The sequence below is a fragment of the Zootoca vivipara genome, chromosome 3, assembly GCF_963506605.1.
Source record: "Zootoca vivipara chromosome 3, rZooViv1.1, whole genome shotgun sequence".
NCBI classification, from domain to species: Eukaryota; Metazoa; Chordata; class Lepidosauria; order Squamata; family Lacertidae; genus Zootoca; species Zootoca vivipara.
Genome location: NC_083278.1, coordinates 16804256 through 16876158, shown reverse-complemented (window position 1 = coordinate 16876158; position 71903 = coordinate 16804256). Strand labels below are relative to the sequence as shown.

Below are 71903 nucleotides of genomic sequence, written 5' to 3'. Positions count from 1 at the left end.
AGAAAGAGTCAAAACACTGGTTGGAAGCTATAGGGACACCAGTGTGTACCATAAGCTTCAGTCTATAAATTTCAGTCTTTTGACATCAGGTCTGGAGTCAGATCACATCATGTCTATCCAAGCTGTGCACTGGAGATGGACAAATCTGTCAATTTCGGTTTCTCTTGGTTTCTTGCTTTCAAATTTATATGTTTCATTAATTTTAACAATCATTTTAACATTTCAGAATTTGACTTCCTTCCCCCCTCTTTCTGCGGTTCCTTAAATTTATTTTTTAATATCTTCTGCATATCCAAATTCATTTAATTTGCTCATTTAATTATCTACTTTAGATATAAACTCTTATGAAACTGCAGGTTACTACGATAATCCTGCCAATGTTTTTATCTGTTTGCAATTTATCTGTAAATATTCAATAAACCATTTCCTTCCTTTTATAAGAAGTTTGTTTATCTTGATTTCTTATTCTTCCGGTAAGTTTTGCCATTTCTGCATGTTGCATAAGTTTTTTATTCCCTTCTTCCTTGGCTGGGACTTCTGCTTCTTTCCATTTGGGGACAAAGAGCATTCTTGCTGCTGTAGAAGCATACATAAATAAATTTCTATACAATTTAGGTAGTTCTGTCCCTATAATTCCCGAAAGAAAAGCTTCTGGGGTTGTTTTTTTACAAAGGTTATTTTGAAAGATGGAAGCAAAATAGTCGCTTCTGGCTGCTGAGAGTCATGGAATCATAGAATTGTAGAGTTGGAAGGGACCCCAAGGGACATCCTGTTCTAAACCGCCCCCTCCTCCCCGCAATGCAGGACTCTGAGAGTGTCACTATTAGGAAGGCAAAGCACATGGTAGCAGTAGAAAGGGGAAGCTGGAAGGACCAGTGTGGTGTAGAGATTAGGGAATTGAACTAGGACCAGGATTCAAGTTCCCACTCTGCCATGAAGCTCATTGGGTAATCTTGGGCCAATCACTGCCTCTCAGCCTAACCTACCTTGCAGGGTTGTTGTGGGGAGGAGAACAGTGTGACCACCTTGAGCTCCTCAGTGGGGTATAAATGCAATAAAGCATAAAAGCATAAAACAAATAAATAGACCTACAGCACAAGCAAAAATTAACAAGAAATGTTGTTTCGTTTTGTTTTGTTTTGTTTTGCTTCCCTTAAAAACTAACGGGAAACTACAGGCTGTGGTTGAAATGTATATCAAATATAACTGGACTAAAAGAATGTTACTTGTGCCTGACTAGCTTTGCGCTGTCTTCCCTTGCCTATTTGGAATTAATGGGGTAATGATCTATCTCTCTCTCTCTCTCTCTCTCTCTCTCTATATATATATATATATATATATATATATATATATATATATATATATATTCTCATTTTGAACTGCTAACTGAATGGTTCAAGTCATTAAAATGAAATTCCTCTACTTCGAGTTTCAGCGTAATTGAAACAAGTCTGGTTTTGCAACCAGCAGGTGGCGCATTTTCTTCAAGATTCTTGCTGTTGTGGCACTTTTTATTAAAAAAAACATTCTCCATCCTTCAAGAAAACTCTTACTCAAGTACAAGTCTGTACATGACATGTATCTTAAAGTAACCTCGAGAGTCTGACCTTGAACTGGTAATTCTTGCTTGGAGATTAAATGTTCTACCAGTTGCTTAACTTCCCCCATAAGACTTGGGCATTGCATCACATTTGGTATTTCTGATCACCGAAGGTCAGGAGGCAGAGGCAACCTCTGTTGGATGACCTTTCTATGCACTGCTTCAAGTACAAGAGACTATATTAAGAGATGACTTCCTCTATGCTTTTCCAGATTCCAGCGGGAGTCTTAGCATTATATTTGTGATTGTGTCAATGTACATTTATTTTTACAACTTCAAAAGAAGTCTATCTTTAGTGTCTTACAAAAACAGGAAGCCTAAGGTGTTCCACTTTAGTAGGTGAACCCAATAATTGTCTTTCGTTTGACAGGTATCACTTTGAGCTCTTGACCCGGAAGTGAAACCTCCTTAACCTCTCATGCTGGCTTCCATTGCTGGCATCCTGGGGACCTGTCAGTCTGAGGGTTAGGACATTGACTCAAGGCTGGTAGTTTACATGACAAAAGGGAAGGAGAGGAAGCTATAGATACCTTTCGGAGTTCAAGTACTTTGCGAAATACGCAGTCACAGGTTGTACTAAAATGCTACCAGCCTTTGCTAAATGAAGCAAGTGTGGGGGTGGGTGGGTGTTGAGTCTGTGCAATCATTCACCATAACAAATATCTGACAATTCTGCTGCATCTGACAAGATGCATCTACATGGGGTGATATCCAACTAAGATTTCAAAGACTAAGGTTGGATGTCAACCCTTGGAATTTTGATTTTAGGCACCAGGCATTGTTTTCCTGCTGCCTTGTAAGTGGCCTGAGTGGAAGACAGCCTGCAGACTGCTCTTATGCCTTTAATACTCAGGTGGGGAATCTGTGGTCCTCTCCATACTTTGGGGGTCCTCTCATCATCCCTAACCACTGGCTATGCTGACTGGGGCTGATGGGAATTAGAATCCAGCAACATCTGGAGCAGGGGTCAGCAAACTTTTTCAGCAGGGGGCCGGTCCACTGTCCATCAGACCTTGGGGGGGGCGGACTGTATTTTGGAAAAAAATAATGAACGAATTCCTATGCCCCACAAATAACCCAGAGTGGCATTTTAAATAAAAGGACACATTCTATTCATGTAAAAACATGCTGATTCCCGGACTGTCCATGGGCCAGATTTAGAAGGCGATTGGGCCGCATCCGGCCCCCGGGCCTTAGTTTGGGGACTCATGATGGAGGGCTACTGGTTCTCCATCTCTTCTTTAGCTGATGAGAGAAAAATGGGTGAAGCCTTCCACCTAGAAATGCATTCAATCAAATCAAATGGATTTGACTTCCACATAATGGCCCCAATCTGGGTATCTGTATATAGCAGTTCTACATGTCCTCTGGGTTGTTCCAGCCATTTCCTGGAGGGGACTCACCTCTACTGAATCATCCAATCATTGCTATGTTTTCTTTCGGACTTCAACTTTTCCCAGAGTCGTTGAGAAGGAAATGACAGTTGGGTATGCTTCTACATGTGTGTGAGAGGGAAGGTGAGTCACAACATCCAGTTTAGGATCAAAGTATAAGAACCGGGAGGTTAAAATGTGAATAATCATTCTGTTGAGACTGGAAAAAATATGTTCACAATTGTCACTTCCAGAGGAGTGGCTGGGCTCATGTCCCTTATCTGGAACCCAATTGCTAGTCCCACTCTAGCTCACTTTTACAAAATCTTCTAGGAGGAATTCTTTCTTCATATTCCCCACATCACTACCTTGTTTTATTCATATCCATGAAGAATGGACAGGTTATATGGATACATCGTGCCCAGCTGCCAATCATTGCCTAAGCAGAATGCTTACAAAGATTGTTCATTTATTTATTACTAATAGACATGCGCTGTAATGCTTAGAAATCAAAAATATATTGTTGTTTTTAAATAGATAGTATAATTTGTGTGTTTGGACCCATCATGTGACCATTCTTGATCCAAAAAGGTTCCTTGCATTCAAATATCAACAAAGACTGCCACCCACACCCAGGAAACCTTGTGCAGTGTTTGGCAAGGATATCTCAAAAGGTGACCAAACTTATGCCAAAAAAAGGGCAAAATCATGCCAAAGTCATGTTTTGTTCCACCATCTTGAATCAAAATGGTGCCTGGTTTCAAAACACCAGCAGACACTGAAATCCCCACCTCTGGAAGCCTCGTGCTGAGTTTGGGGACAATATCTCAAGAAATGGCTGAACCTGTGCCAAAAAAATGGGCACAGTCATACAAAAGTCATGTTTGAGTCCACCATCCTGATTCAAAATGGCACCCGGCACACCAAACATTGATGTTGACCACCACCACAGAACCTTTGGAACCCTTGTAGCTGAGTTTGGTAATATCATGTGAGGTGGACAAAATTATTCTCAATTATTCTTTTTGTCAAAATCACATTTAAGTCCACCATTTTGATTCAGTTACAGGTAGATAGCCGTGTTGGTCTGCTGCAGTCAAAACAAAATGAAAAAATTCCTTCCAGTAGCACCTTAGAGACCAACTAAGTCTGTTATTGGTATGAGCTTTTATGTGCATGCACACTTCTTCAGATACACTGAAAGATACCAGAAGTCTGGTGACTTCTGTTTCAGTGTATCTGAAAAAATCCCTGCCATGGGGTGAGCTCCCATTGCTCTGTCCCAACTCCTGCCAACCTTAGCAGTTCGAAAGCACGCCATTGCAAGTAGATAAATAGGTACCACTGTGGCGAGAAGGTAAACAGTGTTTCCATGCGCTCCGGCTTCCGTCACAGTGTTCTGTTGCACCAGAAGCGGTTTAGTCATGCTGGCCACATGACCAGGATTAGCTGCCTGTGGATAAACGCCAGCTCACTCAGCCTGGAAGCGAGATGAGCGCAACAACCCCTTTGACTGGACTTAACCGTCCAGGGGTCCTTTACCTTTTTTCCTTTTTTAGGTTTTTCACAGGTATCGGATTAACCTGGCTGGGTCTTTTTTAGAGCTTGAATTTATCCTTGCAACAATCAGTAGGGTTGTAGTGCAATTCTGGACATGTCTACTCAGAAGTAAGCCTCTCTGAGCCCTGTGAGGCTTAGTCCTAAGCAGCTGTATAAAATTGCACTCCAAGTTTTGATGCCAGATCACACTTCTAACTAATACCATTTTGAACTCTTACTAATCCCTTAAGCTACACTATGAAGGTGCTAAGGATTCTCTGGCTTGTGTTTATACAGGGGAACTGTGAACAAGTGACTAACCACATCTACACTAAATTGGGGGGGGGGGTACATACTACATCAGAGGATTACAGAACCAGGCTACAGTTTTGAACATCTTGTCCACTAATGGTTCCTATGTCTTCTAAAGCTATTTGGTAAGCCTGGTCTGTTCCATCACAGCTCAGCAGCGATGAGAGACATTGTGCTTGGTCAGATTTCTTCCTGCCTGGCAACTCTGAGTGGCAAAGGAGTCCCAAACCCGGCCAACCATAACCCAGGCTTACATGTTTTGTTGTTGATGATAATATTTCTATACCTGAAGGAGCGTCTCCACCCCCATCGTCCAGCCCAAAATCCAGCTCCAAGGGCCTTCTAGTGGTTCCCTCATTGTGAGAGGGCCTCACCTCTTACAGGGAACCAGGAAGAGGGCCTTTTTTTGGTAGCTGCATCCACTCCATGGAACGTCCTCTCAGCATATGTCAAACAAATAAACAGCTATGTGATTTTTAAAAGACATCTGAAGGCAGCCCTATTCAGGGAAGTTTTTAGTGTGCCTCCTCCACGAGAGGTCCAGAGAGTGGTAACATGAGAATGGGCCTTCTCTACAGTGGCTTCCTGTCTGTGGAATGCTCTCCCCAGAGAAGTTTGCCTGGCACCTTCATTACACACCTTTAGGTGCCAGGCAAAAATGTTCCTTTTCAACCAGACCTTTGGTTGATCTGTTTGACATCCTATACCCTTTTAAAATGTGACTCTTTTTGGGGGGGGAGTTATTGAGTTGTTTTTATTCTGGATACATATGTTGTGATATTTTCTGTGAACTGCCCTGAGACCTCCGGGTGTAGGGTGGTATATAAACTATGATGATTATGATGATGATGATGATGATGATCCCGCCAACCTAGCAGTTCGAAAGCACATCATGGAAAATAGATACTCTACCTACGGTCCTTCTTCAAAGGCTCCTATGTCCCACAGTGTTTAACACTCTGCCTCTAATAAGAGCGCAGAGGCTCTACACGAGGAGCAAGATGACGCAATGAGGACTAGTTACTCCTTTTTGCCGATCAGAAGGTTGGCTATTCGATTCCTTGCAACAGGGTGAGCTCAAGGGCGTACCCACCATGGGGCAAGTTAGGGCAGCTGCCCTACTCTAGAAGCCAGCTGGCAGCTGCCCCTCTCTAGAAGCAAAAGGACGCAGCGAGGGAGAGGAGGGGAGAGAGCGCAACACCCTCCTGCTGGAGCTCGCCTGGGCTGCCTCCCCACAGCCTTCGCTCGTTCAGCTCATTCTGCTGCTGCTCTTACTAGAGCAAACAAGGAGGGGGGGAATGGAGAACCAGAATTGGAAGAGCTGGGGTGTGGATTAAAACACTGTACGTAAAACACCACACTCACTCTGATGTTCCTCCCAGGGATCGCGGTGGGAGGGAGGGGGGAAGAGAGAGAGAGAGAGAGAGAGAGAACTTGAAGCTGGCTGCTGAAGGATTGAAGTCTCTCTCTCTCTCTCTCTCTCTCTCTCTCTCTCGCAAAGAGAGGAGGCTGGTATTTAAGATACAATTTGTTTCCTTGTTTCAGGTAGCAAATGGTCGGCACCACAGCTTTTACTCTTGTCCTTGGGGAGGGAGGATCTTTATCAGTTTAATGAAACCTCCAGCGATAATGAGGTGTGAAGGGAGTTCCGTTTTAACTGGGTGGTTTTGCATAAGGAGGCTTGGAAGGCATGGGAATGCAATGGTGTTATATCTTTCCCAATTGTCCTCCCTCCTTTGTGTCTTTTATCATCCAAGCTGTTTGGGCAGCCACTGTGTGATGTGATCTTAAAAGATGTGTGTTAGAAAGGGTGGGCATGGATGTCTCAGTTTTCTCTTTCAGCCTTAAAGGACCAGCACCCCTTTATTGCTATAAAGCAGGCATGTCCAACAGGTAGATCATGATCTACTAATAGATCACTGGACGTCTGTGGTAGATCACTGGCTCCCCCCAAAGATGCTCAGCAACTTTGGCTCCCCTAAAAAAAGCTCTACATCTTTGCCCTGAAGCCTCCAAAACAGGGCTTTCCTTCCTAAAAAAAGCTAAACTTTGACCTGAACCCCCTAAAACATGGATGGCTTTCCTTCCTAAATAAAAGCTCAACAACCTCAACCTGAACCCCCAAAAGGGGGTAGATCAATCACTGCCAGTTTTTAACTCTTGGAAGTTGGCCACCCCTGCTATAAAGAGTCTGCATGTAGCTTCATTGGAAGCGATGGTATGTTGGCATTGACAACAGATATTTTTTATGTTGTTATGTATTACGGTTTTTAGTTTCTTTGCTGTCTCACCAATAGAAAAACCTGGGTGGTCACTGTTAGGGAATTTTATAGGGGGGGGCACCCAAACGAGGCTTCATTTGGGAATCAAGATTGGCACAAATGCCCTCAAGGGGACCCCATTTGATCCTACAACACCACTCTAGTATCGCACCAACACGAACCCCCTCAAGATCAAGCCCTGTGTAATAAAGGCTCCCTTTCCTACCCTTTCTCTGTTGCCTGAGACTCTATGTAACCATATTTCTTTATGAATGAATACCGTGTATCTTTATTTCTAAATGAAACCCCCTTTTGCTACTCTGGCCAAGGGCTCTCAGGGATGCAGGGAACAGCCATAATCCTTTAAGCAAGAGGTCAGGTAGCCAGGGTGGTGCTCCTCTGCATATCCATAATCCATTCAGGTACCATCTCCTGCCATTCCCAACCCTCCGAAGCCAGAGGCAATACTCACACCTGGACCCATTGTCCCCCCCCCCCCCGCCAGGTACTCAAGGATCCCCTCCCAGATACTTACTGGTACTTGCTTAACAATGTCCTGGGACATCGTGCATTGTTACCTTATGTTAATCCTGTTTACCTCCTGTTTACCTGTATGCTAATGCCCCTTGCCCCTTCCCCTTTTCTGACGTTTTACCCTGTCACAAGTGATGTAGGTATGATGCTTTCGATGTGCATTATGGGATGATGGTGGGAACTTTTAAAAGTTCTTGCAGCCCTGTTCATGGTGTTCAGTCTGGCATTGAACCTGCTGCGCAGTAATAAACCTTGCTGTTTGCTCCGGATCGTGGCTGGACTCCTTCCTTTTATACTCTGCAACGACCACAGGCCCTTGCCTGATGAGCTGGGTGGCTGAGCATTCTCGCACCCAGAATTTTGCCCTAACAGTCGCTTTTTATCTTTGGGCGATGCTCAGAACAAAACAGGAAGAAAGCAGGTGGTGGACTTTTGGGGGAATTGGAGTCCTTTTACTTCTTCTTCTCTCCTTTAGGAGGAATATAACTTTCCATCTCCCTCTCATAACGAACTTTGCCACTGTTTGCCATGTCTTCAAACTTGCCTATTCGTTTTGCTGACATTGTCCACCATTCAGACGATTGGGTTGCATTTCGCAGGGCAGAAGAGTCCGGACCTTGGTGTATTCAGCTTGCTAGGCTTACAGGAATCCGGACGTATGAAAGGGGTCGGTCTCGCTGTGGGCAGGATTCCTGCATTACCGGGGGGGTTGGACTAGATGACCCTGGGGGTCCCTTTCAGGCCAGCTCTACAGGATTTCTGTGAGGGGTTCAAGTGAAAGGAGCGGCTGTAGATAGTTTCTGTGCTTCAGGCTGCTATCCTATACAGGCTTACCTAGGCATAGATTGATTTCTTAAGATGGTTGTGTGAAAATTATTATGGGCAAAGTATAATTATGTAGTGCCTGTATTGTAGGCTCAGCTTATAAATATGTGTAAATAAGCAATACATCATAAAGACACCACTATCTCCACTGTGGAAATATGAACCCTGGGTAAGTGCCTTGGCCCCTGGAATCTCACTGTTGTGGATATTGGGGTGGCATGGAACAATATTAAAACTTGCAGTTTGCCCCCCTCCTCCATTCCCTCAATACTTTTCATAGAATCATAGAATCACAGTACTCCAGGTGAGGTCTGACCAGGGCAGAATACAGTGGTACTATTACTTCCCTTGATCTAGATGCTATACTCCTATTGATGCAGCCCAGAATGGGATAAGGCAAAAGATGGGATAAGGCAAAAGCAGGCAAACTTTAATTTATTTCTGTACAGCAGGCTTCTAAGCTGATTCCCCTCCGTGTGCTTTGGACTACAACTCCCATCTGCCTCTGGCAGCGCAGTTGTGGTCCAAAGCACGTGGAAGGTGCCAGGCTGTCAAAGGATGCTGTTCATTCATAATATGAGTGCCCATGTGCGTAGTATGGGATATGCCTTGTCCTTGCTCTTGCGTAACCACAGCTGGTCCTCAGCAGGCTCATTGAGAATGTCCCTTTTTATAGCTGCTTGTCCTGACCTTTCTCTGATCCTCCTTAATATTTCCCTGGATTTCCCCCCTTTTGGTGTTATTAGACTGGAGTCAGTTTCACCTGGGCTCTGTAGCCCCACCCATGTCCCCACTTTGTGGCACCTTCCCTCCTGTGCCTTGGCCCCGCCCCTTGCCCCTCCCATGCCTTGGGCCCACCCCTTGCCCCCCCCTAGTTTTGATCCTGGGTACGCCCCTGGGTGAGCTCCCGTGGGGTTCAGTCCCAGCTCCTGCCAACCTAGCAGTTCGAAAACACGCAGTGCAAGTAGATAAATAGGTACCGCTCCCGCGGGAAGGTAAAGGCTGTTTCTGTGTGCTGCTCTGGTTCGCCAGAAGAGGCTTAGTCATGCTGGCCACATGACCCGGAAGCTGTACACCGGCTCCCTTGGCCAATAATGCGAGATGAGCACCACAATCCCAGAGTTGGTCACAACTGGACCTAATGGTCAGGGGTCCCTTTACCTTTTTTTACCTTTCATCAAAAGGTCCCAGGACAGTGTATAAAAGCATGAATAAAATTAACTCACACAAAACAGTGGTACCTCGGTTTAAGTACACAATTGGTTCCGGAAGTCTGTACTTAACCTAAAGCGTACTTAACCTGAAGCGAACTTTCCCATTGAAAGTAATGGAAAGTGGATTAATCCGTTCCAGACGGACCCGTGGAGTACTCAACCTGAGGCATACTTAACCCGAAGTATGAGTGTTTTTGTTATGTTCGTTTGTTTGTTTTGCTAGGATGGGCAAGATCTCAATGTGAGAATAAAAAGTATTGCTTCAAACTCTAGATAGTTATGTAGATAGTTTTGCTATAAGGAGTGAGACAGTCCTCAATCATGGTGAGGTGTGCATTTGCAACATAGCGTGTCAGCCCCACTTCTCCACCCTTAATTTAATAATAATGAATTAAATCAAATTAAACATAATTTCATTCAATTTATTACATGCACTTCACCATCAGATCCGAGGGCAGGTTGCAACAATTTAAAATTAAATATTAAGAATTATTAAAACAAATTACAGCCACAGGAACAGGTCCTGGAAACATAATATGCAGGTGTCAAATGCCAGACTAATCAGTCTTTTTGGGGGGAGGGGGGTCACAAACACTCCAATTCTATCTGCAAATATTTTGCAAACCACCTGTACCCTCACTCCAGCAGGTAGCCTGACTTAATAGTAATTCTCTGTTCAGGACATGTTTTCCCACATTAATTTTATTAAAAGTTTTCAACATATAATGCAGTAAAAACCAAACTGGTCTAAAGAGAACAGAAAAAGGAAGAAAAAGGAAATAAATATAACTAGCGCAATTATATCTTAATCTTCAATCCCCATACAGAGAAGTGTATCCCCTCCCAGCTCTCACCTGGGAGCTTAGTTCAGAACATTTAGATGACCACTCAAGCACTATGTGTTATTGGGGGCTGCTCTCAACTCTTCCAAGGCAACAATCCCACTGATCTCCTTCAAAAGAATAAGTCATTGGACGCTATTATCTGTTTGGATGCCTAATTACCAGAGTGAAAGACAAGCTTGACCTTGCTGTGTGTGGGGTGGTCTAAACCACTGAGCCTCTTGGGCTTGCTGATCAGAAGGTTGGTGGTTCGAATCCACATGATGGGGTGAGCCCCCGTCACTCTGTCCCAGCTCCTGCCAGCCTAGCAGTTTGAAAGCATGCCAGTGCAAGTAGATAAATAGGTACTGCTGTGGCGGGAAGGTAAAAGCCATTTCCATGCGCTCTGGCACTCGTCATGGGTCCTCCGTGCGCCAGAAGCAGTTTAGTCATGCTGACCACATGACCCAGAATGCTGTCTGTGGACAAACACCAGCTTTCTCGGCCTGAAAAGCGAGGTTAGCACTGCAACCCCATAGTCGCCTTTGACTGGACTGAACTGTCCAGGGGTCCTTTACCTCTTTTACCTTTACAATGCTCTGTGCCATGCAAGAATGTTAAAGCTGATGAACAATTTGGTGCAAGTCGCAGGAAGAAGTCCATCTAGATACCATATACCATCATGGTCCTCAACCTATGGCAAGCATAGCCAAGACTTCTGGGAAACTGGGGAAAACATTTCACTGTATTTCTCCCATTGGAGGAGTTCCCCAACAGTTCCTTGGGGTGGGTCTTGTCATTAGCTTCTTCTTTTTTACCTGAACAGCTTGCATAATCCATAACATATTATGGGGTTGTCTCAAGTGCAAAAACTGGAACACTGGTATAAACATGCTCCCGGTGATCTCCCCCCCCCGGTTGGAGGTGGCTCATTATGTTTAGCATCAGCTAAAGCTTCTAGGTGGACAGCCATCAAGAGCAGCCCCACCACATATGCACAGGCTGTCCAAGCACATTTTATTTATTTCATTGCGTTTATATCTCACATTTTCTCCACGCGGAGCTCAAGGCAGCTTCCATGATTTCTTCCCCCTCATATAATTCCCACAACAAACCTGTGAGATAGGTTAGGCTGAGAGAGAGTGACTGAGCCAAGGTCACCCAGGGAGCTTCATGGCCTAGTGGTGATTTGAACCCCGGTCTCCCAGGTCCTAGTGCAGCAGTCTAACAACTGCGCCACACTGGCTCTTCCTCACATTACAAAAAAAAAGAGCAAGTCTTGGCATTAGAAAGGAATAAACGACAATTAAGTACTTAGCCTCTTTTCTCAGCAATAAACCCTAAGAGTTTCAGTAGATATTGCTATAGCTGATGTCTCATAGAATCACAGAATTGGAAGGGAACCCTGCAATGCAGGAATCTCAACTAAAGCATCCATGACAGATGGCCATCCAACCTCTGATTAAAAACTGAAGGAGAGTCCACAACCTCCGGAGTGAGTCCGTTCCACTGTTGAACATATTATGATCCATCGGGGCAAATGAAGTTCTACTCCATCAACCTCAATCTGCCTTCAGACAGCCCCCAGCTGCCTGCCTGGCTACATACAACCAGCCCAAGAGGGTATCACTGCCTGGGAGCTTCCTCCTCAGTCTTGTAGAACTCAGCAGGGTGGAAGGTGGAGGCTAAACTTAATTGCCTACCATTGACTGCCTCCATTTAATGTTGATCACCCTGCCTTCCGCCCTACCAATCTCCCTACCAATCTCGGTGAGTTCCAACTACCACCAGGCTCTAGTACAATTCTTGTCACATGCAACTAGTGGGCATGGACAGAATAGTGTGGCTCTAGTTGCACACAAGCGCACACAGAATGGAGAGTCCATTTGGTGCATTCCGTTTGGTGCATCCAAATTGCCTTGAATACAGATTTCCTGCAGAAAGCCATTGAATGAGTTATTCAAAGTATTACTATTATTCATAGTACAGTGGAACCTTAGTTTATGAACACCTCGGTTTACGAATTTTCGGGTTACGAACGCCGCGGACCCATCTGGAACGGATTAATTCACTTTCCATTACTTTCAATGGGAAAGTTCACTTCAGTTTATGAACGCTTCAGTTTATGAACAGACTTCCGGAACCAATTACACCCATGCTTCGGGTTAAGTACGCTTCAGGTTGAGTACTCCACGGACCGTCTGGAACGGATTAATCCACTTTCCATTACTTTCAATGGGAAAGTTCACTTCAGTTTATGAACGCTTCAGTTTAAATACTCCGCGGACCGTCTGGAACAGATTAATCCACTTTCCATTACTTTCAATGGGAAAGTTCGCTTCAGTTTATGAACGCTTCAGTTTATGAACAGACTTCCGGAACCAATTGTGTTCATAAACCGAGGTACCACTGTATTCATCCTTACAACAGTTGTATGTGTGGATATCTACTTCTGCACATGGCTCTCTTTTCCTGGATCAGGGTATGTGGATTCAGTTTAAGGTATTTAGGCTACAATCCTATGGCTGCTTACCTGGGAGTAAGGTCCACTGAACTCAGTGGGACTTGTTTCTGAGCTGTGGTGGGCCCATTTTTAAATCCCACTGAAAATCAGAGAGATGGTGCTTGAACGATCCATGCATTGAGTTCAATGGGATTTTTTAAAAATAATAAAAAATATGTTTAATTGTGCATTTGATTGCAGCCCTTTCTGTTTGGAAAAGCTGGTATTTGACCAGAGGAGCCACTGAGTCGTTACAATCCATCATGTAAATGACTGTTCAGGGACATCTAAATCCTCAGATTATTTGACTGCTGTACAGGATGCACTAAAGGGGGCTGGAGGAAAGAGACCCAAATCTGCAGGCCAAACAGCTGCAGCTATATAAAACAGCCCATGCATATTCACGCTTATGCACAGCAGTCCGATAACTTGGTCATTTTGATCTCAAATACCCCTGTGGTACCCCATTCACATTATGGATGAGTTACTGGCAAGTGATGGGTTTCAGATTTTTATAGAAGCATTAAAAAGTTATCTTTTGTAGACTCACGTTGATTCCAGGAGCTGAGGGAGGGGAGCTCTAGATTCCAAACAGGCTGCTCAGTTTTTGTCCATTAGTAATTTTTTCTCCTCTGTGTCTCCTCTTTTTCATATCTCAGGACGAATCTATAAAGCAGAGTGCTGCTGTAGAATAAATGCCACAGCCTTTCTGCAAAGCCCTCCACTGAATTCCTTTTGTTTCACTCTTCTTGTAAAATAAAATTCAATAGCTGGCTTGCTCTTTCAAATGAAAGAACTAAAGAAAGCTTGGGGTAAGAGTCCTGGGATCTAAGAGCAGCCACTAATCCTCACGTAGAGAGACAGAAATCAGGAGAGAAAGTAAATACTTTTGCACAGCTGACTTCTGTATAAAAGCACCCAGTGAAGATTGCCTTGTGATTTCTGACCAGCATTGTTAGTCTGCTGCAGCAGAAAAGAAGCATTGTGGCATCTTAAAGGCACATTTGTCTTTAAGGCATAAGCTTTAATATGCCTTATATGTCACAATAAATGTGTTGGTCTTTAAGGTGTTCCCAAGGCTCTTTTGTCCTTCTCTCTCTCTCTCTCTCCCTCTCTAATAAAAATAAAAAATGGTACCCTAGGTTTCAAGGATGAAACATTTCTCTAAGAACCCTAACTTAAAAGATGATGATGCTGCGAACATCAGTTCCTGTCTGGCCATTTCGTTTTTGTTTATTTGTTGTTTTGTTCTTTTGGAGCTAAATAAACAAGCCCCGCCCCCCTTAGGAAAAAATATCGTTTTCGCAAATATGTCGGGAGTTGTTTGTCCCGCCGCCCCAGATTTCCCCGGAACAGTGTCAGTTGAAACCCGGGACGGTGAGGACGAGGCTGGGTGGGCGTCATTTCAGATGGATCAGGTGCGTTTTCTGAGCGCATTGCGAGGACCGCCGGCTGGGAAAGGAAGAGAGGCGTCTGGGAGGAGGGTGGTGAAACGCTTGTCCAGATGGAAACGGGCCAGATCCAGAGATCTGGTGTGGACGGGTTTACAGCAAGCCTGGTGCCCTCTCTGGGCACCTTAAAAGCATAGCTGCCAAGTTATCCCTTTTTTTAAGGGAAATTCCATTATGCTGAATAGGCTTCCTCGCTAGAAAAGGGAAAACTTGGCAGCTATGCTTAAAAGTGTCGACGGCCGCCGGCGCTCGCTGAACCCGCCATGGGAGATGATGAACAGTGCGCGCATCAGCGACTCTCGCCTTCCTTCGTTTCCTTACTGGGAGGAGTCGTTTCCCCCTGGCTCCAATCCTAGCACCCACTTCCTCAGGCGTAACCTTCCACAACTCATTAGCAGACCCACCGTGCTTCAGCCCCAATTGCCGTGACCTCCCTTTGACCAGTGCAGTTTGCGCGGAAAGTGCGCTCTGGTGCCCAGAGCGTAAGAACCAACTCCTAGGGGCAGAGATCACTTTGCCCTCTCAACAAAATATGTGAGGGATCCAGCCCCCCCCCCCCCGTTGATGGGCATTGCCATTCAAATGTGTGCTGTGTCATGTGATCAATTATGTGGGGTGGGGCTTAATCCCCACCAATATTCAATATTCACCCCGGGTCCAGAAGCTGGAAGGCTATCCACTAAGGAGGTGGGTGGGGAATCTGGCGCATTATTGATGCTGTTGTTGGACTCCCATCAGCCCCAGCCCAGGGGTCAAGGAGATGGGGGTTGTAGTAGCCCAACGATATATGGAGTGTCCCCTCCCCATTAACGTACCTAAAGACCATTATGTAGGCAACCAATGGACTTGAGGTCAAGATATGCCCTTGGCCACGCGGAATGTCCTCTTCTGTGACCAATATGGTCCTATGGACCTTCTCTAGCATTTGGTTTTCATGGATGTCCCATCCAGTGGTATTGAAGCATCCGCCAGACACACACCGCCTGCAAAACACTCTCTCTCTCTCTCTCTCTCTCTCTCTCTGTGTGTGTGTGTGTGTGTGTGTGTGTGTGTGTGTGCCCTGAGAACAACGTTCCCTCCAGCTCTGATCTCTCTGCAGTGAAGGGATGCTTTCCTAGTCCGACCTGGAGATGCCGGTGTTGAACCTGGAACCATTGAAAATAGATACTCTACCTACGTTCCTTCTTCAAAGGCTCCTATGTCCCACAGTGTTTAACACTCTGCCTCTAATAAGAGCGCAGAGGCTCTACATGAGGAGCAAGATGACGCAATGAGGACTAGTTACTCCTTTTTGCTGATCAGGTCGGCTGTTCGAATCCTTGCAATGGAGTGAGCTCCCCTGGTTCAGTCCCAGCTCCTGCCAACCTAGCAGTTCGAAAACACGCAGTGCAAGTAGATAAATAGGTTAGGTACCGCTGCCGCTGGAAGGTAAACGGCGTTTCTGTGCGCTGCTCTGGTTCTCCAGAAGTGGCTTAGTCATGCTGGCCACATGACCTGGAAGCTGTACGCCAGCTTTCTCGGCTAATAGAGCGAGATGAGCACCGCAACCCCAGAGTTGTCTGCAACTGGACCTAATGGTCAGGGTTCCCTTTACCTTTACCTTTTTTAAAAAATTGTGCATTAAGCATAAAGTGCAGGAAGCGCTATAAGTCTGAGTATTTCATTCTGCTTCCGTACAATAAGGAAAGGATACAATTTTATGTCCTCCCACTCCCTCCCACTGCGTATGACCTCGGATCACGACCAAAGAGTCGACCTCTAGAGAAGTGGCAGAAGCGGTGACCTCCAATAAAGCGGACGACAACAAATCGTATCATTTCCTTATTGTGCGGAAGCAGAATGAAAGATTCACCCTTCCAGCGCTTCCTGCACCTTATGCTTAATGCGCGATGGAAGAGGAGGAGGAGGAGGAGGAGGAAGGATTGATATGCAAAAAGGAGTAACTAGTCCCCATTGCGTCATCTTGCTTCTCAGGTAGAGCCTCTGCGCTCTTATTAAAGGCAGAGTGTTAAACATTGTGGGACAAGTGGGACAACTCTTAGAGATTTCTCGGCCCCCCAATGAAATATTTGAGCCCCTCCTCAAGTTGATGGGCACTATTCAAATACTGTAGTGTGCATGTGCCACATCATGTGATCGATTATGCCGGGCAGAACTTGCCTGCCTCCCCCCCTCCACAATATTGTTCGCACCCCTGCAGTGGGCTTCCTCCCCGCTCCCCAGTTTAAGAAAGCCAAACCAGCAACATCTTAGGGGCTGGTTGCAGCGGTCTTTTAATTCTCCTTTAAATAAAATAAATCAAACTCATTCCGATCCTGCCCCTTGTTTGCTTATCAATATCCGATGGGGATTGCAACAGATTCCCTGCGCGCGCGCCCCCCAAAAATGGGGATTTACTCGGGGAGTCGCTTAACACTTTAGGCACGTCTACTCAGAAGCAAGCCCTGCTGAGTTTAATGAGGCTTACTCCCAGGTATAAGTACCTAGTGACACAGCAGCTAAAATCGGTGGCGCTCTCTGAACGCCGAAGGCAATGTGCACTCGGATCCAGGATGAGAAGGGAAGAATAGCCCTCCAGGGAGAGCGAAGCAGGGCAGGAAGGCGGAAGCAAGCTTTCATCGCGAGGCAGAGAACCTCGTTAAAAATAGGCTACTCGCACGCACAGCGTAGCGCGCTTCCTGCAGCAGCGCCCGGAATGCGGCCGGCGCAGAAGCTCAACTCTGGTTTTCAGTGCCTACGTTCAATGCCCGGTCAGTTTCTGAATCCAATCGCATGCTCTTGTCTGACGTCCTTGCCCGGGTTTCCCTTTCCCACGAGCAAGCAGCGAAAGCAAATTGACCCTTAGAGTGGTCTGGGCTGGTCCTCCAGGTGTATCGGTGCGACAGTTATTCCAGCTGTGTGCATATGCGTGTGTAAGAAAGTCAGGTCCTGTATTCATAGCAGTGACCAGAGGAGGAATGACCACTGGGCAGAGAGAAGAAACCTGAGCCTTCATCTGCCCCAGTTGCAACAAAACATGTCTCCTATATCGGTTTCTACAGCCACAGCAGGCGCTGTAACCCTCCAATCATTTGACTTCACCCGCAAAGGTGCACTCCACCATAGACTCCCGAGACAGACGGTGCGAACAACAATATAGCAAATATGTATAGCCAATGAGGTTAATCCGAGGAAATGATTATTGCTAAACATAGATAAAACAAAATAAAATAAATTCCTTCCAGTAGCACCTTAGAGACCAACTGAGTTTGTCATTGGTATGAGCTTTCCTGTGCATGCACACTTCTTCAGATACCTTCTTTAGATATTCTTCAGGTACCTCTGAAGAAGTGTGCATGCACACGAAAGCTCACACCAATGACAAACTTAGTTGGTCTCTAAGGTGCTACTGGAAGGAATTATATATATATATTTTCGACTACATCAGACCAACACGGCTACCTAACTGAAGATAGGTAAATCAGCACGGTGCTGATAACACCAAGGTTGCAGGCTCGATCCCCAAATGCGACAGTTGCATATTCCTAATGATGCTTCCAACACTATGATTCTATCATAGTTAGATAGATAGATAGATAGATAGATAGATAGATAGATAGATAGATAGATAGATAGACAGACAGACTATAACGGGGTTCATATGAGGACTACACTGTTAGTTACTGAAGTGGGAGTAAATCGATCTTTCTGCTTCACTCCCTCCAGATTCCTGGCACCATAAACTACGATTTTCAGACCTGCCTTAATCCCTTATTGACCCCTGATCTTGTCCCGCCGTTGTAAAAAGGAGTTACACAGCTCAGGTTTTAGTTTGACTCCGGATATATGGGTTACGGAGAAGGAAAGTTCTACATTGTTAAGCTGCGACTGTATAAATCTTCTGGGGAAGAGACTATCCGTGGACGCTGTGTAGTTCAGTGAGATTTCCTTTCTCAGCAAACATGCTTTGGATCGCCCTGCGTGGCACTAGGATTTGAAGCGAATCGGATGTTGTCCTGCGCACACAAGGATGTTACAGGCGTCACTAAACGGCACTCGTTCTGGAGTATTTTAGGATCAGGCTGCGAGCACCTCACAACCAAAGCCACAGACTGCTTAAACAGAAATACGTAATTCAACATGCAGAGCTCTGCTCCACAATTCTGTTAAATCCGTGATCTGAGCAGATTTATGACCGAAATAAATTGATCCAGAACTGAGGTCAATCAACTTCCTAATAAGTAGGGCCAATTGAAACACAAAGGAATCGGGTGTCTCCCCTAAAAACAGCGACTCGTGTTTAGTTAGATAAATGGGACACAACGGGACCGTCTTAGCTGGGGTCATGATACGTCTTTGTTGGTTACTATTTTCCAGCGCAATCCTAACTATGTCTACTTAGAAGGATGTCCTATTGAATTCAATGGAGCTTGCTCATAAGTAAGTGGGGTTAGCTACGCAACCTGGTAGCAGGCACCATTGAACTCAGGGGGACTAACATTAGAGTAGGATTGTGCTACCAATCCGTAAATCGGCTGAAACCCGTATCAGCCCGAGGAACGTGTGAATCATTTTAGACCTTAGAAGCACTCCCCTCGCCTGACCCTGTATACAGAAACAGATATCGCTGTTATTCCACAGGAGAGGCTTCACACTTCCGCTCGCACAGACTCTTTTGGGGCGATTCTTATCGACTTCCAAATTTGTAGCGCTTACTATCATTTAAAACATTTGGGAACTGAGGAGCCCGGACCGGAGGGGGTTAAACAGCAACACAGAGGTCACTATTAAGCCTAAATGACGCGCTTTGAAGTCCCGCTTGTGTCGATGGGGCAGTGCTTAGTGTTCTTGCCCTGACAGCTGAATAAGAAAACGTGGTTAGGATTGCTTTGCGCACTTAGGATCGCGCGTGCCCAGTTTTCAGGACAAGAGGGCGCGCGGATGCCATCCATACACACTCGTCCCCATCGAAAACCGTATATATCTTGAACTTCCGTATTTCTGATTTTGCCCGCAGAGGATCAATATTGATTTGGATCGTTTCCTGCGCTCGAGTTAATATGACCCCGGATTATCCCCGCCTGCCGCTTGAAATAGCCAGATTTTTACGGGAAAATTTTCTACTCTGGTATTCTTAATTAATAACATTATTGATTGATTGATTGATTGATTGATTGATCATCATCATCTCGCTCTCCAAGGATGCAATCTAATGCACACTTACATGGGAATAAATCTCCGTGGCATTTATTTCTGAGTAGATTTACAGAGATCGCTCTGCATGCATTAGGAACCGGATGCCTTTTCTTTAAATGTTTTTATGAGACTCTTTAAATCCGACTCTTCGTTCCTAATCGGGTACAGATCCTCGCTGCGGGAAAGGCAAGGATAGTCTCTCCATGTCTTAGTGGGATTAAAAAAAAAAATCCGTTCGCAGTGTTTAAGGGAGAGAGGCAAAGAGGGGCTGTCACCTTCTTTCTGCCTCCAGCAAGCGCGGATTTATTAATAGACGTGAACAGAACAAGTGAGGTAATAAAAACCAAAACTGAACACGCGGGAGAATTGGAGGTTTCTGGAGCGATTATTCAACCAGGAGATAGTAAGCAGGCGGCGTGTCTAAACCGCCCCGCTTCGCTTCGCTTTCAAGCCTCTCCGCCGCGAGACTATTCCAAATATTTCTGTTTTAAACAAACATCGCTGTGCTCCGAGGGAGCTTTGAGCCAGTGGGAAGCTCAGCTCAGTTTTTAAAGACTCAATTCCCCGCCACAATCCGTTTTACAGCATGCCGGGTTAATTCTCTTCCACCACTTCAGTTATAAACTGGGGTAAGGAAGCCGGCCATCTGAAATGGAACCAAAACCGCTTTCTGGATTCATCCGGTTTCCCTCCTGTTGCTTTTCTGAACAACTCCCTCCTTTTCTTCCATTCACTTGGGAAGTAAAATGCGTAATCTATCCACTTAAGTTCAAACACACCTCCAGTCCTAAACGCATTCAGGTAACAGCGCTAACCTAGGCACGTTTACGCAAAAATAAATCCCCTTCTCTTCAATGGGGTCTACCCCATATATCTTCCAATTATATACTTTTCGACTCGGAAGTAAACCCCATTGTTTCCACATGATGGATACGAACCCCGCTTATCTGGGGGTAAGCCCCATTGAATGCAGTAGGACTTACTTCTGAGTAGACCTTTCGGTGGCATTGACTTGCAAGTAGTCTTAAACGCGCTTACTAAGAAGATAACAGCTTCTTTCCAAGTAAAACTTTTTAGAGGGTCGGGGTGTCTGCTCGGGATTTCAGACTTCCCGGGGAGTAAATCACTCCAAATATTAGCTTAATGACACATAATGTCAGCGTTCTTTTATTTTCACTAGATTGTGGGATCACGCTATAAATCAAAGGCAGGAAGGAATTAGACAGCACCCATGGATCTAAGGTGTTTTTTGTTGTACAGGATTATTTGGTTGAAATAAAACGCGTGTGTTTGGTGTGTTTAGTGTGTTTGGAAGAGCAAAGGAAGAAAGCGAGGGACACCCAGAGGTCAGCAGGTGAGAGGAACGTCACATTGCTTGTGGTTAAGCTTCCTTAAAAATTTTAAATAAATAATTGTTTAATTCAATTTTACTTTTTTTGACCAGGTGCAGAGTTCAAGGGTTTTTCAAATTCCATGTTTATTTTAAAGTGGGAGGGAAAATAGGGAGGGAAAAAAGCCTTGCACTGCGAGCGCAGAGCACGATCCAATTCTGTATATGGGAACTTCAAAGCGCGCGCTTTCGCGCTCCCTTGCCGAAATCGTGGCGATGCTTCGAACCGGATCGTGACCCAAATCTATGCAAACGTGTCGAAAGATTAAAGACCCACCACCACCAATGACAGCTACTAACAGCGGGCCATGTTGCTTGTTGTGAAGAAGAAGCGTTTGGGCTGCTGCTTTGATTTTAGCTTTGCCGAAGTCAGGGGAACCGCAGATGCGTTCCGACGATCACTAGCTGTTCTCGGAGAGCTTTTGTGTCTCCTCCAGCCGCTGTTGGTTCCCGTCGAGGTTCGTTTGTTTGATTTTCTTACCCCCTTCCTACGGAAATGATCCGCTAACCTTCTCGCTCAACAGAAGCGAAGAGCCCGATTCTGTGCCTGCTTTTCTGGAAGTAAGTGCCGCGGAATTAAGCGGCTCTTGCCTCGAAGGAACAGCCGGGAGCCCCAGCTCGGAAGAAAGAAAGCCTCAGTTTGCTCCTTGGGAACTGATTGCCAAGTTAAGAGGGCAAGTGGACCGGGACATCAGCTGGCTCGCTGAGCGCTTCGATTAAGGTGCGCTCCTGCCACTGCGCAACAAGGAGCAGCCGCGCAATTCTTCCAGTCCTCGCGTCTCGCTTCTGTTCCTCTGACCCCGTCGGCGCCTTTGGAATCACCCCAGCGCTCCCGCTTGTAAAATGGGCAAATTGAAGCGGTTCTCAAACGGTGGCAGGCACTAGATGACACTAAGCAGGATCTGCTGGGGCTGAAACCCCATCTGGTCTTATCGGGACGGATCTGTCTTCACCTCCCTATTAGGTGAGAGACGCTACCTTGTTCGGAAAGGCCGTTTTCCCATCTGCAGACGCCGAGCTAAATCGAGGCGAAAACCGGGAGCGCTGGGAGGAGGTTCACCGTTCCCCACCTCCCCACGCCCGGCTGCTGGGCTTCGCCTGGATCGCCTGAAGCCTTTGCGAGCCTGGATTGAAGCCCAAATCACCGTTTTAGGAATCCGAGGTGTGTAGCTTGATTCACAGGATACTCAGTTCTCTGAACCGGGCTTGAAATCTATTGATTCTACTCAGAGAGGCAGGGATCTGTCGTGCCCACCAAGACCAGAGGATGCAGGTCGGCGATCCAGGATCAACTCCTGATCAAAATGAGCTCCGAAGGTGGGGGTTATTATTATGGGGTGGAATGGGAATGGGAAGATGCCCCCTGGAATGGGATCTGCGTGGAAAAGGAAGGGATGGGTCCTGAATGCCAGCTAGGATCCGGGGCTACTAGGGATAACATTCTAGGAGATGTGGATCCACCGGGTTCCACGGGAGATCTGTAAGTGGGAGGGTTTGTTTGTTGTTGTTGTTTTTTAAAAAAGCTTAATTACTCCACAAGCATCAGTCGATTTCTGGAGCGGAGACTGGATAGCTACCACACATATCCAGTTTACTCTAAAGTTGTCCGGTTCAAATCAAGAACACAGAAGCACGGAATCTCTGGTGTTTTCCCCTACCCACCCAAGGAGTGGATCCTGCTAAGCTTGAGCGCAGCCGCGATCCGTTGGAGAAAGCGCCGCCAAAGCTCTGAGCCTAAGATGGGAGATGGAAGAGACCCCTCTCTCCATTCCCGGGAGATCGCTTAAAAGCTTAGCGCCCTAGTTGCCTCCCAGACTCGGCTGCCCCGGGGCTCCTCTTGACTCTCTGCCAAGGCTTGTTCGAGGTGCGAGCGTGGTGTGGGGGCAGCGAGGGATGCCACTGGAGCGAAGGCGGAGCGCTTTGGTTGCTCCGTATCCGGGAGCCGAGCGGCCGAAGTAAGAGCTTCCCAGTTAGAAACTTTCCCCCCCTTCCAGTGCGCATGCCCAGGGGTGGGGAAGGCGAGGGGGGGCGGGAGAGAGGGGGTTGAAATAAGGAGGCGGCCGAGGGAAGGGATCCGCTCAGTCGGCGCTCGCCTTGCTCCAAGGCGCTTTTGCCTGCAGCCCTTCCAAGCCAGCCGAAAGAAAGAGCGCGGTGCGGAGAGGCTCTCCGCCACCTGGTGCGCTCCTTCGCTAGTTCGCCCGCCTCTCCGCCCCTTCCACCGGATCTGCCGCGGGCCAGCGGGAGAGCAAGCGAGCCGAGGGCCCGGCCCGGCGCGGCGCGGGCAACACCACTTTGCCCAACTTTGAAGCTGTGCAGTTTCGCCCACGGAAGATCTTGAACCATCCGCCGGCGGTGGAGCGGAGATCGGGATAAGGTAAATATTTAGATTTGCATGGCACTTCCACCCTCACCCCCCCCCAAAAAAAAACCCTCTTCTCTGGCTGGGTGTCCCGTGCCCTCATTCTCCGGTAGCTTCACGAGATTCAGGTCCTGTTGTGAAGTTCGCGGAGTTCAGCTAGGCCGTCTGGTTCCGCCCCCCAGATAAACTCTTACCGGTAGCTATCAAGATGCTGGGATCTTTTTGCAGACGCAGAGCACGATCTCCTACTTCGGCGCCAGCTGTTAAGCGGTCCGACTAAGGCAGGCGTCCCAGCAGTTAGCAGCCCACCCTGCAGTTCCTATGCCCCTTCTTCCCCATGGCGGAATTGGTCCTCTCTAACCCCACAAGGCTGCAATCCTAAACCTGGCGGGAAGTTAGCCTCGTTGCGTTCAGAGATAGGAGTTTGTTCCTGAAGTATCCACGGGTCTAGGGCGAACTGGGCACTAAAAGTCCCACGGGGAGACGGATGTCACCAGGATGCGATCCTAAACATGTGGATTAAGTGCAAGCGAGTCCCGCCTAGGCGATCGGGCTTGTTATCCGAGTTAGGCGCTCAGACAAGGGTCAAGGGGCGATCCGAGCCCCCGTCCTCATCCGAAACGCGCTACATTATCAGAAGTTCCTCCCGTTGGTTTCAGGAGGAACTTCCCAGGATGTCTGCTGAGCCTGGCACACTTTTTGTTTTGTTTTTTAAGACCCCGATCCTTAACGTGTTTCCTCAGAAGGCAGGTCGGGAATTCGTCCTTCCAGATCTGTTTCTAGGATCGCAGTGCCAATGCGCTTAAGGGTCGGGCTGCTGATTTTACTAAACCCTGGCAGTTCCACGCGCACCAGAGACCGGTATGTTTTTGCTACCAAGCGTAATTATGCGTGGGTGGGTACGATTTTGTGCGTGTGTTTGCGCGCTCACTCGCTCGCGCCTGCTATTCATAGCCCACTGAGGACTATAGTAAAACAACAACAACAACAAACCATCGTCTCTAGGCGTGAATATAGAATGTACAGTACCCACTTACCTGCGCATAGGTGGAGGGGGAAACGGTTGGGTCCTAAGCAGATAGCATATTTGGAAACAAGTTCAGCCGAAATCAAAGGGGCATGCTTCCAAAAGGAATTTAGGACTGGTGTTTATATACATGTGAGAGTGCACAAATATTTCTGAGCCCCAGTACAGTATAGTACAAGGGAGAATTTCTATATCTCTCGCTTTGCTTGCTATGTAAAACCACAGCCACAACTCGTTGGCATTGCTGGAATTTAGGGCGATGTCTCTGCAGCAGGTATGTAGTCTGGCCCTGGGCATATTTAACTGGGAAGTGTTGAGTCCTTCGGAGAATGTGCACAGGGTTGCACCCTTACTTGAAAATTCTCCACGAGATCACCTTAAAGTAAGTTCGCGTGGAGTTGCGATTTCAGAATCGCGCTCGATCCCCGCCAATTTGAGCGGAGTTTACTTCCAAGCAAGGCTCAACCTTGAAAGGGCGTGCAAGGATGAACTTTTAAATGGAATGGCGGACCTCGCAATCTACTGGACAAATGCGTGTGTAAATGTTCGGGGTATAGCGAGGCAAGAAGTTTCGGTTTCACTGGGTTCTCTTCTGATCCATCTCAGATCAGGTCTGTCTCTTGAAGTATTGCCCTGTGGGCCTGTCTCTCACACCGATGCACACCTTACCTGCCTTGAAAACTTCCTAACCTTTCCGTTTTAAAGGCGTTTCATCCTAACCCTCTTGAAGGGAAAGAAACTCCCATTCATTTCGAATGCAGCTCTCTTCCTTTCCAGTTTATTTAACCAGTAGCGGCGAATCGTAAACGGATAGAAATTTCGGGTGTTGCTCTTGCTGCTACGCAAGAGATGGCTGCCTGCGTTATTCACCCGGGGCCGCCAGGCCTGCAGGAGTTTTTCAGCAGCTCTTCGGGTTTACGTGTTTTTCATATCAGTTTTCACTGCCAGATGTAGGAGAGCCGATCTAATCCGAAATACTCTTCTGTTGTGAATGTCAGCCGGTTAAATAAACAGAAGTACCTCGAGCGAACGGGCTGATTTAGATCGAACCACAGACAGATCTCTCTTTGCGCAAGGTTGCCACCGAAAGCGCCCGTCTATGTCTGTCTGCATGTTCAAAGAGGTGCAGGGGTTTTTGTTTTCGTTTTGTTTTGGAGAGGGAAGTAGCTTCCTTTGTGGGAATAATTCAATCTCTTTTCAGAATTAGTGTGGGGGGTGGGGAGAGAGGCAGAAGTGGTAGATGTCCGAAAACTATATAGATTCGTTTCCATCTCGATGACCTGAAATGATTATTTCGAGTCAGCGGGATCCACTTCCAGTGGCGCTCAGCTTCCAAGTAATGTGATCTAGGGAGAGAAAGTCAGTATCTTCAGCCTCAGGCGTTATCCAGGAACAATGTATATTTTGGATCGAGAAAAGCGAAGGCTCTTGAAAGACTTTGGCATTCTTTCTGCTTCCCTGCCCCCAGCCATTATTTATTTCCTCAATCAGCTATTATTACTACTACTATTATTATTATTTTATCAGTCGCCATTAGGTGTCCTAGAATGCGGTTCCTTATTGCAATTAGCAGAAGCGCCGTCCAGAACGGGATACTTTCTATTTTGTAGGATTTTGGATTACAGTTTAGCGGACCATCGGGGTTGCGAGGCGCGTTTACTCCAGGGTGAATCCCGTTTAATATTGATGGGGCTTCTCTCTGCGTAAACATGAGCAATCCACAGTGCGTTATATTCCTCCAATGGAAGTTGCTGCAAAGTCATGTGGTTTAGGTCAGGGGTTATGGTGGTGATGGGCGGGGGAAAGTGATTTCCCATGCATGACATCAGCAGCCCGATCCTAACCACGTTTACTCAGAAGTAAATCCAGCTGTGTTTAGGATGGCAGCCTCTAATTCCTGGTCTTCCTTTTCATTCCCCACACCAGATCCCCCAGTGTGGTAATGCTACTGGCACAGTAATTTAGGACTGACTTGCGCTTTTTTCTTTTTCTTTATTTTTTGTCTTGTAAGCTATGCACTGCGCCCAAACACGATCATGGGATGTCGAAGAGAGGGACAGAGGTGGCTCAAATAGATAACGATCCCGCGGAGTAAAAATGATGGTCATCATTATTATCCATATAGCTCCATCCCTTCAACAGAGTAACCACGCAAAATAAGCCACCAAACCCTCAAAAAATGGCCTCTCCTTTTCTATCCTGCATCCCCATTCACACAAGCGGGCGAAACAGAGGGAGAGCGGCACTTTTTAGCGTCAGGTGAGAAGATCCCTCTTGCCTCCAAGGACACCGCCACTTAATTTGTGGGTTCAAAAGTCCCTTGGCATCAGTCTGGTTATGCTGCTTCGGTCAGTAATATCTTGAAGGCCTCCTAAACGCGCAGGCTGACATTTTCACCAAGTGACGCTGGGGGCACCTCCAATTTCTAAGGACATCTGTATAGAACTACGTCCCATAAATCTAGATTCGCCTTGCTTGCAAAGCCTTAGGCTCGAGCTGTTTATTTAGTTTGGATTCCCAGAATCTGGGGACATGAAAAGCAGTTTGTTTGTTTGCTCTTTTGCTTTCCTCTCTCCATTAGCCACAAGGATACCTTTTAAGATTTTAGCGCCCCATTATTTCCTCTGTGTAGGAGGGGTGTGTGAGAGAGAGAGAGTGAGAGTGTGTGTGAGAGAGAGACCACTGTCCCAGAATTGTTTAGCAGCTCATAACTACCGCCGCTTGACAGTAGGAGCGATTTCAAACGGCTGTTGTGAACACTTGATCCTAGCGATCTGTAGTATTCAAAGCGGAGGTGTTGGGGGGGGGGAGGAGAGGGGAAGGGGTTGATTTCTGGTGTGTGAGCAAACAAGTGCGAGGGCGTCCGCGGGGCTTGTCAGCACCGATTGCACGATAAAAACGTGATTATTGGTGTGTGTTTTTTAAAAAAAGGAAAGCAAGAAATTAACGAAGCCTGTTTAGCTCGGCTCCGCCAGGCAAAGGCGCAGAGGCCGCTGGAATCCTTCCAGCGCTCATTAAGGGACGCAATTAACTCGTTCACGCTCAATTAGAGCCGTACATAACTCCGTTTGAGGAGATCCCGTCGCACCCTTTGCAGAAAGCGGAATGCTCCGCGCGGCTGGAGCCAGGAGAGTCGCCCGCCCGCCGGCCACGCCAATTCCCCTTTCCTGTTTTGTTTCCTCAACACAGGTAGAGGCCACGCTCGATTTCCTCCTGCGCTGCTCGCAGCAATGGAGGGGTGGAGAGAGAGAACGAACGAACGAGCGAGCAAGCAGTGTCCCTCCAGCTTCGGGGGTTTGGGGAGACGATTTCTTTTCTAGTTCTGGCCGGGTTGCTGTTCCAGGCACCCTGGCTTCGGGAAGGAAATCCGTGGGATCTCCTTCACGTGTTCGTCTGAAACGACTTTCTTTTTTGTTTTTTTAATGTAGCGCGGTCGCGGTGAGCGTTTTTCGTAGGTGACATAATCGAAAGGCGCACTACGCCCCGAGGATCTTACAAACGGAATGCAAGGGGGCAGGAGGAAATACGAAGGTTTCTCATACCAACCGTGTTTGTTAATAAAACGAACCCAATCCTTTATAAAATGAAATACAAAAATCTATAGACATTTAATAGAGACAGTCCTGTGTTTTGGATGAATAGCGGTGCTCCCAAGTGTTTGTGCTTGTTTTTTTTAATAAGGTTGCATTCATTATTTAAGGCATTGCTATCCTAGACATAAGGGACCCAGGTGGCGCTGTGGTTAAACCACTGAGCCTAGGGCTTGCTGATCAGAAGGTCGGCGGTTCGAATCCCTGTGACGGGGTGAGCTCCCGTTGCTTGGTCCCAGCTCCTGCCAACCTAGCAGTTCGAAAGCACGTAAAAATGCAAGTAGATAAATAGGAACCGCTGCAGCGGGAAGGTAAACGGCGTTTCCATGTGCTGCTCTGGTTTGCCAGAAGTGGCTTTGTCATGCTGGCCACATGACCTGGAAGCTGTACGCCGGCTCCCTCGGCCAATAATGCGAGATGAGCGCGCAACCCCAGAGTCGGTCACGACTGGACCCAATGGTCAGGGGTACCTTTACCTTTATCCTAGACATAGCTACCCAGAGCTAGATCCCATTAAGATGAAATGCAAGTGGTTATAGCTTTGGCTCGGCATCAAGGGCCTAGACGAGGACCTGGGGCGGGAGGAGCTTTTCATTTTTCGCTTCGTGTCAAATGGTCAAAACAAAACAAAATAGTAAGCATAAATAGATTAACTCCCCCGCGCGCACAACCAGACGCAGCACCTCCATAGAGTTCTGTCCACTCCAAACGCGTTGAAATCCTATAGCTGGGCTAACAGTGGGGTTTGCTCGCGACGCCTGTGGCATTGCGAATGGAGAGGCGAGCGCGAGTTTTGACTGCTTAGAATTTATCATTTGAAAAGCCAGCAACTTAATTTACCTCGGCCATTTCTACATGTGGAACAAATTGGGGGGAGGGGGGCAAAAGAGCCCAATATGTTATTTATGAGTCGAGTTTTTGATTTGCAAATCCCCCCCTGCCGTTGGGAAAAAAAAGATACGCCAGGCACGTGGATAATTCAGGCTTAAACTGAATTAAAAAAACAAACTAACCACAAGATGACCATAAAATTAAGGGGAGAGTTTCACTGCAGTCCTGAGACAAGAATGGCAGCGCGAGGTTTTCGCCCTCGGGGAGAGACTTCCTCGCCCCCGCGAGGAAGCTTAAAAAAATGCGATTTCCATTAGCCCTGCTATTTCCAATCCATAGTGCTTTAGGCTGAAATGGATTGGCAATTCCCAAAGGCCAAAGTCTTCCTGGGGTGTGAACTGATCTCAGTGCGTAAATCAGTTGAGCAGAGTATAGTTGGAGTGGAGGACACGGCGTGCTGAGATTCCTGCACTGCAGGGGGTTGGACTAGATGACCCCCAGAACCCCTTCCAGCTCTACAATTCTATATGGATAGAGTGAGTTTGGAAAGGCCTTTCATGGATGTCGGCGGAACTTATGGCCACTTGAACTCCTAGCCACCTTGAAACTCTCTTTCTGCTAGGCTTTCCTTCTTTGACAAGACCTCTGATTTCAAGAGACGGTTTGCTTTGAAAGTAAGCGAGCTTATTGCCTCCAACGAGTAACGCTCCATTGCCTGTTGCAGTCTATCTTATCTTAACTCATAAAGGATGTTACTGGCGCCTTGCGGTCCTAGCGAAGAAGTAACTCCTTTTGAATTCAGCGGGGCTTACTCCCAGGTAAGTGGAGTTAGCATGGGCAGCCTTTAAGATGCAAACATAGGGCCTGATTTTGAACACCTCTTGATAGGACGGTAAGGCTATGGCTGAACATAGCTTCGGAGTCAGCATGCACCATAGGATCGGAGTTGCCCGGGAGTAGCGCACTAAGTAAGAATCGTGGACTGGCAAGCCACAAATAGAGCCATATTTCGGTGGTGAAGACCGTTTTGGACTTATCATCATCATCATCATCATCATCATCATCATATTCTAATTCAATTGCTGCTGAAGCCGGCCCTGCAATGCCAGAAAAACGCCTATGCCTGTCCCTTCTTTTTTAGAACATTTGCCATCTTTTTTTCTGTTTGCTGAAGCCTAAAATAAAGTCCCAGGCAAACAACGTTCCAGACTAGTGTTACGTCTGATCACCTGCAAACCGTATGGAGACTCAAGGGCAGCTTCGCCAACCTGGGTGAGAGTTAGCTCCCACCTGCCTCAGGCAGAACACCTCTGCTAGCTGCGGAAGGTGGAAGTTCTAGCCCAAAGCAACCAAGTTACAGCACTAAGGGTGGTGGGGTGAAGAAACAAAGCTGCCAGGCCTGCTAGCTCAACTCCCAGCCCCACAGGAGGAGAGAAGGTATCTATCTATCTCCTACCGTGTGAGGACTAGGGCACTGAGTCAAAGAGAGATGGCCTCTCGTCTCCCAAATACAGGCAGTTCCAGATCAAAGTGATGCCAATGGGCAAATGCATCGCAATTACATTTTCATTAAATAAATGAAACAAATGGGATCGCTCAGTCGGTAGAGCATGAGACTCTTAATCTTGGGTCGTGGGTTCTAGCCCCACCTTGGGCAAAATATTCCTGCATTGGAGGGAGAGGGTTGGGCTAGATGACCCTCTGGGATCCCTTCCGACTCTACGAGTCTGTGAAGCAGTTTCTAGTCGTTCGAGCATGCCTTTGCATCCGTCGGCTCTCTGGAAGGGGAAAGAGGGTTATGTCTTACGGAGTAAAGGGGGCATCTTTCTGCACCAGAGTTCTTCTCAGTTCCCCCCTCCCAAACTTCCTCGCAATTTTATTTTATTTTTAAAGCCGGAGAGTGACTTGATTTACAAAAGGGAGCTCCTCTAAAACAGGTACCCCCTTGCTAAGTTACACCAGGGATCTTCCTCCTTCCTCAAAAGCATGAGGCGGACAGAAAGCAACGGCTGAAGGGGGCTTGGGGAGGGGCAAGAAAGGAAACTCCGCATTTCCACAGGGTTGCAGCGCAGATGTTGCGCAACAGCTGCTGCTTAAATCAGGTTCCACTTGGACTAGATCCGGGCTAAACTCCGAATGTAGACAAACCTTTCTTACCTTGGCGGGCGAAGTTCCATTGGAAGAGAAGTGATTTGGTTGCTATTGCGAGGATCAAGATTCGGGTGGACTTACAGCTCGAATTTATAGGGTAAGATTTACACTCCTCCTCTGTAGATTCAAGTGGGCTTCCTTTCGCATCCCGGTGGTGACATCCGTTTGGAAGCAAGTCCTTTGAGACAAAGCCTGCATGGGTCTAGCTTGGTTTGCAACCTGTTATATACTTATTGGGGTGTGTGTGTGTTTTAATAACTAAATTTAATTCAAATGACTTACTTCCAAGTAACCCTGCTTAAGGTCCCAGTTGGAATTGGGTTGTAAGGAGAAACTCAGGCCCGGTGGTCAACAAAGGAGAAAACTCCTAGGGGCCGAGGGGTTTTTGGCTTCCCCAATAAAATATTCGAGGGACACCCCCCCCCCCAGCTGACGGGCATTGCCATTCAAATGTGCACTGCATCATGCGATCGATTATGCGGGGAGGGGCTTACCCCAATGTTTTATTCGTTGGCACCCCTGGGGGTCAACTGAGTTTTACTAAGATCTAAATTACCGGTCTTCATTAATTTCAGAGGGTCTGCTCTGAGTAAGACTTGGTAGAATGCAACACTTCGGACGGCAGGATTCGGCTTCAATCCTATACCCCCTGCGTGGCAGGGGGCAGCTGCCCCCTCAGATAAAGTAAAACAACTCACTGACCAATCCCATGGGTCCTGGCTGCCCCCCCCCCCACAAAAATCCTGGCTATGCCTATGCCTGGGAGTAAGCCTCATTGAACTCAAGGGGGCCTCCTTACCTTTGACCAGATGGTGATGTTAGACCCACTTACCGGAGAGCAAACGGGACTATCGATTCTGAGTGAACATGCATTGGTTGGATTGCGCTGCGGGACTGCGATCCTAAGCACGCTTATCTAACAAGGTTGTAGGTGGGGGAAGCTCACGTCTAGCACTTCAGTCCGCAGCACAGAAACTGATCGCAAGCGATCCCACACTGAAAGCGATATAGGACGGAAGGATTTCACGGAGTAAATCAGCGTTGGGATCAAACTGTAAACATGATTCGGATGGAACCAGTGGGTTTGTCGGTCCAGGGAAGTTTGACCATAGACTTTCTCCTGCGTTGAAATCAGTGGGGCCCGTCTTCCCCCTTGGAAGGAAATTCTAGTCAGAAAAGAAGCTGGTGTCCTAAAAGAATCTCAGTTGAGTCGCCTAAGGCGCGTGCAATGCTTTTCGCTGATTTGGGCACGGGCCTATACGGCAGGTTACCTAGGAAGTAAGTTTCGCTTGAGTCCGGGGGAGCTTGTTCCCATGAGCCTTAGCCGGGGGGGGGGGCAGGGGGCAGGTGCCCCTCCCCATAAATAAAAATACTTAACTAACTGGAGTTCTGCCCCTCTAAGATAAATCCTGGCTACGCCCATGCTTGCCCTCCAAGCAAAGCGCCGTAGATGGAACTGCCAGACTGCAGAGTCTGTGTACGCACGCTTACTCCGGAGTAAGTTTCGTTGTGTCCAAAAGGGCTTACTTGCTGCTCCTAGGCGTGTTTGAGATTGCTGCCTCAGTCGTGTGTGTGTGTGTGTGTGTGTGTGTGTGTGTGTGTGTAGGTGTAGCAAGGAAGGTTTTATTTTTGGTTAGCCTGCTGTTTATTTATTTCATAAAACTTACAACCAACCACCCCCCCAAAGCTGTTAGTCCCCGAGTAGCTGCTTCAATTTACCCAGCGAGACGTGTCTCCTGAATTTTTCTTTTTTTAAAGAAAGAAATATTATTTTAAACGGGACTCTGCTTTATTGCCACCGAGGGCAGGGGAAAGGTGGTTGAGAACTCCCAGACTCTTCTCATTTAGGGGAAGAAGGGGGGGAGCTGATAAAGATCTGTTGACATGAAGCAGAATTGAAAGGTGGAGGTGACGCCGAAATAAAAGGATCAACCGGCTCTGCGGTGGGGAGGAAAGTAGAGCGCAAGAGAGTGTCACTGCAGACCTCCAGAGAATCGTTGGCTTTGATGTCCTAAAAGGGTCCCGCCACTCGCTTATTCTCTCCCCCCCCCCCCAAGCTGCTCGTCCCCTTCTCTGTCTCTTTCCTCGGTTGTAACAGAGGAAAAGTGTAACTTACAGATCTGGACCAAGGCCAGCAAACTTGTAACAGCCTGAATCCTCTCTCTTTCCCTCTCTCCACTCCCCTTTGTTTTTAAGCTAAACTGCTTCTAGCGACCAAAATCATTAGCACAATGGATGCTATTATGAATCACGGTTTTTTTCTTTTCTTTTCTCCCCTCTTCCTTTCAGGAGAACCGGTGAAAGGCCGCTTCTTATTCGATTCGTGTGACTTAAAACTTTGAAAGTTATCTCCCTCTCCTCTCATTCTCTCTCTCTGTTTACACACACACACACACACACACACACACACACACACACACACACCAGTGCGACATTCTCTTACAGAGCCAGATTTACGAGTAACAGATTCATCCGGTTAAAGCACAGTCCTTGGATTTAAAACGATTTTTGTAAAAAAAAATAAAAAATCAGTTTTGAAAACTGAAGGGTGCATGCTTAAGCACGTTGACAGTTTAATAATAATAATAATAATAATAATAATAATATGCTGGGAAATCCGTACCTTAAACACACACACATACTGAAGCAAGCCAACTGCTTTTAGTGGAGCATAGTCCTAGGATTGGAGCTTTAATTCTTAGTAAAAGGATCAGGATGAATACACGTGTTTAAATAAAATACAAGGACTTTACTGGGATGTGAATTGGATTGTAAATATTTACACATGGCAAGACTTAAAGTATACGGGGATATGCCGTAGTGAAGATTTCTCTCCACCTTCCGAATTAAACTGCATTCCATGAATCGCCCACCATCCAGCCTTCAAAATAAGTCTGTAAACCAAAATATTGAGGCACTATTTCCGATCGCAGTAAATCTTCCCATTGGACCCTGCACAGATTCACATGCTCAAGAGGAGGAATGAAAACGCAAACGGGTCCAATATTTTCGTTCCTTGAAGAATATGCCATTTCTGACGCTAAACGCACTTGTTCAGAAGTTGTCCTATTGATTTCACGGGGCATGTACCTCCTTGCAAATGGTGCTTAGGGAACCTGCTATTATCGTCTCGCCTGAAAAGGAACGGGATCCATCACCGTGCCAGTTGCCCGACTCTATTTCAAAAGTGGCCTAAACATAAGGATTTTGATTAATATATCTTGGTAATAAGCGGCTGTGCCTGCGAATAATTTTTTGGGAAAAAGGGAGGGGAGACATTTTTTTAAAAAACACAGCAGCCTGGTCCTTAAACAGTTAAATTTAACTGAGGGGGTGGGGTGGGGAGGCTGCAGCGTGTGTGTTTTAATCGACCGGTATACCAAATTTATCCAATTAGAAAAGGCAAATCTTGGCCAAATGTCACACTCGTTTATTCTGGGTCAGTGCGATGGAATTTCTGTAGACTTTCCTTTTTCCTTCGCCCCCCCCCCCTTCCGCCTTTTCTTAAGGCTGATTTATGTAAAGTGGTGTGAAAGGTGGACTCGGGGCAGATCTTTAGTGAGAAGATCCGTGAACAGCAGAACCGCCAGACAAACAGCGCGTCGCCCTTTAACCTTCTCGGCTTCGCGTCGGATCCATCCCATCTCGTGAACAATCCCTGCGCTTTCGCTTCGCTCCTTTGTTGCAGCAGTTTGGTGCGCGCGCAAACTTAGCAACAATAAGTTTAGATCGAGAGGTTTCAACCCCCCCCCCCTATTTCTTTTATTTTGTTTGGGAAGAGCTTTCCAAGCACCCGTGGCAAGGCATGGGCGTGACGTCACAGGGCAAAGCTACGCGTCACCGTTACGTCAAATGCAAACTATAAAAGAAACTCGTTGAGTGCTAAGCAGAGGCAAATGCTTTCTCTGGTTGCAACTCTGCGCTGCGTCGTGGGTACGCGCAGCGCGATCCCCAGCATGTTTACTCAGGAGTAAAAGGCCGCAGGTTTGCAGCAGCCGTTGATCTGCTGCGGGCTCAGAATAAGTAGCAAGGTCTAAACCCGTAGATGTGCAACGATCGTAAATAAGAACCAAGTTCCATGTAAATGCAATTATAACATATTTGGGGGGCTGTTTTGTTTCCCCAAGCACGGAAAGTACAGGCACTCCCGCACAATTATCGTCAAAATACATTTTCGGCTGCAGCCTTAATGCACATGTTTTAAATCTCGCAGAAATCTGCAGGACTTTGGAAGGGGTTGTTTTTTTCCCCTGGATCAGGCTCCAGATCCTTAAGCATCTGTACTCCGTCATAACTGGGTAAAGGACAGCTTGCCGAGGCCGTCAGCGACCTTTGCAAACCTAACCATTCCGCCGCACGGAGGACGCTTCTGAGGCGCTAGTTGACGAATGGAAATCGAAATCAACCTCTCGCTTTGAAAGCGAAGGGCAGCTTTCTGTCCTGCGAGTGCAATTCTGACCTCAGTCGCCGAATCTACCCAAGTATTTTGCCCCTATCCCAAAACACGCTGCTGACTTTAATCCGAGGGCCGAGGGCGTCTATTGATTGACAGCCCGCAGGTGTGTGTGTGTCAATCACATCCGTGACCATTGGGTCCTGGATTTCAGCAACGTGCATTAAAAGTCCGATCGTTTGCAGTTTTTATTTCGTATTTTAGGACAGTCATTCTCCCCCCATCCCCCATCTCCTCCTGCTGGAGAAATGAGACTGAAAAGTACAGCCTTGGCTTAAAACTCCCGCTTCCCCCAGGATTGACAGAAACACACTCTAGCTTTTATAGCTGATCCGAAATCAGGGGTGCTAACCTGAATATTTTTTGTTGGGGGGGGGGGGGGGAGAGGGGCAGGTAAGTCCTGCCCGAATAATCGATCGCAAGATGTGGTGCACGCACACTATTTGAAAAGCAATGCCCATCAACTTGGGGGTGGGGCGGCCCCCTCACATATTTTAGGGGGGGGCCGAAGGGACCTCGGTTCTGCCCCCGTACCAAAGGCTGTCCCCCCCAAGAAAATTCTGGCTACACCCATAACCTTAGCCCTGAGGCTGGGGAATTGACTCCTAAGGTCTCAAACACAAGGGCGCACTGGATGTTCTTCTTGCTTTGTGGACGTGGCTCGAACGATCCCTAGGGCCGCCCAGCAGCCTAGAAAACTCCTCTAAATTTCCTCTCGTTCTGCTCTAAGGCGACAGTTCTTAATTTACTATTGCTATCAGCTTCCATCCAATGGACACTTAACAGGAGGTAAGGAGGCGCCCATCGAAGTACTGTAGCTGCAAGGAGCGCTGACTTCCTCCTGCGCGTGCATTAGGGTTGCGCGGTCCCATTCCCTGCCTAGACGGCTCCTGTTCACCCCTAAGGAATGGAGTGCATAGGAGCCAACTCCTAGGGGCCGAGGGGGGGGGGGAATCTTCGCTCCTCCAGTAAAATATTTGAGGGGTCCGCCCCCCAAGTTGATAGGCATTGCAAATCAAATGGCGTGTACCGCATGATGTGCAATCTTTAATAAAATACTGCAGGGGGGGCTCGATAACCCCCCTATAACCAATCACACAACTATTTAAAGCACACGCAACTATTTAAATGGCAATGACCATCAGCTTTGGGGAGGGCGTGGTCAGGGGGGTGCAGCTGCCCCCTAAATCAAGTAAATAAATAAAAAACTTAACTAACTGACCAACCGCATCGCAGATAACCTGGTTCTGCCCCCCAACACAATGCCTGCTCCCTAAAATAAATCCTGGCTATGGCCCAGCCCCCTCAAATATTTTATTAGGGGGTCCGGAGCCCCCTCGGCCCCTAGCAGTTGGCTCCTGTGTAATCGATTATGCGGGGTGGGGCTTGTTGTCCCCCCATTTTATTCAAATTGGCACCCCTGATTTTTGTCTCGTTTTGTAGCAAAGCCCTTTCTCGATGTAGAGCGGGGCAGGCAGGCAGTCCGGAGCTGCAATGGACAAGGCGAGGGAAGGAGAGGACCCCGACGCAGAGCTTTGAAGTCAGCTATGTTAAATCCTTGTACTCTGCTTTCAGAAGCAAATTGGAGGTCAGAGTTGAAGCAGAGCGGGGAGCGGAGGAGAGGGCAAAGAAGCCGCGAGCAAAGCGGGCAATTTCCTGCCTGAGCGAAGCTCCAGGCCCTTCCCGGTCTTCTCGCCAGCAGCGACACGGACCTCGCGCTGCCTGGTCTCCAAAACCAAACTGGACTCTCACCTTGTTGGGCGCGGCAAAGGGGCGTTGGCGGGTTTGCAGCGGATCTGTTAGGATTGGGTTGCGTCCAAAGGTCCTAGGGCCAATGGGAACACAACGTGCGTGTTGCTGTGCGCCGTTTAGGGGATGACACAATAAGTAAAAAGCAGTTCCATCAAACCCTGGTATGACCAAGAAACAAGGCATTTTGGGGATGTTGCCTATGTATCCATGGTGTCCCTTGAGAAGCTGAGTGGCTCTTGTGTTTTTTTGGGGAAATATTTTTTATTAAATATTTTATTGAATTACAAAAGAACGTGCAATCTCTCTCCCCCCAAATCATAGTCCTTTAGTTACGTTCAGTATAAGACTCGGCTCTTGTTAAATTACACAAGAGGAAGGTAATTTTGGTGTCTAAAGAGTGGCAGAAGTTCTACCCTCAAGAAATCAGGGGCACAGCTAGCCACCCCAACTTCCAGAAGGGGTGTTTCCTCCTCTACGTAAGCTAGAAACTCCTTCCAGTTATTACTGTGGCAAAAACATTTGGGGGACACACCAGTTCTTTGCTTCCCAAATCTCCTGTCTTTCCCTCCCCTGTGGATAGCACAGGGTCGGATCGATGCCATCAGAATACATTTAGTAGCAAACAGCATTTTCTTGTGAATTGGAGCCACAGCTGAGAGTACCAGTGGTTTCTACAAAAGATTTCAGCTTGTTCATTGCCCACTGTTGAGGACTTCTTCCCTACCTCTCTTAGTTTCTGCCCATCCTTACTTTCTAATTGGGACAGGAAACATTCTTGCATGCATTTTATACTCCTTTAAATAACTCCTTTGAACGGCAAATAAGAATACACAATGCTTGTAGAGCACTTACAAGTGTTCAGAGCACTTCACATGCATTCATAGGATTGCAAAGTTGGAAGGGACCCTGAGAGTCATCTTGTCATAGGAACCAACTCCTAGGGGCCGAGGTCCCTTTGGCCCCCTCCATAAAATATCTGAGGGGGGCTTCCCTCCCAAAGTTGATGGGCATTGCCATTCAAATGGTGCGAGGGTGCCATGTCATAGAATAATAGAATTGTAGAGTCGGAAGGGACCCTAAGGATCATCTAGTCCAACCCCCTGCAATGCAGGAATATGCATCTACCCCATACGGGGAACAAACCTGCAACCTTGGCGTTGTCAGCACCTCACTCTAACCAACTGATCAGTTATGCAGAATGGTGCTTTCCCTGCCCCCCCAATATTTTATTCCAGTTGGCACCCCTGCATCTTGTCGAACCCCTTGCAATTCAGAAATCTTTTGCCCAACGTGGGGCTTGAACCCCCACGACCCTGAGATTTAGAGCCTCATGCTCTACCGACTATGGGCTATCCCATTGGTATCCTTGGAATCCTTACTATTACCCCATGTTGTTGCCTATGGGGGTGGGTGGCTGAGTCTGAGAGAGAGAGAGAGGCTTGTCTATGACCCCCTCTAGTGATTTCATGGTAGAGGTGAAATTTGAACAAGGGGCTTTTGGATTCACAGCTTTATTTGTTCCATCCAGTAATCGGACACATTTGTGTGTATGTCTTCCCCCACTCCCTTCTTTCTCTCTTTCTTACAGGCTCTTGCCTTTGCTGCCAGGCTTCTGTGCTATCATGGGTAGCAAGACTTTGCCAGCCCCGGTGCCCATCCACCCCTCCCTTCAGCTCACCAACTACTCCTTCTTGCAAGCTTTCAATGGCCTGCCCGCCGTGCCTTCGGAACACCTGCCCAACCTCTATGGCTTCAGCGCCCTCCACGCCGTTCATCTTCACCAGTGGACCCTGGGCTACCCGGCCATGCATTTGCCTCGTTCGTCCTTTGCCAAAGTGCCTGGCATGGCCAGCCTGGTGGACGCCAGATTCCAGCTGCCTGCCTTCCCTCTCTTCCCGCATGTCATCCATCCCAAACACGAAGCTGCCAATATGCCACTCAAAGCCAAGCCCCGATTTGACTTTGCCAATCTCGCTGTGGCAGCCACTCAGGAGGACCACTCGAAACTGGGACAGATCGATAGCCAAGGCTCCCCTCCAGGCCTGGGCTCCTTGCTCGAGGTGACCAAGCTTTCACCGGAGAAGAAACCCACGCGGGGGAGGTTACCTTCCAAAACCAAGAAGGAATTTGTGTGCAAATTCTGCGGCAGGCACTTCACCAAGTCGTACAACCTTTTGATCCACGAAAGAACCCACACGGACGAAAGGCCGTACACATGTGACATTTGCCACAAGGCCTTCAGAAGACAAGATCACCTGAGGGATCACAGGTAGGCCTGTGCGTTTAATGGATCTGTTCTCCTGAAGCTCATCTTAATTGCCAACAATTACAGTGTCTCATCTAATAGCTATAACTGATGAGGTGCTACTTCAGTAAAAAATGCCCATTACACTTTAGGTAACACTTGGTTATGCTTAATGGTGACTCTCCATTGTGACTCTAATGCTGCTGCTGCTGCTCTGATAGTAATAGTAATAGTAATAGTAATAGTAATAGTAGTAATAATAATAATAATAATAATACCCTGCCCATCTAGCCACTCTGGGCAGCTTCCAACACATATAAAAATAATAAAACATCAAAAATAATAAACTTCTCAATACAGGGCTGCCTTCAGATGCCTTCTAAAACTTGTGTAGTTCTTTATCTCCTTGATGGGAGGGCGTTCCACAGCACAGGCACCACTGGTGAGAAGGCCTTCTGCCTGGTTCCTTGTGACTTCACTTCTCTAAGAGAGGGAACCACCAGAAGGCCCTTGGATATGGACCTCAGTTTCTGGGCTGAACAATGGCGGTGGAGACGCTCCTTCAGGTAGAGCTGGAAAATCCATAAATGTTTCCTAGCTGAAATTTCAGCTTAGTAACAGATCTTTAATGTGACATATTCCACCCTCTACTGCAAGGTTGGGAACTATTTTTCACCTTGAGGGCCACATTCCATTTGGGGAAACCTATCAGGGGCCACATGTCAGCAGGGAAAAGTTAGGCAGAAACAGTGTAGATACACACACCTCTCTCTGTCTCCCGCCCAGGCAAGCAAGAGTTCAATGATACATTCCAGCCAGGCAGAAAACACTTGGGAGATGAAACGAGGCAAGTGAGAGGTGTGACCTGGGAAAAGGGTTTGTGGCCTGGAGGACCACATTCAGCACCGCCCCCCACCCCCTTAGTGTGAGGCTCTCAACACCTGCTCTATTATTACGTCCTGTTTCCTACTGTCATGCCCAAGCGAGTAACGATCTGTGTGAAGGATCTCATATTCTCTTTCTTATGCAGAAAATGCATTTATTGAGTTTTTTTTGGGTTTCATAATTGCATAACATTATTTCACCACAGTTCACCTGCCTCAGGGTTGTACCATTGATGTTGGCTGGAAGGCTGTTTTCTGAGCAGATGACCAGGGGTTGCATCCACAATCCCCATGGAGAATATCATGGTGGTCAACAAACATTCATTCCTTAAACTCCTCTTCCTGAGGCTCCCCACCCTGCACAGCTAACGTTTCACTTCCTGGATCAGATCCCAGGTGAGGGAAACCCTGTCAGGGGCAGGAGGAAAAGGAAAGCACCAGGAGAGGATTCATTGCCAAAATTATACTTGATGATTGTTTACCTTCCCAAGTGTGAGCACTGCTGATGAATCCTATGAATTTGGGAGTAAGCCTCATCTAAACTCAATGGAATTTACCTCCGGGCAGACGTGAATCGGATTGGGCTGTTAAATGACAAGCTAGAGCTGATTCACCAGTGGATCATGCAGATAAGCATACCTCACTGATACACGTGGATCTTTTGCACCTGAATACCTGATTGAATGATGTGGAACAGGGTTAGACAACATCATGCCCTTCTGATGTCATGGACTCCAGCTCCCATCAGCACCAGCCAGCATTGCCAATGACCAGGAACGCTAGGAGTTGTATAGTCCAACAACATATTGAGGGTGCCGCATTGGGTATCCCTGCTGTAGAGTGTGGTAGGGGGAACCAATGGAGATGCTAACGGGCTTGATAGGTCCTAGGTCCTGATATCTGATGCTCTTGACTTAAGTCTTATTTGGTCATCTCCTCTAGTGACTATCACATGACTTGCCATGCAATCAGGGTTCCAAACCTTGTAAGAAGCCAACATGCATACAGCGTGCTCCCTGGTTCAGATCTTCTCCAATGCATGGAGGGTGGGGTTGGAGCAAGGTCCACCACAAGCACTACCCTACTCTTCCCCACATGGGATGGCAATCTCAAGAAGGGACAATGGCTGCCTTCCTACACATAGATGTACAGATAACTGCTTATTCAAGGGAAAACCAACAGAAGTTGATAGCAGTGGCAAAGGTCCTTATGAACCTAGGAAGGGCTTTGTATGTACCGAGTCAGACCAATGGTCTACCTATCACAGTATATTGCCTACTTTGGTTGGCAGAAGCCCTCTCCACTGCTTCAGACAGAGGTCTGTCCAAGCACACCAACTTAAGATCTTTCTAACAGCTGCAGATGTTGAGGGTTGAACCTTAGTTTTCATTATGTGCTCTTCTACTCTCTTAGGGCCCTAACCCCTTCTATCTACTAATTATACGAAACAAAATGAGTGTGCATTTACACTTTTCATGAATAACAAGCTCGCTCAGATTTTAAGTCAGCTCTTTCCACAGCCTAGATGAAGCCAAGTATTTCAGTTGAAGTCCTTTTCAGCCCAGTCTTGAGCACATTTTTGTGGAAGTACGTTCCATTGAGTTCAATGGGATTTACTGGATTGCGAGTTTAGTCCCATTTAGGATTAAGGAATGAAGCAAGATGCTTAAATACGGATGGATTTAGATAGCTCCTTTGTGGATCAGGGCATTAATTTGTTTAGAACTCTCTGTGATGTATTTGCAATGTCCTTTCCCTCTATTTTTGCACAGTGAGAATTGTTTAGGACAACTCATGAATATTATGTGCACATGAAACCCACTGAAGACACAAAACGTTTTAGCAGCCTAATGCCCAGCTAGACTCAGTTCTTGATTACTAGGACTGCAATCTTAGTCTGCAAATAGTCTTATTTATTCAGATATTATATGTAGGTTTGGCACGCTCATCACTTGTATCAAAGCAGGGAGTGGTGAAAAATAAGCAAAAATCTCATTTATAATAAAACCAGTCCCCAGCTGGTACTGATTCCAACACTTCCAGTTAATTATAATAAAATCATGTCTATGCTACCTATTTAATCTGATTTCAAACTGTTGGGTCTCTCAGCCAAGGAACTATGGACACGGTAAAGGGACATCAGAGAAATTCTAAGCTGCAGGGGTGTCCCTGACAACATAAAATTCTCAGGGCAGATGACAGCAAAACTTTGTGTATGCTAAATTCTATGCATAGGTGTACTTTGAGGTACTCTGGGCAAATAGAGTGGCTCTATCACCAGAATTGCAGTTTGCCACAGCCCTGGAAGCAAAGTGTAAAATAAGGAACAAGAGATCTGGGACCCCAGGGTAAGAGAATCAGGCCCTGGGGGCTTTTGACCTTCCCTAATAACACCCCTGATCATCACCCTGACAAATTATGCTAACTACAATTCTCTAGAAGAAGCTGTGACAGTTAAACTGGTTTCAAGCCAGTTTAAATGAGCAGTGTAAATATGTGCCAAGGTACCGACCTAGATTCACGGCAGACTCCTCAATGGGACAGTCCCTCTGTCCTCTGAAAGGATCGTATCCCCCTAAACATCATATCCATTCCTAAACATCATGTTCATTCTACTTTCAGTGTTTCAGGATTTTTCCAACAATTGTCCCCCCCCCCCACCCCAGTTTTATTGCTGACAATTATTTTGTCCAGGGAAGCATGAGTGAACTTCTGAAGAACTTTAAAGAAAAGAAAAGAAAAGAAACTGCAACACTCAGTAATAGATCCCATAGGATTGAAGCTTTACTTATTTAATTTATAGACTGCCCTGCCACAGAAGCTCTATAACAATGCATTTAGTTAAGGTGAACTGGAAGTTTACGATGGTTCTCATTTTACACGGGGGTGGGGTGGGGGGGGGTGGGGGTGGGGTAAATGCCTGTATGTTTTCTGCTGCAGAGCTAATAGCGCTTTTCAATCCCTTTCTCTCACCACTGCTGCTTTGATCAAATCTGGAGCTCTGTTTTTAGATAAAAATAAAAGTATTTGGAGATCTGAACACAGATTTCCCATGGTTCATCTCCCTTTATCCAAGGCTAACTGGATAGTCCATGTATAAACCAGGGATTTCAACTCCAGGGGCACAAACCAAAATATAGTTATTGATTGTGTGCTTTTTTAAGGGTTTAACCAGACACACATTTCCCTGAAAGTAAGCCCCTCTGAACACAAAAGGACTTACTTCAGTTAAATATAGGATGTACATCTCAAGCCTATTGAAATCATTGGGAGCTGCATGCATTTATTGTGCGCTAGATTGAAGCTGAGCATTTCAGTCCAATTGGTATCTCCTGTAGGCAAGGGAGCGCTGGTTGTGTTTGATCCCATTCAGTTCAATGGAGAAGATGCCTCCAACTACATCTCCCTTTGAACGTGGAGAACAACTATATATTGATGTGTTTGTCATGATGGCCACATGACCTGGAAGCTGGCCAATAACGCGAGATGAGCGCCGCAACCCCAGAGTCGGTCACGACTGGACCTAATGGTCAGGGGTCCCCTTTACCCTTTATCCATGATATACTGAATTCTCCATGATATACAGAAGCACACAGTAGGCTCAAAGCGGAATTTCCAGGTCCATATGCCCTGCTATTAGATTTTTCTTCAGCATGTCATTGTTCCCCTTTGAGAACTTCCACCAAAACTTTGACCTTCCACCTGTACATTGTAGCAAGTTAAGATGGAAATGTACGTTGGTTACCTGATCAAATCTAAAATATCTCTCTCTCTCTCTCTCTCTCTCTCTCTCTCTCTCTCTCTCTCTCTCTCTCTCTCTCTCTCTCTTATTTTCTCTCCCCAGATATATCCACTCTAAAGAAAAGCCCTTTAAGTGCCAAGAATGTGGGAAAGGATTTTGTCAATCCAGGACTCTAGCTGTTCACAAGACACTTCACACACAAGTAAAGGAACTTAAACCTTCGAAAATGAAATGCTAAAGCTTCTAGCCCCCATGAACTTCACCCCGCACCTGGCATTCCGAAATTTAGACCAAATTCTTGACAGAGACATTGTGGAGCACTGAACACTATTAATTTTAAATTTGTTAAGAAAAGAAAAACTCAACCCCTCTCCGCATACAAACGCAGCCAGCCTTCCCAAAAACCTTACACGGAGGAGTGTAAATCTTGCACGACTCTGCTAAACTTTACGTCAAAAGGTGGTGCTCAAGTATTGGAGAGGAATTTTCATTGTTACGAGGCAAACAACACCCAAAGTAGCTTCCTGAAGTTTTTGCTTTTCTTTAATTTTTAAAATTTTCATCCTTTTTTCTGTATGCTTGTGTGTGACTGTTTAAAAGGCTTATCATTCATCATACTTGCAAAGAGAGAATCCGGAAGATGGTTCAAAGAAACTGGCTTCATTTTTTTAGGCACTGCTGAGATGAGAAGGAAGATCGCTGATAAACTCTGTGCTTGAAAGGAAGCAAATGACCCTCCCATATAATGGATCTTGTTGTGTCCTCTACAGATTTTTAACACCCAAGTCTTCCATCAGTGGGTCTCCTTCCTGCACGCTGTGGCAAACACCCCGGGGGTTTCTGTTTGTTTGTTTGTTTGTGGTCTAGGGCCTTGGAAGTGGTTTGTAACTGGTGGATTTATTTAAACAAAGCCAAACACAAAAACACCGAAAGTGGACAAAAGTTGACAACAATAAATCAAAGTGACTGCTCTGCCCAGTATGGTCTTAGTAGTACTTTCAAGTTAGCTTGTGTCTGGATGGGGAGTGAATGGAATTGATGGGGTGGGGTGGGGTGGGGTGGGGGGTATTTGACAAATCTCAGCCTGAGAGTTTTATCCCCAGTTGTTTTTCCCACCCTCCTTACCAGTGTAAATAAGAATAATAATGAGACATTCCAATATGTTTTTGGTTAAAGTTATTGCTATTTGGCACTTTATGCTGATTCTTGATAACGAACATTTATCACTGGATTTATTTGTGTGCGTGCGTGTTTTTTTTTTTTAAAGTATTAAAATAAATTGGTATTTTACAGGCAAATGTGGTTGGGTGACCTTTTCACTCCCTCTGTTAAAAATGCTTTTAGAAAAACCCTCGATTTCTGTCCAGACCTTACATGGCTGCTATCTGGTATTGTTTTGTGGGCACTATATCTGTTAATGACCTTGGTTTCGAGAAGCACAGCTTTTAATTTAAATGCAGTCTCAACTTTAACAGATAAAGGCAGCAGTCCTGTAATCACGTCCCAGTAGAAATGTAAAGGTCTGTATTGCAAGTGAACTAACGAAGACTGTGATCCTATGCGTACTTGGAGGTGACAGTGAATGCAGGGGACTAAATGCATAGGATCGGGTCCCAACATGCATAGGATTGGGCTGCAAAATCCGTACTGCAGGATTAAGATGGAGCGTTATAGTATTGCAATGGGGTGTTGCAATACTTGCAGGTGGGGGACGGGCGGGGGGCGGGGCGGGGGAGGCAAGCCCCATTCTACTGAACAGATATGCATAAGGCTGCAGTGCAAATCAATAGGCTGCAGTGGCTTTTGCTTGAACAGATTTAAGAATGAAGCCATGAAGCATTGACCACTGTAATCCTATGCATGTTTGCCCAGAAGTAAAATCCCAGTATGTTCAAGGGTAAGGTAAAGGTAAAGAGACCTCTGTCCATTAGGTCCAGTTGTGACCGACTCTGGGGTTGCGGTGCTCATCTCGCGTCACAGCTTCCAGGTCATGTGGCCAGCATGACTAAGCCACTTCTGGCGAACCAGAGCAGTGCATGGAAATGCCGTTTACCTTCCCGCCGAAGCGGTACCTATTTATCTACTTGCACTTTGATGTGCTTTTGAACTGCTAGGTTGGCAGGAGCTGGGACTGAGCAACGGGAGCTCACTCTGTCGCAGGGATTCGAACCGCCAACCTTCTGATCAGCAAGCCCTAGGCTCAGTGGTTTAACCCACAGTGCCAGCTGTGTCCCTTTTAGGGTACTTACTGCTTAATCCCAGATGCATGCATAGTACCGAAGCTTGAATTTAAGTGTTTTGCTTATTCATGTCAGACAACTGGGCTGGCTGTGCCTAACGTAGGGTTGCCATATCCTGAAGAGCAAAAGAAAAAAGGACAGTCCGAGTCAGGGAAAGGGGGGTGGGCAGCACGCCTCTGCGCTTCTTTCCACAGCTCGGGATGGCAGTGGATGCGGCATGCAGAGCAGCCTGAGCCCAAGCCAGAACCAGAGCTGCACGACTCTGAACCCCCACCCCCAAAACATGGATAATTTCTTTTAAAATGTAAAAATCTGCCCAGATAGGCATGTTGCCCCCCCCTCCCAAAAGAGGACATGTCTGGGTTTTCCTGGACGTATGGCAACCCTAGCTAACATCTTGCAGAACTGAGGCTTCCATTTGTATTTTGTTTATCTCATTTACGTCCATTTTTTTCCACCAAAGAGCTCACAGAGGCATCTGAGTGTGTTATTACTGACTTATTTTGAGTAACCAGCAAGCTTTTCCTTTTCCTTTTCTTTCTGAATGAACAGCTTTGCTGGAAAGAGTTGTCATTGGATGTAACTCCGTGTTCTCTCCTTAAGTCAATGGTAGTAGAAAGATTTAGATTACGATCCTATACAGCTTACCAAAGAGTAAGCCCAACTGAATTAGTGGGGTTTACTTCTGAATAGACATTTAAAGAGTTGTGCCGTTTAAATACTAGCAGGATTCTGGACTGGGGGAGGACAGTGTTTAAAGCTGCCCTCTCATGCACATTTACCCAGGAGTAAACCACAGAGCCTAGGGCTTGCTGATCAGAAGGTCGGAGCTTCGAATCTCTGTGACAGGGTGAGCTCCCGTTGCTCTGTCCCAGCTCCTGCCAACCTAGCAGTTCGAATGCACGTCAAAGTGCAAGTAGATAAATAGGGACTGCTCCGGCGGCAAGGTGAACGGTGTTTCCATGTGCTGCTCTGATTCGCCAGAAGCGGCTTTGTCATGCTGGCCACATGACCCGGAAGCTGTATGTTGGCTCGCTCGGCCAGTAAAGCGAGATGAGTGCTGCAACCCCAGAGTCATCCACGACTGGACCTTTACCTTTACCTTTAAGCCTATACTGGATTGTACTGTCTGGGACTATCCATAAAGCACACAGAACGTTTAAGGACTTGCTTAAGTCTCCTTTCTCCCTTGTCACACTTTGCCTGCTTCGAATAAATTAAAATTCAGGTTTTTACAATATCACTATCTAGCGTTGTCATATGTCCGGAATTTCCTGGACATATCCAGTTGGAAGCAGTGTCCGGGCAGAAATCGCTGAAATGTCCGGATTTTCACTGTTTGGAACATGGCAACCCTACACAATCACTTCCAGACATACCAATAATGTATGGATGGTGTTGTTGTGAGGCTGTGCTACTTAAAATGCTCGGCAATTCAGAACTATGTTCAATGTGGCTTACTCCCAGGGAGGTGCGTGCCTGCAGTGGCAAGCTGCCTGTGCAGGATTGCAGCCCTTAGCTACCTATTTAGAAGTTGTTTCCACAAGGGGACCACAGCTCCATCCATCAACATATTCAAAACGTGGATGCTCATTGTAACAGCAGATCAAAACACTTCAGAAAGTGGCCCAGACTGTGGACTTTTCCCTCTTTGGCTTCTCCTACCTAGTGTGAAAAATGAGTCTGGATAACACCATCCTGAGAGATAAGGCGGAGGAGGCACCTGGAGTGGGAGAGAGCTTCTTCATATCAAATTGAAGCTAGAGAGGGGTAGGGCCTGGAGGATGCTCAAATCCCAGTTTTTGTTTGAGCCAGGACCGGCCCACTGTCAGAGTATGCTCAGCAATCACACACATAGTTGGAGTTAGCTCTTCATTAGCAAAAACATGATCTTCACAGACATGGCTGAGTGTCAGGCCTAATGAGCACATTATTCCTGGTGGTTTTCATAGAATCCTAGAGTTGAAAAGGACCTAAGGGTCATTTAGTACAACCTCCTGCAATGCAGGAATCTCAGCTAAAGTATCCATGACAGATGGCCATCCAACCTCTGCTTGAAAACCTCCAATGAAGTAGAGTCTACAACCTCCTGAGGGAGACTGTTCCACTGTCAAACAGTGTCAGAAGGGTTTGGTTTTTTTAAAAAAATATCTAGTTAGAACCTACTTTCCTGCAACTTGAAGCCAATGATTTGAGCCTTGCCCTCCAGAACAGGAGAAAACAAACTTGCTCCATCCTCCATGTAACAGCCCTTCAGATACTTGAAGATGGCTACCTCCTCTCAGTTTCCTCTTTCCCATGCTAAACATACCCAACTCCTTCAACCTTTCCTCATAAGGCTTGGCTTTTGCTCCACAAAATCAGTTGCCAAGACTGAAAGTCCCCTCTTCCCACAGCTGTCTAAGTACCCTCCTCTCCAGAGCTTTCCCCAAGTAATCAGAGACTGCACCTCCTCGAAGCCTGTCACCACTCTGCTCCTTTCAGCCCTCTTCTGGTTCTGGGAAACAAACAGAGAGGGGAGCTTGCTGCTTGTGTGTGTGTGTGTGTGTGTGTAAACTACAGTTCCCATGATTCTTGTGGAAAAATGTACTTTAAATATTTGATGTGCATGCAGCCTCTAGTTAGTGTGCAAAACAAGAAGAAAACACTCCCCTTATGCCCTGGACTTCACAAGAACACTAAAACAAACATCAGAAAAAAATAGTAAAAATTAGTTAAAATACTAATAAATAATGTAAGCACAACAGACAGAGGTTAAAAGCAACTCAGATCATTAAGGAGGTCTTTCTGTGGTCTAGAAAGGACAAGGTAGGGGCAAGATGAGGGTTCCTGGAGAGAGCTGCATGGTTTAATCAGCTTCCAGAGAATATTTTATCCCTCATGCAATTACAATCCTGTGGAGGAGACAGAGTCCCTCCACATGTTCCTCACCAAGTAAACATGGATAGAATTGCACTGTCAGATTTTCTTTAATCATACACATACAATTGGATTTTAAAGACAGAACAGCGATTTCATGCTCCCTTCTGTATCTCACAATGAGTATCTGAATTATTGTTCATCAGACTCTGGAATGCTGTTCTTCAAAGGGTTTGTAGCTGCTCATTGAGTTGCAGCTGATGGTTGAATTGCTACTGTTTTAAATCTGGGGGGGGGACACACCAATTAGAATTATTTTCTAAAGAGAATGAAAATCAAAGCAGCTTGCATTGACAGCTTGCAAATCGTTTTGCAAATGCACGGAAATTTATAACAAATTGATCAGTCATCCATATTTTAATCAATTAATCAATTTATATTCTTTTGAAGCAATTCAAAGAAACACTACTTCGGATCATGGTGTCATGGAGGCTTCTTTCTGTTTTAAGCTGCCCATTCATCCTTGGCTGGGGAAGTTCTAAACACTTAACCAGAATGGGATTTCTATCTCCCCCCCCCCCTTTTATTTTTTGAAGGTGAGGATTAGATTTTCAGTGGGACAGCCCAAGAGCACTAATTTATTTGATCAGATTAAAGCTGCATGCTTTTGTGAAACTCTCTGGGGGAACAGATTAGAGTAAACCTTGTTTGCAAATGCTCCAATACACAAACCGAGGGGAGTCACACCGCTGCCGCCTGGCTGAATCTTGCTGTTTCTGTTGTCAAATGCTTGTTACACTTTTCAAAGGAAGTGCTCGAAAAACCCAGAGATTCTGGTACATATTGCTTTACATTTTTTCCTTGTTGAAACATAGTTGGTGTTTGTACTCTAAATTTCTGAGAATTCTTTTTCTCATTTACAGACTAACTGTGAAGTACTTTTAGTACCTTCTAATGCTACAAAGCCCACATGGCTTTGTTGTAATGTTAATAAGCATTTACCTTTTCTGCAGAAAGTCTGATGTTAAAAAAGTCTGTTGCCCATAACCCATTTGAAATATCCCTACAACCCTTTTGAAAACGCAACCCCCCTGACTGGGAGCACCATGTTGGTCTGCCTGCTTTCCACTGACTCCACATGTATAGTAAATAAATCTTCCTCTTTCTTCTTTGGAGATCCCTCGTAGCCGAGTAAGATTGTCTTCCATAAACACGATTTTAACAATGGGTCCGTAAGTGACTGTGGAGGCCAATTCAGGATCCACATGTCCTTTCACAGTGGGGACATTGGTTTCCAGGTGGGAGTTGATCACGGTGTGGATTTGCCAAGCGTGCCTTCCTCTTAGCACATTTCTCCCTTGCATCCTGAGATCGAGTTTCTTCAAAGCCCGTGACACCTTTGGTAAAGGCTGTTCTCCAACTGGAGCACTCGCAGGCCAGTGTTTCCCAGTTGTCAGTGTTTGTACTACATTTTTAAAGATTTGCCTTGAGACAGTCTTTAAACCTCTTTTGTTGACCACCAGCATTACGCTTCCCATTTTTAAGTTCAGAATAGAGTAGTTGTTTTGGAAGACGATCATCAAGCATCAGCACAACGTGACCAGTCCAACAAAGTTGATGTTGAAGAATCATTGCTTGAACACTAGTGATCTTTGCTTCTTCCAGTACACTGATATAAGTTCGCCTGTCTTCCCAAGTGATGTGTAAAATTTTTCGGAGACACCGTTGATGGAATCTTTCGAGTAAATAAATACATATTACAAGAACACCAGAAGTCTCCAGTACTTTCCCATAGGCTCAGAAGCTTGGAAAAGTTAAACCTCCTTCACTGAAATTCTTGTTGCCTTCTGTGAGGTGAGGTGAGGCAGAGTATGCACCGCTCCCAGGGATGCAGCTGGGGGGGGGGTGCAGGAGGGGCAGATAGCCTCAGGCGGCACCGGGCCTGCAGGGTGCCCGAGCCACCATGTCCCTCCCAGTTGTCCACCCAGGAGGGGCATGGCGGCTCGGGCACCCTGCAGGCCCAATGCTGTCCAAGAAAGCAGCGCGGGGGCAGCGCACGGCAGCAGCACCCCCCCGGGCACCGGTGGGGCTCACTATGCCGCTAGCCACACCCCAACACAGAGTTTGCTGGAATGCAAAAGTGTGAACGCCCTGGCTTCTCCAGAATGAGTAGCTTCTATCTGCTTGGAGTCAAGAGGTAAGAATGGTTTAACTTGCTCCGATGCGTGGCTTATTACGTTGCAAATAGTGTGAACCGATATTTCCTGGCGGAAAGGGTCCCAGTGCATCTTGAGCAACAGACGATTCTTCAGGAGAGTAACTTTAAGGATGGGGGGGGGGGAGGAAATGTGTGTGCTTTAAATAGCTATGTTGCTGTATATACATAGCAAAAACATAAAGCTGTTAAAACAAATTGTGCATTCTAATGTTGCCTGATAATATACACATGGTTGCCGCTTTAAAGGTTGCCATGTAGGTAAATGTTAGGTGTGTGCAGCAACCTCCCCCCCCCCAAAAAAATACATCTTGTATTGGTGGCATTTGGAAGCATCCCGATCCACTTTGCATCATTCTGGTTCATTATTTGGGTCTGAATCCGCTCTGTGAAATCTGAAGCTGTTTTGCCCCCTTGTCAATAATGGGGAATCTAAAAATGACTCACCCACTTTTCATATAAATAAATGCATCAGGGCAGGCATCCCCAAACTTCGGCTCCCCAGATGTTTTGGACTACAATTCCCATCATCCCTGACCACTGGTCCTGTTAGCTAGGGATCATGGGAGTTGTAGGCCAAAACATCTGGAGGGCCGCAGTTTGGGGATGCCTGCATCAGGGGATGGCATCATACAGGGGAACCTTTAAACCTTTTTTCTTTAAGCCTGAAACTTTTTTTTTTTAAAAAAAAACACAATTCCTGCCAACATGGCATGCAAATTGCAGGCATGGTCAACCCTTCTGAGGGGAAGAAACTTGACAAATTTTAGAAGGTTTGGTGTAGTAGTTCTTTGTTGGTTTGGGGTGGGGAAATAGAAACCACATGCCCTCTCAAAGGGTCTTTGGGGCAATTAGCTTAAATATTGGGACACAAAGGAGGTGCCCTGGGTAAAAATCCTGCCAAAGTCTGAACAAATAGGTATGTCCTGGGACTGTCAGGTGAGTTTTTTACTGGAAAATCTGGAACAGTAACAATTTTTTCCTCACCAGAACTCCCCCCCCCCAACTTTCTCGGAACTACCCAGAAGAAGAAAAAGAAGAGAGCTACAGTTTTGTTTGTTGGGAAAGAATTGGGATACCCTAGTAGCCTAACTTTGCCACTCACGCCCTGCTCTCCGAGCCAAAACTCAGACAATGACAACCCACCTGAAGAACAACTCCGCTAATTGGCTTTAGTATCCCTCCCACTGATGACTGTGATTGGAAGGCAATGGGGCAACCGCTCACTGTCATCAAAAGTTAGGCCTGTCCGTCAATATGAAATGGCTCCTCCCACCTCTCCTTCCCTCCTTTCTCATGTCCTCAAATGTTTCCCCAGTTGACTTGGTTTTGCTTCTCAGAAAAGAATAGGGAAGTGGTGGAGAAATGTTGTTCCTTTTGGGAAAACTGAGGCTTAAAGCATTTAATAATGGGAAGGCAAATAGATGTTGCTGCCTTCGTGAAGGTATGCAAAGCATCTGGGAGTGCATATTTCATTCTGAAGCTGGGCACCGCAACCTTTATATATAACTCTATGAAAGGAAGGAAGAGCTACAAATTTCAGAGGCGTCAAGAAAAGACAGGCCTGCACACCTCTCTGTGATCTGGGTCCCCCCCTTCATTGTAGCAAAGGAATACATGATGAGGAATGTCTCCCTTATAACCCACACATGGTTGGGAGCTGAGGAGAACACAAGTTATCTCCTGGAGCGCTGTCATCTTTTTATCTGAGATATAAATAAAAGAGAGTTTTCTGATTCGAGTCCAAAGAGGTGATCGGTCAGAGAGGTAAGATCCCAAGAGAATCCTGCCCACGAGTTCTTATCAGACAAGATTAGGGTCCCTTGAATTCAAAAGGGGAATTCAAGGCAGGGTAAGAAATCTGTCCTTTTTTTGTTTTTGTTTTTAAATAGATTCCCCAGAAAGGGCTCTCACCCTGGAAAAAGGGCAAGCATTGATAGTGGGGAGAGGGGAGGATTGGAATAAATGGCAGAAACATCACAGGGCAGTCCAAAAGTTTGAGTAGGGTTGCTTGAACACTTGGCGCTGCCAGGAATCTTTCTGTGCTTTAATGTGCTGCGATTTAAAGAGAAGACAAAAAATTGACATCAGAATTAAAGATTAATCAAGAATATACGCCGAGTAAATATTTTCTAAAAGTGCTGGGCCGGTTGCTGCGAAAACAAACGAAATCATTTTGGTGCCGTTCCTGGTTTTGCTCATGGGCTGTCCATATTCGGTCAACGTCTATTCTTAAAACTGAATATTTAGGTGGTTCAGGGAGGGCGCATCACCCAGGGCTGGGGCGCACTCTGCACACAGAACGTTCCAGGTATAATCTTTGGCAAAGGCATCTCTGGGCAAGGCTGGGAAGGACCCTTCCATGGGCATAGCCAGGGAGGGGCAGATCCTCAAAAATTATGGAAAAGCATTAAAAATTAACTGAGGTTCTGCCTCCCCTAGACACCTGCCCCCCTAGCAAAAGCCTGGTCCCCCCATAATGTCCTTTTCCAGGGGATTTTTACCCGTGATCTCCCAAAGAAAGCTCAACAACTTTTTGCCCCCCCCCCCCAATCCTGGCTAGGCCCATGGACCCTTCCCCAAGATTTTCTGTGGTGCAAGGGGTCAGTGTCTCTGGCTTTTAACCAGAAGGTTGATGGTTTGAGTCCACCCAGGGATGGCTGTGGGCAGGATTCCTGAGTTGACCGGGGTTGGACTAGATGACCCTTCCAGCTCTACAATTCCATGTTTTGAGAGACATGATCCAGCCAAAGTTCTTCATCATACATACATAGTAATACTAAGCTCTGTTTTCTCCTTACATAGACAAAACAGAGTCGCACATGCAAAGAGAGAGTATCAGTGTGTTTGAGGAAACCCTGAAACTTGCAAAAGTACAAAATAGATTTAGGCACCCCCACCAAAACAAAATAAAAAGTCAGGCCAAGGAGGGCTGGGCAAGAAAAGTGGACAAAGAATGGTTGGGGCAGGGTGGGGGAAGAGAGAAGGAAAATTGGGGGAGAGGAAAGGACCTAGAATTTAGTGTCTGGAATCCTGAATGATAGCACTCTTCGTTGCTTAAAAGATTCTATCAACGGTGTCTCTGAAAATTTTTACACATCACTTGGGAAGACAGGCAAACTAATATCAGTGTACTGGATGAAGCAAAGATCACCAGTGTTGAAGCAATGATTCTTCAACATCAACTTCGTTGGACTGGTCATGTTGTGCGGATGCCTGATGATCATCTTCCAGAGTAACTACTCTATTCCGAACTTAAAAATGGAAAGCGTAATGCTGGTAGTCAACAAAAGAGGTTTAAAGACTGTCTCAAAGCAAATCTAAAAGAATGTAGTATAAGCACCGATAACTGGGACACACTGGCCTATGAGCGCTCCAGTTGAGAACAGCCTTCACCAAAGGTGTCATGGACTTTGAAGACACTTGAACTCAGGACGTAAGGGAGAAATGTGCTAGAGGAAGGCAGACTTGACAAATCCACACCGTGATCAACTCCCGCTTGGGAACCAATGTCCCCACTGTGGAAGGACGTGTGGGTCCAGAATTGGCCTCCACAGTCACTTACGGACTCATTGTTAAAACCATGTTTATGGAAGACAATCTTACTCGGCTACGAGCGATCACCAAAGAAAAAGATTTTGATGCAGGCTCCACTTGAGTCTTTAAACTTTAAACTTTATTTCAGAAGGGAAGCTAAGCATATTCTTCACTGCTTCCTGATTAAATCAGGGCCTCTTAAAATGTGCATCCCTGGCTGGCTCACACCCCACATTATTAATAAGTGGATTTATATGTGGTATGATAGTGGGATTGAACATTGTTCCATGCACCTCCCATGCACCTCTAGGCCATGGTTGAGCCCCCCTGCCCCACCATTGGCCCAAAATAAGTCATGCAGTGTGCTACCTGTAGTCAGTGGTGTAGCATTGGGCGGGGTACAGGGGCAATTGTCCCAGACACAATATTGTTAAAGGCACCATATTTCAACACCTGGTGCTGCCTCAATATAGCTGTGCACTTATGTTGATGGGCTACGTTGAAAAAGGCTTCTCCATGCGAACCAGGAAGTGGTTCTAATCTTTGCGGCTGCAGTCTCCTAGGTGATGCGGGCACCGTTAGGCAGTTGAATGTGCATGCATACTCCATCCATTTCCCTCCTTCCCACCCTTCCTCTGCAGAGTCCCAGGCACTGGCAACCCAAGCTATGCCACTGCCTGCAGTGTAATGTACTTGGCCATAATGGTGAACAGAAGGCCTTCCCATAGACAGATCAAGCGGCTTGCTCTTTCCCAGAGACTAAGCATGCAGTCTACTTTCACATAGAGCATGGCATACACAATGGGGCCCCAGAGACCTCTCTATGGAACAGTACCCATTCACTGAGGTCTGGCGCTGGAGGAGAAGGGAATCAATGCTACTCTAAAGTAGGGGTGGAAAATAGATACTACTGGACTACAGTTCACACCATCCCTGACCATGTTGGCTGGGGTTGATGAGAATTCAACAACCCCTGAATGGTCATAGGTCTCCCATCCTAGTTTTAATTTATAGCATCCTTTCCCATTTGCACAATGAGGCTAGGTTCATCCTGGAAAAGTCTGAAGCAACCATTGGTTTTTCTGCACCCCCACCCCCTTTTAACAGATTTGTTTATTATTCTTATCACATTGACTCCAGAGTTCTACATGACAGGCAAAAGACAATGTTTTGATTTATGAGAGATGGTTTGTATCCGTGTGTGCTTGTGACAGCAGGCTCTGATTGACTGTAGGAGAATCTGAGAGGGAAGACTGTATAGTATTGGTTTCGAATCTGTGTCAAGTATTAGGAGATCTTTGTAAATGTGGAATTCCACTCAGACTTGAAGCACAGTATGCCTTTCTGTCTTAACTAAATGTACTGTGGTTATAAATGGATCGAGCACCACGAGTCGAATTCATCCCTGGAGGAACCTAATTGAACTCAATAGTTTTTGCAGGAGTCTTTGTGCTGGAGTCAATTGGCTGACTTTGGGCAAATGTTTGCTGCGTTCACTTGTGGATTTGGCTTGCTGCTAAAACAAAGATAGCCTTCCCTTCCTTTCATATGAAAAATGTATCTGAGCGGGGTTGGAGTCAAAGACCTCCTCCTCTTGGACATAGATTAAGATGGCTCTAAACTTATATCCAGTTTAAGTTCCTTTATAAAGATACAACATAAAAAGCACACAAGTGAATTCAGAGCTTCATGCCTTTGACATTCGTAGGATGGGATTTCTGCTGCATGTCGGTTTGAAATCCATATACTCGTTAAATCCAAATACTATTTGGATTGAATCCAATTTAATCATACAGTGGAATTTGCATTCCAATTCTAAATACTTGACTGGATGATTCTGGCCCAGTGTGCTTGCAGTACTAGCGCCTCAAATCATCATGTTCAGTATGCTTCATTTTAAGCAATCTAGCAAAGCAGTGAATCTTCTGACCAAAACAAAAATGAGTTTGACTCCAAATACCATGATCAATAAATTAGGTCATGAATTGGACTACTTAGGACATTGGGAAGAAAGGTATCATTCTCATCCTCAGTAGGTCAACCTCATGGCCCCCCATCATTTATATCATACCCATCTAAGGGGGCTCAGGCCAGTGCACATGCCCCCTGCTTTAGTTTTGTAACAATTATATGGGGAAGTTCAGGTGGATAGTCACTGACCTAAGTCTGCCCAGTGAGCTTCATGCCTTAGTATGGATTGGAACCTGGTTCTCCAGGGTTTGGGATTCTTCAGGAGAGGAAGAAAGTCTGCAATAAGGCCACTTCCTGCACCCCTTTGTGTAAATGTTAAGAGGGAATGTGCCAAACAGTTGTATTGTCAATGATGGGGCTGGCCACATGACCCGGAAAGCTGTCTGTCGACAAATGCCGGCTCCCTTGGCCTGAAGCGAGATGAGTAGGTTATGAGTAAGTGATGGTTTTTGTTGTAAATTTCCAGGGCCATCTTCAAGCACCAGAGGTATCTAGTCTGACCTTCTCCAGCATGGATGGTGGGATTTTCTCTAGGTAGCCATTCACTGGAAGGAATTACTTGTCTTTCTGAGAAGCAAGTGAATACCATTGAGTCCAACAACTCATACTTGAAGTGGAGCGTATCTTTCAGAAAGCAATCCAGTCTTAAATTCAAGATTGCAAGCGATGATGAATTTACTATTTCCTTTGGTGGGCTGCTCCAGCAGTGACTTGTTCTTGCTGTCCAGACAGTTTTTGTCCTGCTTCCAGTTTCAATTTTTCTAACTTCAGACTGCAGCCATTATCTATGCATGTACCTTGTTGCTTTGCCTCGCTCCCAGACTTTTAAATAGCAAAACTTCTTTGGCCTTAATTTTTGTCTGGCATCATTTCAGTTTGGTCTTAAATGCTGTTTAGAAGAAGACGAGGATGACAATGAAGAAAGATGGAAGGAAATTGTCTTCTGACTCTGCACGTATCAATCTTGTCCTGCAATTTTTCCCCATTGGCTATCTTCGCATGAAGATTAGTCTTTTTTTTCCCACTCCAGCTCTTTTTCAAAGGCGTCACCCAGAGCTATCAATTTATAGGCATGCCACTACAGGGTGCTTTTTTTGGGGAGGGGGTGGGATTTATCAAACTCTGAAGCTCCATCCAGCCAAACAACAATGACCTGTAATTTTAAGTGAATTTAAGATCTTTTGCTGGGATGATCAGATGAAGGAGCAAGAATGATGAGGTTATAATGCAGGCATCCCCAAACTTCGGCCCTCCAGATGTTTTGGACTACAATTCCCATCTTCCCCACCACTGGTCCTGTTAGCTAGGGACCATGGGAGTTGTAGGCCAAAACATCTGGAGGGCCGCAGTTTGGGGATGCCTGTTATAATCTCTCAATACAAACTCTGCTAAAAGAAGTGGATCTTGAGAAAACCCTTAAAAGAGCAAGGTGGCTTTAATTATTAGGTGCATGGAGATAGCTCCAAAGACAGGGAACAATATGGAAGAATATATAGTGGCAGTTTTTTTTTTTTTTGTTGGAGACGTATTTCTGTAACAATATCTTGCTGCATACTTAAAATCCTTATGCAGCGCAGCTCTCTTTCAGTATGTGGGGTGTTGCAAATTTATCATTAGCTATAAAACTGTAAAACTTGCATGGATATGAAGATTATGTAGTCAAACCTTCTTGCTCCAGCATGGAGACAAGATTATCTAAATATTCCCAATAGATGAGCCTGCGCAACAGAAGGAATGGAATGCAGTCTATTATTAACTTAGATGACAATGTGCTACAAAGACCAAGATTCACCATGCCAGATGGAAAGAAATATTAGGTTCTAACAACAAGCCAGCTTGGCTTCAGTGGAAGTCGAAACCTCAGCCCCCCCCCCCCCCAACAGAAACTGACTTTGGGGGAAATTCTGTTACAGCTTAGGACTATCAGATAGACCTGCCTGTTGGATTTTTAGAATAAATTCATTTGGGAAAGTTTGCCCCTGCTTCTTTTTCAATCATGCCCATCTTTGATGCCTGAGAGAAAGAAAATCTTTTCCAAATTTTAGGGGTGGTGGTGGGGAGAACTTTCCCCATCACAAAATATGATCTGTATTCTATTAGGCATTTTGTGAACTGTTTCTGCTTTTGGCTTCTTGAGAGAATGTGTGTGAGCTCTTGAGATGATTTGATAGCTTGAGTTATCTAGGCATGAAAGTACAGTATCTCTGAAATAATGCAAACATCAAGGTTTGCACAATAATATACTCATGTTTCTGGACTTAGAACTCCACATACTTCCCCAGTATATTAGCTTTCCATGTTAGGTTTAAAGATTTACCTTGCTTTACCTGAGTGTTTCATTCATTAACCCACAAGCAAGCAGGAAAAGGTGTGGCATCATGGGTATATAGGAGTGAAATGTGTGTCTTTCAGAAAGCAATCCAGTCTTAAATTCAAGATTGCAAGCGATGATGAATTTACTATTTCCTTTGGTGGGCTGCTCCAGCAGTGACTTGTTCTTGCTGTCCAGACAGTTTTTGTCCTGCTTCCAGTTTCAATTTTTCTAACTTAAGACTGCAGCTGAAGTGATGACAAGGGTGGGTTGGGGACTGAAATCTCACAGCAGTCGTGTTTTGTGTCACCACTTCCTCAAGTGTTCTGAAGTTTTAGGGTACCTTTACTGGCCCAGTGCTCCTGGCAGAGCAGAACACTGGAGACTTCACCAACCTTGCTGTTGGTGTTTATTTACTATATATGTCTTCTTTCTTTGGCAATCCCTCATGGCAGAGTAAGATTGCCTTCCATGAACATGGTCTTAACAGTGTTCCGTAAGTGACTGTGGAGACCAATTCTAGATCCACACGTCTTTTCACAGTGGGGACATAGGTTTCCAGGTGGGAATTGATCACAGTGAGGATTTGCCAAACGAGCCTTCCTCTTAGCTTGTTTCTCACTTTTGTCCTGAGTTTGTGCTTCTTCAAAGTCCATGGCACCTTTGGTAAAGGCTATTCTCCAATTGGAGTGCTTCCCCCAGTTTTATGTGCTCATACTGCATTTTTTTGAGATTTGCTTTGAGAGTGTATTTAAACCTCTTTTGTTGTCCACCGGTATTCCGCTTTCCATTCTTAAATTGAGAATAGAGTAGTTGCTTTGGAAGATGATAGTCAGGCATCGGAACCACATGGCCAGTCCAACGAAGTTGATGTTGAAGAATTATTGCTTCAACACTGGGGATCTTTGCTTGTTCCACTACACTGACGTTAGTTTCTATATATATGTAGAGCAGGTGGGAAGCAGGCAGGTACACAGAGTGCTGTCTTAATTTGCAAATGAATGAATGAATGAATGAAGTTGCTGAGTTATTCCAAAAGTTGGTCTCTCCAGTTGGGGCCAAGATGCTTCTGCTCCATTATGGCACTAGTTCCTTCCTGCTTTTGTCTCTCTCCCCTCCCTTTGACCCCTCATGCCACTTGAAGCAGATTCCTTCACCTTGCTGCCAGGCACAGCTGCCTTCTATTTGCCTAAATCCAAACTGCTGCTGCTTTTGCCCCTCCATCACCTTAGCTTAAAGTCCAAACCTGGCTTTCAGCTTCCATCTAGCTAGGTAGAAGACATGTCACCCATTGTTGTTGTAGTTGTTACTGCTCGGGGTTACACTAAGGCCTGAGGAAAGCAATTCTGTGTATTCAGAGAGCATATCTATTTGCAACCCCACTTAGCTTACAAACCCAGACAAGCTGAGGCTGTGGGTGATGTAAGCAGAGCAGACAGGGCCACTTCTGTTTCCTGTCTAGGGCCTTCTTCCTGGCATTCCAGCCTGTCCTTTGGTATGTGTAGCACTGCTCATGTCAGAATGCTGATTGGGCTTGAAACAGCACTCAAGCCTTCGTGCCTCCCTAAATATTTCATCCAAACTGAGTTGCGGCTTCAGCCAGATACTGCTAAAAGGATGATTCAGACCATGCTCATTTGCTGAACTCTTCACTAAACAGAGGGTTTCCTTTGCCTTCTGCTATATAGCACAGAGCCACAGACAGCATCTGGGATCAAGCAGCTTTGGGGAAAGGTTGACTTCCAACTGCTTACTGGCCTCCATGGATTGACAAAACCGTTTTGAGATACTGCTGAAAGGGGAGCGAGGGGACAAAGGGAAGGGTCACAAGATGGAAGTGATGGCTTAGACTTAGAGGATTACTCATTCGACTAGGGAGAGTGCTGTTGTGCTTGTATCCTGCTTGCAGGCTTCCCATATGCATCTGGTTGGCCAATGTGGGACCAGAAAGCTGGGTGAGATAGGGCTTTGATCTGGTCCGCCAAGTCTCTTCTCCTGTTCTTAATGAGCAGCTGGGAATGTTCTCCATTTTTAGACCATAAAATGTATGATTGAACACAAATAGGAACAATTGACTCCCAAGTATTTTGCATTTGGAGAAACGGGGGTGGGTGGGGAAAACACCAAGTAATATTTTTTCCCCTCAGGTTTCAACTGAGGCTATGGGGAATGTCTATTTTCTTGACAAATGTGTCTTCTCAAATCAGTGTTTTCAGAGATAATGTGGGGAGAGCCATATCTCATTGGTAGGACACATGCTTTTCTGTACGAGGTCCAACGTTCAGTCCCTGGCGTCTCCTCAACATCACCACTGCCACCATAGGAACCAACTCCTGGGGCCTGAGGTCCCTTCACCCCTCCATAAAATATTTGAGGGTGTCAGCTGCCCCATATTTTATTCAAGTTGGCCCCCCTGCCTGCCACAATCCCCCATAGCCTACTCAGGAGGCTTCCACAAATGACTGGTAGCCTCTGACTCACCATAAGAGAATAATTATATTTGGAGACTGTCTTAAAGGTTGGGTGTTAAAAGGCCAAGTGTGATTGAATGTAAGCAAATGTGAAGTTTTGCACGTTGGGGAAACAATTCCAAATTTCCCATATAGGTTAATGGGTCTGAACTGGTGGTGACTAACCAGGAATGGGACCTTGGGGTTGTAGTGGGTAGCTTGATGAAGATGTTGACCCAGCTGTGGAAAAGGCACCTTTAATGTTAGTGATCTTTAAGAAAAGCATTGGAAGTAAAATTGCCAGTGTTATGCACATTTATGGTTGAGACCACACTTAGAATACTGTGTACAGTTCTAGGTGCCACCCCTCAAAGAGGAAACTGTAGAATTCAGAAAGGTTCAGAAAAAAAGCAACCAACATGGGCAAGGGGCGGCTGCAGCAACTCTCCTATGAAAACGGTTACAGTGGTACCTCGGGTTAAGAACTTAATTCATTCTGGAGGTCCGTTCTTAACCTGAAACTGTTCTTAACCTGAGGTACCACTTTAGCTAATGGGGCCTCCCGCTGCTACCACGCTGCCGTCATGCGATTTCTGTTCTCATCCTGAAGCAAAGTTCTTAACCCGAGGTACTATTTCTGGGTTAGCGGAGTCTGTAACCTGAAGCGTCTGTAACCTGAAGTGTCTGTAAACCGAGGTACCACTGTACAGCATTTGGGGTTTTCTAGTTTAGAAAAATGATGGTTAAGGAGGGGCACAAATGAGGTGCATAAGATGAGGCATGGTGCAGAGAAAAGGGACAGGCAGAAGTTTCTCCCACTCTCACACAATGCTAAAACTTGGGGCCATCCAGTGGAGCTGAATGTTGAAAATTTTAGAGAAATCAATGGTAAAGAAAGGGGGGGGGAAGGTAAAGTACCACCTGGATGGTTAAGTCCAGTCAAAGGCAACTATGGGGTTGTGGTGCTCATCTGGCTTTCAGGCCGAGGGAGCCAGCGTTTGTCTACAGACAGCTTTGCAGGTCATGTGGCCAGCACGACTAAACTGCTTCTGGTGCAACGGGACACCGTGAGTGCACAGAAATGCCATTTACCTTCCTGCCACAGCTGTACCTATTTATCTACTTGCCCTGGCATGCTTTCGAGCTGCTAGGTTGGCAGGAGCTGGGACAGAGCAACGGGGGCTCACTCTGTCGCAGAGATTTGAGCCGCTGACCTTCCAATCGGCAAGCCCAAGCGGCCCAGTGGTTTAGACCACAGCAGCACCCACATCCTTACAAATCAATGGACAATAAGGCTATCCGTGGTTACTAGCCATTGACTGTGTGCCACCTCTAGTGTTGGAAGAAGTATGCGTCTGGGTGCCAGTTGTTGGGGATCCCAAGTTGGCAGGGTGATGTGGTGCTTGTGTCTTTCTAGCGGAGGTCTGACCAGCATCTAGTTGGTTATTGTGAGAAAAGGATGCTGGATTAAATGGACCTTTGGTCTGCCCTAGCGGTGCTCTTCTCAGTGCTATTTTTCTAGGCAAAGAAACTCACCATGAATGCCTCCATTGTTCTCTTATAATGGCAATGGTGGCCACCTGAGAGGTGCCAGAACTGAGTTTCGGCAAGTTCTAGCTGGGAAAAAAAAGCCTCGATTCTTCTTATTCCAAGCATCAATATTAGATTATGCTCATAATCTATAATCATCTATAATCAAATAATCATGTAATAAGATTGTAGCCATTGTTGTCTGGTCTGGAGACCCAAAAATAATTCCTTTGCTTAGTATCCATTGGCAATTTTCAGATGTATAATCGCTTATTGCCTTTTTTTGTATATCTAAAAAGGGAGAACTCAACACCCTTAAACAACAAGCTACCTTGAGTGGGGTACTTAACTGCAGGCACTGAGATAGCTCATTTATATGTGACTGAACCTGCTGTCTGGAGGTCCCTAGCAAGTTAACTGTAGGTAGATGGAACAGCCTCAGGTCAAACATCTGCAAGGAACATGTGCCTGATTTCCCCAGCAGCTCCCTTGGGATGGCAGGTGGCATATGAGGCCCTGCCTTGCAACTGCTACTGATGGTATTGAATGCAAATACCAGGCAGCCTCTGGGAGATGTTAGTTAATAGGAAAATGCTCTAAAACAAATTCACTCAGTTAATCTAGGCAATATAAAAAAAAAGGAAAGTGAAAGAACAAGGGTCCAATCATTTTGCGAACCAACATGAAAGCTTTTCAAGGTTGACTTTTTAACGTTCTTTCCAGCTCAGGTTATTTTAATGAGTGACTTAAGCTGACTGTAGAATAATCATTGACCCTTTGGGAAGCTGGAACACATTGAACGAGAGAGCAGGAGAGAGAGAGGTGTGCTTTATATCCTTGGGATTATCCTTCATTTTGTCCTTGCAATCAGCAATTCATACAGCTGCAAGAAAGCAGGTTCTTCTGGGTGTGGACTGTTTTGGACTCACAGCTAATCGGGATAATGCATCAATGAGTTATGGGCACCCCACCACCATACAGGTACTGTATTTGTTCAGCTAAAAAAAGCTTACAAGTGACTTTACTATTGGAAAGAATGAACGTGATGCTATTAAATTATTCCAGAGAAATCCGGTGCATCATTTCTTAATCTTGGGAGGAACACAAAGTACTCTAGAACAGCCTTTTCCAACCCTGGCTTAAATGATGATGATGATGATGATGATGATGATTAACATCTTCATTGAGTGAATTTCTGAATAGTCTAATATTTGAATTAGACTTAGTGCCTTATCTGTTTAAAAAAGCTCTCAGACAGAATTTGAATTTCCTGTCCAACAAAACCAATTTTCTGTTTTTGCTTATGAGTTCAAAAATGTGCCGAGCCTTGTTTGTTTCACTGCAACTTAAAATGTTATCCAGACTTGCCATTTAGAAACTCTTAGTGCCATTTGAATTATGTGCCATTTTGAACCTGGATCCAGGAAAGAAAGAAAGAAAGAAAGAAAGAAAGAAAGAAAGAAAGGGCAAAATTAAGCACACTTGTCTGCAGTCAGTGGAATGAACAACATGCTATGGTGAAAGCATCTGCCTAACTACTTTGTTTAATAAAGGCATGGATGAGATGATAGCCTCCAAGGAAATAGTTCAGAAGCATCCAAGTTCAGATTTCCAAAAGTCCCTTATGGAAATGGGATGCAGGTTAAAAATTCAGTTCTGCAACTGAAAGAAACCTCATCAAGTGCTTTTTGAGTGCCTTCTGTACATTCTGCTTTGTGTGTTCACTTTCTAATAATAATAATAATAATAATAATAATTAATAATAAATTTCTATTTATACCCCGCCCTCCCCAGTGAGAGGGAGATCCTACACACCGTGAACTAATCCACCTCAAGCACCACAATCTTGTCTTGGAGAGTTTCATCTTCCTGGGCACCCACATGCTTAAAAGTATACTCCCCTTCAAATGGGATGCAAATTGGCAGGTATATAATTATAGCGGTAATTATCGTATTTTATGCGGAACAAATTTCAGAGCGTAAGATACACCACACTACTAATTATCTTAAAATCACATCGCTAACTACCTATTATCCTTTATTGAGGCAAACATAAAACCGCAAGGTTAGCTCAACCTTGTTTTATGGGACCAACGTTTGGTAAACCCCTGGGTTACAACAGTAGGGCGGTTCATAAAAAACTTTTTTTTTGCTCCAAAGGTCTTGTCTGACTACACTAGGGATTATATAGCTATATCTGAAATTTCATCGGTTAATATCTTGACCCTGCTCCACTGAATTGAAATTTCAGCCTTCACGACATAGGAACACGGCCAAGGAAACAGGTATTTTCATGGAGGAGGGTCAAGATATTAACTGATAGGCATGAAAATTCAGGTATAGCTATATAATCCCTAGTGTAGTAAGATAAGACCTTTGGAGCAGGCATTGGTTTTTTTTAAAAAAAGTATATTTTATGAACCGCCCTATTACAACAGTGCGCCATCCGAAATATCACAAGGGGAAGGCAGAGGCAGAAACCCATGTGCCACCACTGAATACTAAAGGCATTAACCCTGATTCAATTGTAGTCGCGGGCAGCCGGTCATATAAACACTGCATGGCCCCTTGCAGGAATGCACCATGGGGGTGGGGGGAAACAGGGCCGGCTCTAGGTAGACCCCCGGTGGCGCTGTGCGCCAGGGCGCCGGGCCAGTAGGCAGGGCACCATGCGGCAAAGCCGCACGAAAACCATGCTGTGCCCTGCAAGGGCGGGGGCGCCGGAGCGATCTCCGTCCCTCAGCGCCAGGGTGGCCGACCTGCTCGAGACTGCCCTGGGGGAAAACATGGTGGTGCCGGTTCGTCGGTTCTTTCTCCTTTAAAAACATTTTCTCCCAAAAGTGGGGGAAATGGAATTCATTGATTTATATATATTAGCAACTTTGTACCAATGTAACATTTTTATAGGTAACAGTGTATTTTTGTAATATTTTGTTTAAGTGGTCTGTTGTTGCTTCCGTTTTCTGTGCGCTGCTCGGAGATGTTTTCTACATGTTAAGCAGCCTAGAAACTAATCTATTCTACGCTTAAACAACTTTTGCAACTTCTTTCAAAGTTTTGCCTGCAAGAGGTAGTTGTGTGATTAGTGCCACTCACTTGTGAGGAATTGGACCCACATTTAGAGAAGAAATGCTTCTGCACAACCTGCAACCCCACCCCACCCCCCCGACAGCTGTTTCTTGCCATTTCTCATCTGTTTACCATTTCTGAGTATTTCAGACAGGAAATAGTTTCTTACACTGGAGACTCGTAAAAAAATTGTGGTGGTGCTGATTTTCTGATTCCCCTCACCTTTTTAAATATTCTCTCCCAAAAGGAGAAAATTAACAGGGTATGGGGATTTGAGTGGGAAAATGGCCCCGAAGGGAAAGGGTTAAGCACTTCCCCATTGTGGATCCTCCACTCGGGGACGCAATCTCTCTCAGCTGCTTTTTGGAAACAGAATAAGAATGTTGCATGTGTTAGCACATCTAGTTTGGCCTTCTGAGTATCAGGCAGTGCCAAATTTTCTAGAAAAAAAAAGGTGCCAGAGCTCGCCGTGAACTTCTTCATGAACTTGTGCCCACCTGGGAGGTGCCGGAGCTGAGTTCAAGTGATCTTTGGCTGGGGAAAAAAAGCCCTGCTATCAGACAAAGAAAATATGAAAAAGAATATGAATTGGACAAGGGTGATTTATGCTATACACAGAATGTGGAACACTGCTGACGATAAAATATAGGTTAGGACATACTGAAAACTGAAAGTAATTTTTTTTAGTCTTTTTTAAATCTTTATTGATTTCAAAAAAAGTTTTTAACAATTGAATAAAAACAGATACAATCATAAACATCCCCCCTCCCTCTCATTTCCCCCCTCTCCCCTTCCCCTTCTGTTTCTTAACATTTTCTGAGCTTATCCCTGAATTCCAAATATAAACTACACACAATAATCTTGTGTTTTGAATTTATTCCCTTTATAAATTCATTGTATTCAACCCTTTATCTTTTCTTTTATAGAGCCTTTAGAAATCTGAGATGAGATTTGGTTTTTCCATTTCATCCTTTATATATGCTATGAATGGTTTCCGATTTTTTTTATTCTTCTAATTTTATTCCTTTTGTTTCCTCATATTTTATTGCCAAATTATAATAGTTAAATAATTTTTGTTGCCAATCTTCTTTACTCGGCACTTCTTGAGCTTTCCAATTCTTTGCAATTAATAATCTAGCAGCAGCTACAGCATAGATTTATGATGCATCTATCAATGGGCTTGATGTCTTCTTGTACCATTCCTAAAAGAAATATTTCGGGGCACTTCTTAAAAGAATATTTCAGCATTTTCTTTAATTCGTTATATATCATTTCCCAAAAGTTAAATGCCATTGGTTGTTGAGTGTTAAACATTTAGGGTTAACAGCTTTTCTGCTGCCCCTGATTCTGTGGCCTTTTGACGGAAGTTAGCCACACAAAATTGCAGGAAGAATCCAATAAGGAGCAGCCTAATCTTTAGACTTCAGCAAAGCATTGGTAAGAGAGCTTTTGATTTATATGCCAGGACAACTGAAAATATTTTCCTGATTGAGAAACACCCTCCTCTGTCATCTATTTTTAGCAGGAGTAGTCGCACTAAAGTTGTTGGTTTTTTCCAATTAGTTACACACACACATATATTTTTTATTGCAACCTGGTGTTCCCAGAAGGGGAATCAATTTCTATAAACATGCTAAAAGTGACCTATTCCCCCCCCCCCCGGAAATGTTATGGACAGCTGAGAAAGGAACTTCAACAGATCTTTATCTCATGTTCAATGTTCCAAAGATCGGCAGTGGGGTGAAAGCTTAGGCCAGCTATCACATGTGTTTTAAACATGAACGTTAGGGTCATTTTAAAACCACTTGCCAAACCCCGCATGACTGCCAGCAAATGCAAAATAATGTTCCATAGCCCTCATTATATGCTTAATATGAATATGCTTCCTTTTCCATATAAATCATCCTGCATGGAGCAACCAATCATTCGCCGGAAACTCACTAAATTTAAGTGCAGATGACAAGTTGGAAGCTCTCAAGATACCATCCTGTGCTGCTGATTTAGATCCTGAAGAAGCAATTTAAAACAAAACAAAACAAAAAAGACCTGGGGAATTATTCCTCTGTGTGATGGTGGTAGGGCAATATGGTACAGCCCAGTTATTCTGAATGGCCTTTTGAGACTCCTAAAATCTTCAGGAAACCCAAAGTCCATACCAGTTAAAAGGTACAAGTTCCTGGCCACCCTATCCTATGCCCAAAACTGTGATCAGGAGCTTGAATTCCTGCGCAATGTTTTGCAAAAGGAAAAGTTGGCCCTGGGTAGACCATTAGGATTTTCAAATCTGTTCCTTCTCATTTTCTTTTTCAGCAGAAAAGTGTTTTTAACTCCCCCACCCCCATTTTAATATCCCCCTCCCTCTAGTTTGGATGTCATTTGCACCAGTTGTAAATCACTGAAAGAAATGGAGCCAAACACGCAGAGCTGGTGTAAGTGAGATGTGCATAAGAGTAAAAAAATTCAGGCTCATTCATTTCTTCCTGTTCCTGGTAATCTGTAAAGAGACAGTATAAATTGACCTCTGGCTACCAACCAAGCTGGAGAACACAGAAGAGATCAAAGAATGGCCAGCACATTTCTGTACTTCACAGAATATTGTGCATTTGGCTCGCAAACCTTTCCGATAAGCATAAAAAACGTCGTTTTAATGGATATTTTATTTTCTTGACAAAGGCTGCTTAGGATTTGAAAGTGACACAAACCTAATTTACCCTAGTGTTAAAAATATATGCAGTAGATAGGGAACAAACATTAATTTGATTTATTTGTGTTACACTCTCCAGGCTAATCTATGCGTCCCACCCTCTTGGAGGTTGTACAAAAATAAAAAATAGGACTGACTTAAAACGAGGTGGGAAAGGAACTGGGAGTTAAATGCTTAGTGCCTGGCCTGGTCTTTTCAGGTTTATCCATTTATCTTGTTTTCAATGAACAGGGGAAATTTCTTTCTTTCTTTTAAAGAATAGCCTTTAATAATGCCTTGAAATGAGCCTTTAGAAAATGTTTCATAGCAGTGAAAGCATATGGGGCTCATGGATGCTAAGTGACCAAGAAACAGCCTCGCAGGCACTGAAGGTTGCAGTAGGAATCTTTTTTACTGCAGGTAAGTCTCAGGAGGAAAGGGACATGAGCAGCAGGGAGGGCTTGTAGCGGAATCAGGACTGTGGTAAATGATGTAAAGGTAAAGGTAAAGGGACCCCTGACCATTAGGTCCAGTCGTGACCGACTCTGGAGTTGCTTGCTCATCTCGCATTGTTGGCCGAGGGAGCCGGCGTGTAGCTTCCAGGTCATGTGGCCAGCATGACAAAGCCGCTTCTGGCAAACCAGAGCAGCACATGGAAACACCGTTTACCTTCCCGCTGTAGCGGTTCCTATTTATCTACTTGCATTTTGACGTGCTTTAGAACTGCTAGGTTGGCAGGAGCTGGGACCAAGCAACAGGAGCTCACCCCGTCACAGGGATTCGAACCGCCAACCTTCTGATCAGCAAGCCCTAGGCTCAGTGGTTTAGCCCACAGCGCCACCTGGGTCCCTAAAAATGAATTATGAGCTGAGCCCAAATATCAGAGAAGCCTTGATGTTCTGTCCTAGAATGGCTTGCTTGCTTATTTATTTATTTATTTATTTAATTTGTATACTACTCTTCATTTGAAGCTCACAGGGTGGGTGGTTCACAACATGAAAAAAAAGCAAAATGAGAACACAAAATACATTTTAGAAGAAAGTGAACAAATAACTCCCCTCTCACAAACACATATTTATGATTGCAACTCAGGTGTCTGCAGAATTGAACCACAAGATTTGTCCCCAAATCTCTGTCTGCCCCTTTGAAATGCTATGAAATCAGAAGCAAAGCTGCTGCTCAGTCTTGGGTGGGTGAGTTTTTGTTACTCGTTCCTACTGATTTTTCCCTACTGATTTTGCCTCCCTGAAAAGCTGTCCCTTCTCCTCTTTTCTTCTCTTGCACAAACCTTCCGCCGAAAAGCAGAATGGCAGTATTCGCCTGTGTATATGGAAGCAGTGAAAGAACCCCATGCTGCAGAATTGGACAGCTGCACAAACAACAATGCCCAAATTAAAACAGAAAAGAAGGCAATAGGCAGGTGGATAAACAGGCTCACCTGGGTATGCAGTCACCTATTGTGTGGGATTTCTGTCTTTCTATGCTTGTACTATCTTACTTTTTAATTAGGATTCACTTGCCCCTCGGCCTTCAGAGCAGTGCTGGCTGAACTATGCAGCAGTGACTTCCAGTGATATCTATGCTGATTCCCAGAATGTTCAGTGTTGGTTCTGCTAGTTAAGAATAGCTTAATGAATGTCTCTGATATGTCTAGGAATGGAAACATAGGAAGCTGCCTTTTCTGGCCAGACATTTTGTCTATCTAGTATTGCCTGCTTTAACTGGTGAACTTGTTAGCTGATCCTTTGGTTTAAAATAGAGATGTCAGGGATTGCACTTGGGATCATCCTGCAAACAAGGAGTATTTTTTTTCATAGCAACGAAAGGTGCGAAAGTTGACATTTAGAAAACATCTGAAGGCAGCCCTGTTTAGGGAAGTTTTTAATGTGTGACATTTTAATGCATTTTAATCGTTGTTGGAAGCCACCCAGAGTGGCTGGGGAAACCCAGCCGGAGGGGCGGGGTTCAAAGAAAAAATTATTATTATTATTATTATTATTATTATTATTATTATTATTAAACAAATGGTCAGAATAATTCAGATAACCTTCTCCATAATAACGACTTTCACTTATTTTACAAGTTCCTGGAGAATGAAATTTTGTAAAACCCTTCCACTGATTCGTTACTTATGTGCTTACTAGGGCTGCATGATGAATCACCATATCGTTGAATAGCGGTATTGAAATAACATTGTGATAAGTGTTTCAACAAGGCAATATACTAGTGAACCAAAGGTGGAGACTTGATAGCTTCTCAGGAGGTAGCTCAGCTGAACCGAGGGGGGTAGCTCAGGGTGTTTTTCAGTAAGCAGTGCAAGCAAATGCATGTCTACTCACAAGCAAGCCCTACTGAATTCAATGAGGCTTACTTCCAGGAAAGTAGAATTAAGTTTAGTTGAACTCAGTGGGCATTATGCTTGCATAGATTCCATGTAGGGAAGCAGATGCAACTTGACTAGTAAATCATTTAAACTACTCTTAAATTAGTTGAAAATATATTAAATATATTATATGGAAGTTTATTTAATATTTTTTATTAAATCTATACTTTCTTACATTTTAAGGCCCTCCACCACTGCAGTGAGCCTCATCAAGGCTCTCTGCTGTTGCAGGGAAGCATGGTGGACCCTCCACTGCTGCAAGATTGTATGGTGGGACCTTTTCCCACTGCAGGGAGGCCCAGCAAGGCCTTCCGCCACCACATTTCAACATATAAGGTGATATATCGAAATATAGTGATGTTAAGCTGCTGATATATCATGATGTTGAAAACCAGATCTCACCCAGCCCTAGTGCTTACCTAACTGATAGCAATAGGTGTGATGGTACCTTTATGGTCTTCCCTTGGTGCCCATGAAACTTCTGAGCCACCCCATTCATTGCTTACTTGGTCAGGTGGCAAAGGTCGTTTTGCTCCCATGGGGCAAGGTGGGTTCAGGAGTTACAGGACCATGGATAGCTCCCATCGAGCAACTTAGTCCAGCAAAGGCTTAGAGCAGGGTTT

The 71903-nt window shown here is 45.5% G+C and overlaps 1 protein-coding gene across 2 annotated transcripts; it reads left to right on the top strand.

Annotated features, from left to right (window-relative positions):
* The first annotated feature begins 23073 nt into the window (after positions 1 to 23073).
* Positions 23074 to 45290, top strand: OSR1 (odd-skipped related transcription factor 1). Of its 2 annotated transcripts, none has more exons than XM_035110022.2 (3): positions 23074 to 23372; positions 38750 to 39430; positions 44135 to 45290. In XM_035110022.2, exons 2-3 carry the CDS (start codon positions 38784 to 38786, stop codon positions 44268 to 44270), a joined length of 783 nt encoding a protein of 260 aa, XP_034965913.2. In that variant the 5' UTR covers positions 23074 to 23372; positions 38750 to 38783; the 3' UTR covers positions 44271 to 45290. The 2 variants fall into 2 exon arrangements, with proteins under 2 accessions (XP_034965913.2, XP_060128416.1); XM_060272433.1 differs by lacking the exon at positions 23074 to 23372 and adding an exon at positions 23418 to 24218.
* The last annotated feature ends 26613 nt before the right edge of the window (positions 45291 to 71903 follow it).

Excerpts from the sequence above, each read along its gene's own strand:
- OSR1 (XM_060272433.1), top strand. The coding sequence starts at position 24,154 with ATGCGCTTAAGGGTCGGGCTGCTGATTTTACTAAACCCTGGCAGTTCC. Across the intron at positions 24,219-38,749 it reads TCCACGCGCACCAGAGACCG|GCTCTTGCCTTTGCTGCCAG; the intron begins GTATGTTTTTGC and ends TCTTTCTTACAG. Across the intron at positions 39,431-44,134 it reads GATCACCTGAGGGATCACAG|ATATATCCACTCTAAAGAAA; the intron begins GTAGGCCTGTGC and ends TTCTCTCCCCAG.